Raw genomic sequence first — 72,089 nt, 5'->3', positions numbered from 1 at the left:
AGTTCGTATGTTGTTGTTGAAATTTCAAGTTAAATGTTGTTAGCCATGTGCATGATGAGAGGCATGCTCAACTGAAATCATTCTTTCCTTTGGTTCTCTCTCCCTTGGAGCTTCCTCTTTTGGTTCTTCCCCCTTTGGCTTTTCCTCCAGCTCCTTACTAGAAATATTTCCAAGTTGTTGTAGCTTCTATCTTGAAATCGGTGCAATCAAGAAACTTATGATTAAATTATTGCAACTTTCAACCCAAAAATTTAATTCATCAAATTGTTGTTACAAGAAGGATTTTCTCAAAACACCACAACCGAAGGATCTCTTACAACTAAAGGTTAGAGTTTTGGTTCATGCTCAAATCAACAATTGATTGTGAACAAAAGCTTTGTTTACGTACAATTGATCACTATAAATTCATTTTACAAGTAGAAGTTGTCAAGCTTTTCAAATCGTGTCCATGACAAGCTACAAATACAAGATCAGGTCGGGTTCATGACAAGAGAGTCAAAGGGTTTTTTTTTCGCAAAAAAAAAAAAAAAAAAAAATTTATATCCCACTTACATTTTTCTATAAATATATAATTAAATTTCTTTGAATTTGTTTTCGTTATTTTTTGTGTTCCAAATTTATGCACGAAATTTATGTTGACACCTACTTTCACCTTCACAATTTAGGGATGCAAATAAGTCAGATTGAATTTAAATCCGATCCATAAGAGCCACATTTGGATGCCACCCTTGATCCTAACAAAACATATCGGATCCGGAAAGTTGATCCATTTAGTTAATGGATGAATTCGGATATACCCTGATCCATCCAATATGTTAGTTATGAAACATTATATTATATATAATATTGATATATCATATATGTATGTTCTATTCTATATATTATTTATATAGATATATATTATATATTATGTATAATATATTATAGTAGATTATTATATTATATAAATAATATAATATATTATTTATATTATAACATAAAATTTTTTATTACAATTCTAATCGAATCTGATATCTGATAAGATATTCAAATTCAAATCATACTCTTGAAAATCGAATGGATTCTTTTCAAATTGGGATCATTCAGATTTCTTATTAGATTGGATTGGATATACCTTTTACCAAATCCGGTCCAATTCATTTGCAGCCCTACTTAATTCACATGATATACACACTGGGTTCAAGACCAAGATTCATGAGAATCTTCATTTAACGGTTCAATCCTTACCTCTGTATCGTTTATGCCTTAATGGTTTCATGGGGTCCAAACTTGGGTTTGTTCTCAGAGAGGATCAATTCCACCCTTGGTGCAGGCTTGTAGTTGGGCTCTCTGATCATGGATGCCATCTACCCCTTCTACTACATCTTAATCCTAGGTCTTCTTCCCTTGTCATAGATTTGGATCATTAGGGTTTCTATAGAAGGATTCCTTGTTTCTTTTTCTTAAGTGAGTGTCTGAAACTAATTCTGAGAAACCTAAACAACTCAACATTTTAGGACCATTAATTTATGCACTAGCAATTTGTTACTAGCTAGCTCTTGAATACTGAAATAAAATAAGTTGGGTCTGAGGAGATGATATGAAAACAGGGATGAGAGGAAACACTAGAGAGATGGGTCTGTGAGGATCCACACATGAAACAATAGAGAGACTAGAAGCAGGTGATGAAGAAAAGAAAAAGAAAATAGATCAGGCATATATGAGGACTTGGGAACCGTTGAAAGAGGAACATTAAAACAAGGATGCTTTCTTTTACTTTTGAAGTGGAAAATAGGGATGGTTTTTGATGTTTTTTATCTCTAACCTAAACTTCCACATACATAAATTTCACCCTTCAGAACATCAAAACTAATCACTAACCAAACGTGGTATATAGATTGGATTTGGAAGGGGTCTTGAAATTTTTAATTGTGTGACCGCAAGCTTGGAAATGAAGCAACCTCGGCTTCTCTAATTGCAAGTTTTACTAGTTCGTCTTGTTGGTTTAATCTTGAGAAATTTGGGTTCGGAATCCTGGAAGGAGACGAGAAAAGAGATCATATTTTTTGACAAGTGCAAAACAAGGGCCTAATATCGTAGTAGAAGAGAAAGGGTAAAATAGGGTTTTTCAAATTTTAAACTAGTGGCACGATAGCTACGTTGAAGTGTAGTCCAGTGAAATCAACCCACAAGGTCTCTTTATGTCTATTGGATAAATCCAGGATATGTTTAAATCTTTTACCCTTGAGAATATTTCTAGGGTAGGATATGTTAAAATTCATGGCGATAACATTGTCTTTGGTCCCACAAAACCCAAAACCCACCCAAGAAGCCAATGGGATCCACCACATTATATTTGACAAAAGGAAAAGTTTTAATAATATTCTTAGCCCGATCAGGCTTAACCACAAATACCCAGTTTGTGAGACTTGGGAAAGTTCAAAAGCTTGGCAACATCTACCAACCCCCCTAACATTCCAAGTTAGGATTTTCATTTGTAACAATTCCACTTCCGGGCCTCATATTGTCCTCGTCCGAAGGTATGTGTTGATCACCCATCACCTCTATTTCCAGAATCTTATCTTTGAATGTTTCATCTTGGCCTTTTCAATCCTCTTCCATGTCGTCTTCCTCATTGGAGAAATCATAAATAGGTGAGTAGTTTCTTTTCGGAGAGATTGTATCATTAAAAGAATTCTTACTCGGTTTTCCATTTTTAACCCAAGCAAGCCTAGGGTGTTTTTTGGCGAAGTTGTTATGCCTGTGCACTAGAGTCCAAACATCATCATCATCCTTTGGAGCTTGAATGGATGGGCAAGAATTTGCCTTATGTGCCTACCATCCGTGGTTCAGAAACAAGTCATGAACATTTTCATAGAACACCTTGGTTGTGTGTTCCTGCCCTCTAGATGTTAGCTAGTGGGACTAGAGTTTCAAAGAACGACTGAGGTCAACTCGGATACAGACTCAGGAGTACATAGCTCGGCAAAATCCTTCAGTGTTTGAATATAATAATCTAGCTTGAGAACCTTACCCACGTCCTGGATTGAAGTTTTGTAGTAAGTGGATTGAATCCACTCCTCCACTGAAAAGTAACCAAGTATTTTCCATTCACCGCCTGAGTTCCCTTCTTGAGGATGGGATTGTAGTCGTCCACGGAAGAGAACGATAACAAGAAGAAGTCATTTAATTTCCGATAGGGCAAATATCAATTTTATTCTTTATACCCCAACCCAACATTTTTAAGAGCAAACATAGGGACCATGGATCATCTGCTCATTTATTTTCCCTCATGATCTCGTCTAAGTTCATAGGACGAGCGATCTTGGAATTTATCTCATTTGTGCTCTCAGCGGATTTCCTCGAGTTATGTATACTCTCTTGTAGTAGCACATGATTAAGCGACCTCCTCGCTTTGCTTGACTCATATCCCGCATGTCTCTAGGTTGCCTCTCCATTGTATATGTCTCTAGGTTGCCTCCGAGAACTCTCGCCTATTCTTTTTCTTTCCATTTCCTTTGATACCCATTCGAGCCCAAAGCTTAGCGACAGAAAGCAGACAACAGAAGAACCAGAAATCCTGCGAAAGAAACATTAGAGAGATTCCATCTTATTAGAAATGACAAAATGAAGAACTTTGAAGAAAGTAGCTAAATGACACAAAACAAATATGAGACCAAGGAAAGACAAAGAACTGGGAGAGGGAGGAAGAGCAATCGGATACTTCCCTCAAAATCCATTCGCCGATCATTGCCCCTACTCTTGACTAGCCTTGGGCTATAGATAATTTTGCCAAAGCATTAGGACAAGCTCCTAATTTTTCCAAATCAAATCTTTTTATCTCCAAAAATTTACACCCAAGGCACCGAAAAATCTTGGCCAAAATTATAAGGACCCCTTTTGGAAGTAAGAGTTTTATGTATTTGGGAGCCCAAGTCTTCAATAACAAATTTGGCAAGAAAACTTTTAAATTCTTAAGTGAGAGAGTTGGTAACAAATTAGTGGGTTGGAAGAGGAACTCTCTTTCCTTAGTTGGAAAGATTACTTGATGAGGGGTGATTTGGCCCGACCTAATGAGTAAGGGACACGTGGATGCGGCTGCCAGACAGACGATGGATCACTGTGTGGTGCCACAATAGCATATTGCAGGACCTCGGGAGCTTGGTCACTTTGGAACCAGAGCACTTTAGAACCGGGGCACCTCGGTACCCATGCGTGTCGAGGTTCCACATAACCAAACCTAGAATTTTGCTAGTCATCTCCGAACTTCTTGCAATCACGCCGTGTAACTGTAGGCCTTATCTTCATCCTGCCCGAATCGGAAGGAAACGGTGAGCCTTATTAATTGGTATGTTACCCACCTTCCAAAGCGGAACACATCCCTACATCACGAGCCGGAGATTCCAGGAGCGTTTTGCGAGACCCACGGCATCCTAGCTATATAAGGGCATCAACCCCCCAAGACTCAGGTACACGTGATTACTTGCTCCCTAGCCTACTAGCTTTCAGCTCGCACAACTCAATACTAACTTAAGCATTGGAGCGACCTCACCAGGTTAACCACCCGAGTTCTCTGATCCTTTGTCTTGCAGCTTGGTCCAACTCGCTACGTGACTAATTTCTAGGTCACCTTCTAGCTAGGAGCTTCCAAATCACACATAATCAATTTGTGTTGTTTGTAGGAAATGATAAAAAAGTCAGCACTACATTTCATCAAACACCACACTCTTTTTCAATGGCATCTTCCAACAACACCAGTAAAGTTATTGACATGAACATCACCGGGGGGCAAGATCACCAAACGTCACTCCCCCAAGGCCTCTCAGTGACTATTGGGCAGTTTACTATTCCCCTGACTGCTTTAGGGATCCCCTCTCCATTAGTGCCCCAAACAACTCAACTAATAAATGTCCTGTTGCCACAGGTGAACACCACCTTTTCTGAGCCTTCGGTGATCCCTCTTAGGATTGGGCATTCTCAGTTCGATGACCTTGTTCAGAGCGTCAAGACAATACAGATCCAGATGTAGCAAATCCACCAATTCCAGCAGTTTCAACAGTATTATTTCTACCAACAATACTAGTAGCAGTTTCCACCACTGCAGCCAAGCCAACAGCAGATTCCACCACAACACATAGGTCAGTATCAAGGACAGATCCAAAACCAAAACCAGCATAGAGCCCATCAAAATGTCCACCAATCTCCCCATCGGGGTGAGGGAACCTTGCAGGTACCAGTCCACCCCAGGGGTCAGACCCCACCTCGGGGCAGGATGGACAGATAGCACACTCCCCCAATTTCTCAAAGGGGGAACCCGAAGGACAGGCCCGAAGTCAGCCAACCCGAGAGGAACAGTCAACAACAACTTTTGTGGCAGGAGAACAATGGATCACGATGCGATGATCGTCAGCTTGGGGCCCGAGGTGCGGGCTCAAGACGAGACCCCTCGGTACCCTACAACAGTCAACACCAATCTCGAGACCAAGAAGAAGAAGCAGGAAGGAACCCAGATCCACTTTGCGGTAGTGTTCAGGAGCGAGAGTGGACTAGAATTGAAGTGCCTAACCATATAGAAGTTAGCAGCACAAATGCCGAGCCGGTAAAGAAGCAATAGCAGCAACATTACAAGACTCGTTGTTCCTCAGCCAGGAACAACTTGCTAGTGAAGAACAACCAACCATTGGAACAGAGCAAGGAAAGGGAAGAGGTGAGCTTGGTGGCTATATGGGTGGCTCCAGCTTTGTTGAGCCAACAATCCCCCCTGTCACTCGAGCTACTAGCAGTCCCGATACCGAAAGATTTCAAGGTACCTCTATTGGACAAGTATGATGGATCCTACGACCCCAGCGGTCATGTAGACATGTTCCAGTCTCAAATGCATCTCGCTAGGGCAGACAAAGTGTGTATGTGTATGGCTTTCTCCATCACTTTCAAAGGATTAGCCCAGGCTTGGTACAGGAACCTCGCGCCAGGCTCCATCAGAAGTTGAGGATAGTTCGTTGACATGTTCACAGCCCACTTCATCACTAGTAAGAAGTGCCCAAAGTCACAAGAGAGCCTTCTGAACGTGGTGTAGAGGGAAGGCAAGTCAATATGGAGCTATATCAAACGTTTCAATGAAACATGCTTACAGATACTGGAGCTCGACCCAACAATATGCCTCACTGCAACTCGGAAATGAGTCACACACAAGGAGCTCAGGTGGTACATCGGAGTGAGTCGGCCAAAGATTATTACAGAGTTTCTCGCGTTAGCCAAGAAATTCGTAAGCACCGAAGAAGAGCTCAATCAAAAACTAGAAAACCAACAAGGGGAGAAGAGAAAGAGAGAAGAAGAAGGTATGAGCAACAACAAACACAAAAGGAAGAAGAGCAAGTCACCAAGGAGAAGAAGTTACCTTGCTCGAGGAGTAAGTCCCCCCCCCCAAAGCTCTAGGTCGGGTTGGCGATCTAGGATCCCTCTTGTAGAAAGAACCAGTTACACTCCCCTCAATGCGAAGCGAGGAGAGATCCTGATGGCAATTAAGGACTCCTCCTTCATCAAATGGACACCCAAGCTATGGGGAGACCCAACGACCAGGAACTCGAATGTGTATTGTCACTTTCATTGGGACCATGGCCACAACATAGAGAACTACTAGAACCTCCGCGTTGGAATCGAAGAGCTCATTCGCCGCAGATACCTGAAGAACTACATCTTGCGCGAAGAGAAAGGATAGGGAGACCGACAGGGGGACAAATAGGTAGATCGGAGGAGAGACGCCCTAGAGTCAAGCAGACAAAATGAGTAGCCACCTTGGCAGCCACCAAAAGAGAGATCAGTTCGCGGGGTGATGAACATGATCACTGGCAGATCCATTATAACGAGGTGCACTTCAGCAGTGGGATACATTATCCTCAGTCAAGGAACTAGAGCACGAAGCAGAAAACCCACCGAAACGACATTGGGTAGAAGAGCCCATTTGCTTCACCAAGGACAATGCGTGTGGGATACATTATCCTCATGACAATGCCCTTGTTGTGAAGCTCATCATCAACGACTTCGAAGTGAAGCGGATCCTGGTGGACTTCGGCAGTTCGGCCGACATCCTATTCAAAAGGACCTTCGACGGGCAGCAGATACAACAAAGCGAATTGAAACTGGCAGATGCGCCCCTGGTGGGGTTCAACAGTGAAGAAGTCAGACCTCTTGGCTGACTCACAGTACCAGTTAAGGCAGACACGTGGCCAAACATCATGCAATTCGAGCACACCTTTCTGGTGGTCACGACTCCATCCCCCTACAACGCAATCATAGGTCGATCCATCATGTACATCTTACGTGCAATAGTATCAACGTACTATCTAGCGATGAAGTTCCTGACGGAATACGGAATAGGGGTTGTGTGAGGCAATCAGCTCAAGTCTCGTAAGTTCTACGTGGCTGCCCTGAAAGGAAAGATGAAACTAGCAGAAGACGTCGAGATAGAGCAACACGGACTACACCGATGAGCGAGTAGCCCTGATGAAGGAGACAATCCACATACCGGTTTCCAAGACTGAGCTAACTATGACTCTCCATATTGGTACCCTGATAAGCAAACCACTCTAAACACAACTAGTTAGTTTCCTACTTAATAATTTAGATGTTTTTGCTTGGTTTGCGGCAGAAATGCCCGACATCGATCCTAGTGTGATTACTCACAAGTTAAATGTGGACCCTTTAGTCAGGCCAGTTAAACAAAGAAAACACAACCTCGCATCAGAGTTGTGGAGGGTAGTCGATGAGGAGGTTGAGAAGCTCATCGCCACAGACTTCATCAGGGAGGTTCATTACCCGATCTGGGTTGCCAACCCTGTGTTGGTGAAGAAGGTCAATGGCAAGTAGCACATGTGTGTCGACTACACCGACCTAAACAAAGTCTACCCAAAGGACTGCTTCCCCCTTCCCAGAATAGACCGCCTAGTAAACGCGACCTCAGGGCTTGAGTTGTTGAGCTTCATGGATGCCTATGACTACAGCCAGATTAGGATGGACATAGCCGACCAGGATAAGACTGCCTTTGTAACTGAACTTGAAATGAATTGTTATAAAGTCATGACCTTTGGTTTGAAGAATGTTGGAGCAACTTTCCAACGACTTGTAAATAAAATTTTTGAGCCTTTGATTGGCAATAAAATAGAGTGTTATGTTGACGACATGGTCGTGAAAACCCAGTTTTCCAATTCTTTAATTGATGATTTAAATATGGTTTTTCAACTTCTTAAGAAATTTAATATGAAACTTAACCCAAAAAATTGTGTCTTTGGGGTCACATCAGGCAAGTTCCTCAGTTACATAGTGAACCGACGTAGCATCGAAGCCAACCCAAATAAAATTAAGGCCATTTTAGATATGAGACCGCCCCAAAAAATAAAAGAGGTTCGAAGACTCATTAGCTAGGTAGCCGCTCTCAGCCGATTTATGTCTAAATTGGCGGGTCGGTGCCTACCTTTATTTAAGGCGATAAAAAAGAACGAAGAATTTGCATGGACCGAAGAGTGCTAACTCGCGTTTGATGAGTTGAAAAGGTACCTAAGTATCACCCTGGTTTTGACCCAACCTAAGGAAGGAGACGAACTGAAGTTGTACCTCTCTGCAAGTGACGAGGTGGTCAGCCTGGTACTAATCAGAGAAGTAGACCGGGTCCAACGACCAGTCTACTACGTAAGTAAAGTTTTGCAGGACGCAAAAACCAAATATCCCGACATCAAGAAGCTGGCGTATGCACTAGTAGTAGCAGCTTGGAAACTATGCCCATACTTCCAAGGCCATACCATTGTCGTCCTTACCAACAGACCTCTAAAGCATATTTTACTTAAACCTGAAGTGTCAGGGAGATTGACGAAGTGGTCTATCGAGCTGAGCGAGTACGACATCCAGTTCGAGCCACGTCCAGTGATCAAAGCCCAAGTCTTGGCAGACTTCGTAGTAGAATGTACGTTTAGCATGCTGGCTAACTGACTGAGCCCATTAGCGCGTCAGAGGCATCAACCAGCACGGCACCGGTCCTGGGCAGGATATGACCGACTTGGGACAAAGAGCCCTAGATCCTCCACGTAGACGGCTCATGTAACTAGCAAGGAAGTGGTGCTGGATTGATACTATATAGCCTAAATGAGGTGAAGCTGGGGTACGCTCTTTGATTTGGATTTGAGGTGTCGAACAACGAGGCAGAGTACGAGGCACTAATTGCTGGGCTGAACCTAGCGAAGGAGATAGGTGTAAAACACCTCGTCATTTGCAGTGACACGTAGTTGGTAGTAAACCAAATCAATGGCGACTATGAAGCTCGCGACTCAACTATGGTAGCCTACCTGACCAAAGTTAGAGAAATCCTACCAAGCTTTTGTTCTTGCTTCATCAGGCAGATACTGAGGTTCAAGAGGCAAAAGAGGTCGCCCCCGTGTTGCAAGCGGAATCGAGCTGGATTGACCCGCTCATTGATTATCTGCTCCACGGGACCCTACCAGTAGAACATAATGCAGTTTGGAGGGTAGAATGCCAATCAGCTCAGTACGTCCTTGTAGATGGACGATTGTATAGGAGGTCCTTCACTCTCCCCTACCTACATTGCATGTGACCTTCAGAAGTTGAACTAGTACTTCGTGACATCAATGAAGGACTATGCGAAGGACACTTGGGGGGAAAAGCGCTTGCCCAAAAAGCACTAAGGTAGGGTTACTACTGGCTTACTATGAAGGCGAACGCATTCAAGCTCATCAAGAAATGCGACAAATGTTAGAGGCACGCCAACATCCTCTATCAATATACTACCGATCTGAAGTACCTGACCAGCCCATGGCCCTTCGCGTAATGGGGGATCGACATCCTTGGTTCATTTCCGTCGACAACTGGGTAGAGGAAATTCTTGGTCATAGCAGTAGACTACTTCACAAAGTGGGTGGAGGCTGAATCGTTGGTGAACATTACAGTTTGGAACGTGCAAAACTTCTTCTAGAAGAACATTGTGTACCAATTCAAACAGCCCAAGGTGCTGATATTGAATAACGAGAAGCAGTTAAAAGACATCAAATTCCAAAATTGGTGTGCCGAGATGGAGATTTAGCAAAATTTTACTTCAGTGGCACACTTGTAGGCGAACGGATAGACCGAAGTGGCGAACAGGGCTATCCTCCGCAGACTGAAAGCTCGCTTGGCGTGAGCTAAAGGGTTGTGGGTGGACTAGTTGCCCAGTGTCCTTTGGGCCTATAGGACGACCATCAAGACTGCGACCGATGAAGCGCACCTCAAACTTACGTATGGAACGGAGGATGTGATTCCAACAGAGATTGAAATACCAATGTTGCGACTTGAGGCATACGACAAAGAGGTAAATGACAATGAGCTCCGGACCAACTTGGACCTGATCGAAAAAGTACGCGACCTAGCCTACATCTAGACCGTGGCTTATCGACAGCGAGTAGCTCAATACTACAATGCCCAGGTAAGGAAACGACAGTTTCGAGTCGGTGACTTGGTGCTCCACAGGTCGGGCATGGGCAAATAAAAGAGTAACTCGTGCATAGACAGGTCGGGCATATACCCTACAGTGTTTGTTCACTTGGCGTATAGCGAGATTGGGCTATTCCTACTCCTGTCGAGCTTCGGGAGTAATCTATACTTAGAAAATTTTGGATAACCAGGAGTTTTGAAATTATTGCATTGCATTAATAAAGTGAAGTTCTAAGTACAGGACAAAAAGAAGAGACTACAACTACTCAATCGAGCTCGGAGGCTCGAGACATCCAATATGTATGGGGGATCCAAGAAAAGAGGTAGACAGTTATTACTCGATGTGGAGCTCCTCGTCCCTAGTAGTAGCACTAGCAGGTAGGTCGGTCTCCATGTAATCCTCAACAACACCATCTCCATCTCCCTCCTCTGCTGTCTCATCACCGAGGAGGTCGTTGTCGCTCTCCTCATCCGAGTTTGGGTCTTTGGTAGCCTCCGCGGCCATCTCCTCGGTGACCTTAGACATTGTGATAGCACTGAGGCCGAGCTTGGGGAATTCGCATAGAGTCAGCCGCCTACTAAGTTTGAAGCCCTTGCGGTAGGCCGCCATGCCGTTTTCGATCAACAATTTGCATTGCTCCTTCGAAGACTTGTATTCTTTGATGACCTTGACCTTGGCCTCCTTCAGCGCTTCGGTGAAGATCTTCGTGCAGTCCTTCATGAGGTCCTTGAGGTTCTCCTTTTCCCTCGAAAGGTTTCTTCAGCCTGGAGGGCTCGCTTCAGTTGTACCTCGGATTGATAAGAAAGAGCATGGATCGCAGAGTTCACCTGCCAAAGAAGAAACAAAATATAAGTACCAAAGGAGAGCAACAAGAGAACAATCCAAGGATCAGATATGTACCACCACACAATGAGTAACCACTCTAGTAGTTGAGCCACCAGTAGATTGGTCCATTGTGCGACCTCCTCAGTGAAGACCACATCCTTACTCTTGAGGAGACCGAACTTCGGTGTCAAAATGCTCCAAACTGCCTGGGAGGAGTCATCTCTTGAAGGGGTGGCTGCATGAGTGGGATAGGGCTTAGACATTGGATACTCCTTAGGTAAGTGAGGCGAAGAAGCCATGCCTTGGTCTTCCTCGACCAAGTCGATAACCGGAGGGTGCTCGGCTACCAGAGGATGCTTGGGGTGACGATGTCGATGCTGGATGTGGTGGCGGCCTCATGGAGATGGGCCTTCTTGGAGGCCTTCCTCTTCTTCCCCTTCTTCATGCTTCCAAAGAGCTCAGCAGTAGGGATATCAGCCATGGCTCCTGCAAAAAATAATGAATAGGTTAAATCACAAGATCAAGATAAACCATGAAGAAGAAAATAAGTACGACAATCATGATGGCAACCTACCTGGAGGACTCAGCCCCACTTGTATGAGCTTCTCTTCGGTCACGAAGTTTTCAAGCTTCAACCCAAGGTTTGCCCAAGATCGGACTTCCTCTTGTATCTGTTTGTCCGACCTGATGCCAGGGTCCTGAATGAAGTCCTCTAGTGAGTTGGAAACGGCCACCCCGTAGTGTCACGAACTACGAAGTAGCATCTCCTCCAGGCGGGGACTTTGTTTGGGAGGTCATGAAAGATTTTGTAGCCATGATAGGGAGACATGTAATAACATTTTTTGTGCTCGAGGAGAACATAGGTGGAATTCTTTTTAATGCAGCAAATCGAAGAAAAGATGTTGAGGTTCAAAGGTCAGTTATGGTCATGGAAAAGGGAGATGGTACCTACAATATTACAAAATCGAGTTGGGATGGAGCAGATCTATGGCGATGTCAAAAAATTTGACGACCTCAATGATGAAAGGGTGATGTGGGAAGCGTAGCCCGGATACGAGCTGCTTCTCGAACACCACAATCTTATCATGACCGTGATCCCAAGGAAAACTACCTAAGGGAATGTTGTATACAAGACTATCAGGTAGCTTGTACCGAGATACCAGAGACAAGAGCCTGTCAGCCGTCATCGTTGAAGGATCGGAGCTGCTTGGTCCCTGAGCCTAGAATGAAGTGGAGGCCCCCTTGCTAGAAGCCTCGCGCTCCTATCGAGGTGAGCTCACCTCGGACGGGTTGGAGTGCAAACCCCGTGCTAAGGCATTCACCTCAGATGAGTGTGACTCTACAGCTTGTGCCGAGGTGCCCACCTCGGCTCTGGAGGACTCTTCACTCTTGTCAAAAAGACTACCTAAGCTGACGCTAGACATACCGAACTAGAGGAACAAGACAAAAGGAAATGGAAACAAAGAGGGACGAACTCACCAAGAAGACCAAAGAAAGCGAAAGACCTCGGATGCAAAAGGCAACTAATGCTGACCTGGAAGACTGAAGCGCGACCTCAACAAACTTGAGCATGCAATATGTGGCAAGAAAAATGGGTCCCTCTTACCCTTATTTATAGCCACTGCGACTGGAACTCAACGGTCAAGATCTACGCGATCCAATAGCTCCCATGAAAACTGGCTGGACGCTACCCGATGTCAAAATCGATTAAGTATGTGTTTTGATGTTTGCGGAGTTTATAAATAGCGTGACGTCTGCACATACCTGGTACGCAATCTGGGTATTCTCTGGTCGAACCAATGGGTTATGTAGGTCCGACTGAAGAGTCACCTCTTAAACCGCCTGAAAGTCATGCCAAACCCACCTGGGCTCACCATGAACTCCCCGCACCGAGTTGGAACCCCTGGCATGGGGAGTGGGGGGCAATTGATGAGGGGTGATTTGGCCCAACCTAATGAGTAAGGGACACATGGATGCGGCCTGCCAGCCAGACAATGGATCAGCGTGTGGTGCCACGAGAGCAGATCGTAGGACCTTGGGAGCTTGGTCACTTTGGAACCGGGGCCCCTTGATACCCACATGCATCGAGGTGCCACATAACCGAACCTAGAAGTTCTCCAGTTATCTCTGAAGAAGGCTATGATCATAAACTTGGTTCCTCCTGCAATTGGGGAAAAAATAAGACCATTTTCATCCCTTTAAGAGATCAAGAGGATAAGCTCATTCGGAGGCTCAATCCTAAAGGGATTTTCTCTATTAAATTAGCCTATAATGAAGTTAGTTTAATGCACGGTGATCCTTCTCAGGCCCCGGATGGGATAGGCAAATTTTGGAGTTTAAAAATTCCCCCCAAATACAAGGTTTTCATGTATCTTCTATTGAACAAGCAATTGCCTTCTAAGAAACTGCTGATTTCTACAAGGTTTAACATTGATGGGGAATGTGGGCTTTGTGGAAAAGAAGTCATTGACCATATCTTTAAACCGTCCCCTAGCAAAACAGGTTTGGCTAACCACTAACGGCCATTTAAATGTTTCGACCAATTCTAGTGGTTCGATTGTGGAGTGGTGGATCTTCTTGAATCATGAGGGTGGTGCGGGTGGAGGTGCTCCTCTCAAAAAGGAAAGTTCACCTTATTGCTATGGTAGTTATGGAAAAGACACAATGAGAATATATTTAACAGTAAAAACTTGTCCCCTATCATTATTGATAGAGCTCCTCAGCTCGAGACGCCTTTTTGGAAATTAGATCCCTTATGGATTCCAATTTCGATTGTCTTAATGATAAATTTAGTATTCCTGTGAAATGGATCAACCAGGACATGAATGAGATTAAGGTGAACTTTGACATCTCGTATATTAGTAAAGTCTACACTGTTGCCTGTGTTTCTAGAGATCACTTTGTCCTTGGCTAAATCCTGGATGTCAAGGCATACAAAATTGGTTCTAGTTCTATTAACGTGGTAGAGGCGTGGGCTACATGGGAAGGCCATAATGTGGTGCTCAACTTTTCCATCAAAGATATTATAATCGAAGGTGTGACTCAAAACTTGTAATTGCCAGCTTAAACAACTCTGTAGATCCTCCATGGAGATTAAAGACACTGAGGATTGCAGGTTACTGAGATTGAGGATTAAAGGGCAAGTGGAGTATCGTCGTACCTTTCGAGAAGAAAATAAAGTTGCAGGCTGGTTGGCTAACTTTGTGCACAACAATGTTCTTGCTGCTTCTTTCTTCTCTGTATCTCTAGGTTATATTTGTTGTTTCGATTTGTGAGGTGGTTCTACCCCGTAACTCTTCTTGGAATTAGCAAAAAAAATCTTAGGAAGATGTTGCTTTTGGGAGATCCCATCGCACTGTTTCTGTTGGTCCATGTGTCAAGGTTAGATAAAAATAGGGAGGTTCTAATGATTAAACCTATAAAAAGCCCTAAAAGCTATTATTTGGCATTGATGTCATTACTTCATAAAATGGTGATACATTAGTACCAAGTCATGCCTTGGAAATCGAGAAGGCGTTGTTTGGAGTAACATCAAATTTGGCATTTTCTCATATTAGAGTTCATTGCTGCCAACAAAAACCTGATATAGACTTTTTATAATGGGTATCAATGCAATACTTGTATCAAACAGAAAGTATTATTGTTGCTCCAGGAAACGTCCTACTTGGTAATAATGTTTTCAAACAAAAAAAGACAATTTTCTTAGAAAATGATACTTCCAACCCACACATCAGCAGAGAAAACGGTGCTGTATTTGCAGCATCTATGCCAAACATTCAAAAACCAATACGCCACGATATTTTGAAATTTGTGGGTGAATGACAAAACCCGATTTTTTTTGAAATTTGTGGGTTGGAAGAGCCAAATGCTCACCCCAAGGCCATAAATTTATGGCTTATGACGTCCTTTACGACTCTGGACCTCCTACCCACATTTATCCACAACACACTATCTCCGTGAATTGGGATTATCTCCCCGTGCATAATACTATATAAGAAGAATAGTCCCACATTTACCTGTTTGAGCAGGACCGCAGGAGATCCGGACTCGTTTTTTAGAGTTGTCTTTTGCTCATGAGAAAGAGATATGCGTTGTTGTCAGTTCACCGGAGAGAACGGTGCATTTCCAACCACCCGTTTAGTTGAAATTACTAAAACACCCTCTACACGAGGCGACAGTTGAGCCACTCATTCTTGATTCTTCTGTTAAATTGATAAAAACGACATTAACGGTTTAATGGAATCACTTCTCCATCCACAACACACTCTTCAGTTCAGTCTTCACCTCTCTCTCTCTCTCTCTCTCTCTCTATGATCACCTGCAAGGCTTCAAGCTTCAGTTTCAATTACTTCGCTCTCCAACCCACCTGCTCAAGAAACTATAGAAATCTAGGGTTTCTAACCGGGCAGACTTCTCGGCGCGACGGCTGCAAAGTTTTCTTTTCGCTCCACAGACAGAAGAACAACCCCAGGAGTAATTCTACGAGGGATAGTAAATGGAGAGAGGATGAGGATGATGATGAAGACGAAACTCGTAAGGTGCATTGCGAAGTAGATGTCATCTCGTGGAGGGAACGGAGAATCAGAGCAACGGTTTTGGTTTATGCCGATGTTGAATCTGTCTGGAACGCTCTAACTGATTACGAGAGGCTTTCTGATTTTATTCCGAATCTCATTAGCAGGTAAAGGAGGCTATCTTCAGCATTTCTTATTACGAGAGTTCTCCTTTTTTCCTGTCCTTTTTGTATTAATTATTTGAAATCGGTATATGCATTTTCGGAAGCGAAGAATGATTTTGGATGGCAGTATAGGTTCTTTTAGCCATGGGTAAATGTTCTTGCACATACACACCTCTCTATTTGAGCAGGAAAGAGACCTAAACTGCTTCCCCAGCAACCAGAACCTCATCTAAAATATGGACAAAAAGGCATCATATCCTGTACTGAAAATTTACTAACTCATTGTAAGCTTCTTTTATTTCATTTCCTGCTCCTTTTTTCTCCTCGAAACTTTTCAGCATCTGGAAATGGGTATTTTCTTCTGTTGTTGAGTTGGCCTATCCAAGAGCTTTTGGTATTTAGTTGGCTTTTTCTTTCATCCTAGTCTTCTTGGATCTCAATGAATAAAAGCATTACTTAATGTTTCTCGTAAAGGTCATTTTATCTTATTGTTTTTCTGTAATGCTAACACATATGATCCTCTTTTTTTGTGCCTCTATGATATTAATACACACTCTAATTTCCTTTAATTCTATGATTATATTGCATGATTTCTTGTTTTCTAGTGGGAGAATTCCTTGCCCATATCCAGGGCGCATATGGTTAGAGCAGCAAGGCTTTCAACGAGCATTGTATTGGCATATAGAAGCTCGTGTTGTCTTGGATCTTCAAGAAGTCATAAATTCAGTAAGATTTTGAAACCTCTAGGAGATATGCATACAACTAAGTTGCTGCAAATTATTATTAGAAGACTTTTGGTATTTTTCATCTATTTAAGTTAAAGGAGCTGCTAAGTGGCTGCTTAGTTTTTCTGAAAACCTAAAGGCTGCATTGAAATCTAGCAGGGTATCCATTCAAAAGTGCTTAAATGGTAGAAATTGTCTAGAATCTAATGCACCATGGCATAAAGCACCCAACTTATAAAGAAGTCCTTAAATGCTTGCTTGTACATTTTTTTAAACTTGCTCTTATCAAATATTATTGTTGTTCTACTTTCTAGGTACACGTTATTTCATATCTTTTCTGGTCATTGACCATCACAACTCTGATTCATTGCTCATTGTTTAGACTAATGGCCGCGAACTACATTTCTCCATGGTTGATGGGGACTTCAAGAAGTTTGAAGGAAAATGGTCCTTAAAATCAGGCAAAAGGTAAAACCCATGTATTCAATCTGATTGAGCATATATTATAATGTTGAAGATATCATTCCATGGTTTTGTTGTGTTTTATCATTCACATGGGCCAATCTGAGAATTCTCTTTTTCATTCACTTATCATACCTTTATTTTTGGAAAGCACACATGCTAGGCCTGCTTCAAAATATTCCCTTTATTTCTCATGGTTCTTTGCAGTCTATGGCCCCAGCTTATAGAAAATATGTATGATTGAAAAGATAATGGATGCTAATTTCATTGCAATGAATACTAAAGTAATATATACACCCCTCCTCCTAATGGGGTAGAGGAGGCAAAATTGCCTTTTTGGTTGATAGATCTTAATTCTTGATGTATCCACAACGACAAACAAGATTTCTAGGCAAGCTAGCAGGTGCTAGTTTGGGGGTGGGGGGTTTGTAGTATTTGATTTGTAAGGTGTATGAGGAATAGGGGTACTAAAGGAAGAAAGTTTATGTTCAGGGAATTTAATTTGATATCAACCCTATTGGGGGTTTCTTGTAATTTTGGATAGTCTTGAACTCTTGATATTATATAAAGTGTTTCTGTCATTAGAGAGATATGGCTTGGCATGTGATATTGTAAAACCAAAAATTCTCTCATTGTCTATTTTCTACTATTCCATCTTATCTCCTTTTCTCTTGATGCATTATTCATGACAAGATTCTTACTGATGCTGTAGATGGTCTTCTCTTCAAGTGACAAAATAACTCCCCCAGTATTGAACATTGTTGGCCCCAGACCTGAATAACTAGGTGTGTGGTTCAAAGTATATTGATACACTCAGTACTTAAAAATGTGTATTGGGCAGTTCAAATGGATAAAATACTTAGATTAAAAATTAAATAGGTTTTAAGAATTGAGTCAGGACATCTTTAAGAGGGGTATTAACCTTTAAAATTGGCCAGATTTCCAAACTCATGTATTTAGTGTTTTGGTGACCCCAAGATATGATATGATATGCCTGAAATAGGGCATATTATATCGATACTTTGAACCTTGGCTAGGTGTTGTAATTCCATATAGAACTTTCTTAAGGTAAATCTTATTTTGATTCTTATTCAAATAGACATTAGATGCTAATTTCTCGACTTTGTATTACCTTGAATATGATTACTAAATCCATGAACCTCAAATTCTAATATTATTTACTGCTTGCTGACTGAAGTCCTATAATTTGTTTCCTGTTTTAATGTTATTTGTGTAGTCCATGTTCACTTTGTCATCCGTTAGCTCTAAACCTAGAGTTAGCTGATTGCCTCTTTTGGGCTCCTCAAGACCCTAACAAGCCAAGAATATTTTATCCCTATCTAGCCTCTCTACATAATGTCTCAACTTTTTAGGAATGTTATAGAAGCCCTTCATCTCCTTCCAGCCCCCAACTCTCAAATCCTGGAGAAAAATGCAATCAAAGCCCTTCTATAAAGGCCAAATTCTCAATTCTCACCAAATTACCATTAAACCTAGAAGGCAATGATGACCTCTTCACAATATCTGGAAACTTGAATTCCACAAAGACTTGGATTTGCCCTTGAATATCATGCATGATTGATAAGCAAAGTTGTAAATTTAAATCATGTAATTGAATATCTTTGGTTTGGGTTTTAGAGAAAGTAGAACTATCAAGAAGCATCTTTTCCATAATTAGGTGTTGATATCTAGGATGGAAAGCTTTGATATGGAAACTGAGACAATATGAAGAAGAGTTGTTTTTGTAATTATGAGGATGCTTGTTATTCATCAAAAAAAAAAAAACAGGATGGTTGATTTGAGTGAGACTTTTAAGATATTTCATCAACTTATGAGGTCTGTGTTTGGAATGGTTTTATGAAGTGTTTGCTGGACTACCAGATTTTGTGATTGGAGATGGTTCAAGAGTCTGCTTTTGAGAGGATGAATGGAGTGGAATTGGGAGGATTCATGATTTCTTTTCCAAGATTGTTTTGGATTGGTTACAAATACATCAATGTTTTGAAACCAGAAATTTTCAGATTGTTTTGTACCTTACATTTGGACTTTGGAAGACTGTTGCTTGAAAGAGAAATTAAGGAGTGAATTTCTCTCTTCAGATGGTTGGAGACATTGAAGATCATGCCTTCACAAGGTTGTACAAGGAGCATGTAAACAATTGCTTTACTTTTGAGTTTTCTTGTAAGTAATTAATAACTATAAGAAATCAGGTAGATCACTAGTCTTTGTTTTCTGTATAATATTCATGAAGAAGATATTCTGCATCTGCTCATTCATTCATTGCAGAGTCCAGTTTCTTTTGGTAGAAAACCATTTTTCTTTTTCTTTTCGGCTAACATGGTAGCAATCCATTAAAGTCCTCTTCAGAACACTTAGTTAGATGTTATATTTTTCTCTTTCTTGGACTTTGGAAGTAATTTTACTCATATACTGACAGTAATATCTGAGACACTATTCAATGTATGAAACATACAAGAGTCTTTAGCAAATTTAATCATAACATAATCCATATATTTTTCAGGTCTTCAACAACTATTTTATCTTATGAAGTTAGTGTGATACCACGTTTCAACTTCCCAGCCATTTTCTTGGAAAGGATTATCAGATCAGATCTTCCTGTGAACCTTCAAGCCTTGGCTTGTAGAGTGGAAAGAAATTCTGAATGGAATCAAGACGCAATGATCATGGGAAGAACCATGAGTGGAACTTCTAAGGCTGTCCTTCCCTCACCTACAATTGACTTGTCAAGTGGATTATATGAGAAAGACAAACTGTTCCCCAGTGGGTCGAAGGAGAACCATTCAAGTTCTAATTTTGGTCCCTTGCCTCCTTTCACTAAGTTCAACAGTAACTGGGGTGTATTTGGAAAATTTTGCAGACTTGATAGGCCTTGCTTGGTAGATGAAGTTCATCTTCGTAGATTTGATGGTCTATTGGTAACTGATTGATTTTACACTTTCATGACCTTTAATTCTATATTACACTTTTAATGTAGTTTCTGATTAAGTGGTTTTTGGTGAAGGAAAATGGAGGTGTTCATCGTTGTGTTGTTGCCAGTATTACTGTGAAGGCACCTGTTCATGAAGTATGGAATGTTTTGACTGCTTATGAAGCTCTTCCCGAGTAAGTACAATATATTCTTTCTTCACTAATGATTTATTTGTTAAAGTTGTTATTGTTCAGTTTGTTTATATAGATATAAACTAGATGCCATACAGATTATCTACTGCAAACTTCCTGACAAAATTACCTGCATAAATGATTCTCTCTCTCCCTCCCCCCTTTCCAAACTTCCCTATAAATTGGATTGGTGGGAATTGCTCCTTTTCCATGAAAATTGTAGGGTTCCTCTCTTCCCTGGACCACAGAATCACACCTCTGGGGCTTCTTTAAATGATATCTCCCTCATTGTTGATGGGAACAAGAGATCAACCCTAAATAAATTGGGAATGACCACATGTGGTGCATTGAACAAGTTTTAGAAATGACCATATCTCACATCAGTAACTGCATGTAATGAAGAAAATGTGTGAGTTCACCATTTCTGTTACATGTTGTAATGGGTGATTAAGGGGGTGTGTTAACAGGTGTATTATATGTACTGTTCACAGGCTTAGTACCTGCAGGGGTATTTTTGTAATTCTGTAGACATATTATTATGTACGGCCAGAATAGTATAAATATAATGCTTCACTCGACTGAAGCTAAGTTTCGTTGAGGCCTTAACTTCGTTGCCTCTTGTTCTTCTTCTTTTCTTCTTCTCCTTGGTTTCCTGCTCAACATGGTATCAGAGTAGGACCGTCCGGGCCTAGAAAACAACTAGCTGAGGTCTCTCTCCACTGCTGTGTTGGAGCGATAGTCCTGATGCTTGAAGACAAGGAAGAGGAAGCTTTTCTAGTGCTGCGGTCAGTCTTCACTGCCGAGTAGGGCTCTGCTAAAAGTAAGCTGACCGTTCAACTTCCCAGTGCAGAAAAAGGGTTTGGCTACATGTATTTTTGCTGGTAACTGGGGTTGCTTCGACTAAGAGGACTGTAGAAAACCATCCCAGATGTTTGAAGGAAAGCTCTGACCTGAAAGGAAGTTCGAGTCCATGACTGTACTGCCTTTTCACAGTTCGGGTGTCCTAGGTACTGAACAGATTTTTTTCCTGTTTATGGCTCTCTTCTTGCACGACTGTTAATGTCCCAAAATCTGAGTAGGGACTGTTCCCCTTCCTCTGATTGTATGTTGCCCTAGTCAGCTCTCTAAGGGGCTGTTGATGAACCCTAGAACTTGAGTGATTGTTCGGCTGCCTTGGAAAGTGGATATCAGCCAATTAGGTGTGGTGAATCACCACTCGTATTGCTGTTCCTACTGTGTTTTTTTTTCGGCTGAGAAGCTGTATCAAGTTGCGAAATTGTAGGTCATTCAGACCTGGTTACACTGCATGTGCAGTTCGTATATTGTTCTGTGGACTCCTACATAGTGTAGGTCATAAACCCTAGTACTGCAGTTGCAGTGTTTGTGCTTGGTTCTCTGTGAGCCAGAAAATTAGCAAGTGTCTAGTTGTGGACTGTTGCAGCTCTGTAAGACCGTGCTTTGGTTTTGTGTACTTCTAAACTTAGAATCATGAGTAGTGAAGATTCAGCTACATCCGGAATCTCCACAATGCTGAATGGAATGAGTGGGAACAGTGACCTATATCCTTCCCTATGGCTGTTGTTTTTCTTGACGGGTTAAACTACCTAGAGTGGTCAAGGGGGATCAAGCTATACATAACTGCAAGGGGAAAAATAGGCTACATAAATGGAAGAATCAAAGAACCACCTTCTGGAAATGCAGAATATGATAAATGGGATCAGGAGAACAGTATTATGTCATGGCTTTTGATCTCCATGCAACCGAAAATAAGGAAGAACTTCATGTGGGCTGAAACTGCAAATGAGATCTGGGATAAGGCAAAGTCCACATATTCTGAACTTCGACACTATGCCAAGATTTATCAATTGCAAGCAGCTTCATCTATTTGTAAACAGTGGGAGAGGAATTTATCAGTTTATTACTCTGACTTGACAACTGTTTGGAAGGAGTTGGACCATTACCAAAATATTAAGTGGAAGTGTGAGGAAGATGCAAAATTGTATAAGAATCTTGTCTCACAGCAAAGGGTGTTTGCCTTTTTACATGGTCTCAATCCTACCTATGAACCCATCAGGGTACAAATTCTAAGTTCTAAGGATCTTCCTTCAATTCAGGAGATCTATGCTCTTGTCCAGTTTGAAGAGAGCAGAAGGAACTTGATGAACAACACTGGAGGGGATGCAATTGTGTTGGCGGCAAAGGGGGGTCTCTCTACTAGTGGTGGACCTTCTGTCAAGAGAGGGGATCTCCAGAAGAAAGCAGAAGATAAGGAAAAATTGTGGTGCACTAATTGTCAGAAGCCCCGACACACCATAGATACTTGTTGGGATCTCCATGGGAAACCAAAGTGGGCTCAGGATTTACCTAAGAAGCAAGGCTCAGATGTTATTAGATGACCCGGGCAGCAAGGTACCAAGAAACACCACATGGCCCATATGGTTACTCGGGAGAATCAACCCTCCACCTCCACTGTGACTCAACCACCACATGGCCAACATAACTACTTTGGATCTGACCCGAGGGAGGATGTTGCAAACTCCTTCCGTGACCATTTGGAGCTTTATGGTAGAACAATTCGCCAGATGGATACTCCTCCCACCACCTCTTTTGCATCCACATCAGGTAATCCTACCATAGCTTTCCATGTTGCTTCTCACGACCTTGACTCTCCATGGATCATTGATTCTGGAGCATCAAAACACATGACTGGATTGTCCTCTTTCTTTCAAACTTATCACCCTCTTTTCGGAAGAGATAAAGTGAGACTAGCTGATGGATCATACTCTCCCATAGCTGGTCAAGGAACTCTCTCCCTTCTCCTTGGCCTTACTCTTTCTAATGTTCTTCATGTTCCAAAATTTCCTATGAATTTGTTTTCAGTCAGTAGTGTTACAAATTCCTTAAACTGTTCCGTGACTTTTTTTCCTTCCTATTCCGTGATTTAGGATCTGGCCTCGGGGAGGACGATTGGTAGGGGTCGTATGGTTGATGGACTCTATATGCTGGAGAATACGGCTGGCCTTCTTGTTACAGAGACTGTGAGTCAGTTTAGAAAGAGTAAAATGTATTTATGGCATTGTCATTTGGGTCACTTGTCTTTTGAGTCCTTGAAAGTTGTTTTCCCAGAACTGTGTAAGTCCGTGTCTGTTTCTAATTTTTCTTGTCAAACGTGTCAGTTAAGTAAGCATTGTAGAACTCAATTCCCTCAAAGAAATAGTAAATCTGAGTTTCCTTTCCACATTGTGCATTCTGATGTGTGGGGCCCTGTTACTTTACCTTCTGAGAGTGGCTACAAGTACTTCATTACCTTCATTGATGATTATTCCAGATACACTTGGGTATATCCAATGCGAACCCGTGAGGAAGTACCAAAAATTATCCAAGATTTTCAGCGGATGGTCTTCACCCAATTTCAGACCGAAATTCAAATATTTCAATCAGACAATGCAAAAGAAATTTTTCATAGTGATCTCACGGAGTTCTTTGCTTCACATGGCTCACTTCACCGGAGCTCTTGTGCCCGCACGCCACAACAAAATGGTGTGGCTGAACGGAAGAACAGTCACCTTCTTGAAGTGGCACGAGGATTATTACTCCACATGAATGTTCCCAAACGTTTTTGGCTTGAGGCCGTCCTTTGTTCTACATACCTCATTAACCGAATGCCCTCTCGTTGGTTAGAGTATAAAGCTCCACATCAGCTTCTCTTCCCTAAGGCCCCTCTTCTTTCTATTCCTCCTCGTGTTTTTTGTTGTCGGTGTTTTGTCCAAAACCTATCCCCCACCCAGGGAAAATTGGACTCTCATGCTATCCCGTGCATATTTCTTGGCTACTCATTCTCTCAGAAAGGGTATCGTTGCCTTGATCCTGTTTCATGAAAATTCTCTGTCTCCATGGATGTTACCTTCTTTGAGGATGAGCCATTCTTTCTTGTTTCTCCTCAGGGGGAGTGTAGGTATGAGGAGAAACTGGTTCAACTTCCTCCTCTTCCTACTCCTCCTTCTCCTTCTCCTTCTCCCCTTCCTCATTTTGATCCTCCACCTTTCCGTGTTTTTTCTCGTCGTCGTAAAGGCCAATCAGGTTCATGAGCTGAGGAGAATCTAGAAGCCGTACCTCAAATGCTATCAGATTCATTGGGGGAAGATCATACTCACTCAGGTAACTTGACTCCCAACCTCCCTGTTGCTGATGATCTTGACCTTCCCATTGTCCACAGGAAAGGTGTTAGGTCGTGCACCACCAAACACCCCATTTCCAACTTTGTTTCCTATGAGAACATCTCACCTTCATTTCGTGCTTTTCTTACCTCCATTGACAGTAGCTCTCTTAGTACCAGAATGGATGAAGGCCATGAAGGAAGAAATTGATGCTCTTCATAAGAATGGCACATGGGAACATGTTGATCTCCCTAAGGGAAAGGATCTAGTTGGATGTAAATGGGTGTTCACTGTTAAGCATGGGGCTGATGGAACCGTGGAGAGGTATAAAGCTTGTTTAGTGGCAAAGGGTTTCACTCAAGTATATGGGGTTGATTATGCAGAAACCTTTGCACCTGTTGCCAAAATGAACTCTATTAGAGTCATTTTCTCTCGTTGCCAATCTGAATTGGGATCTACATCAGCTTGACATCAAGAATGCCTTCTTGAATGGTGACCTTGAAGAGGAAGTTTATATGGTTCAACCCCCCGATTTTTTGGCTCAAGGAAGTGAATGAAAGGTGTGCAAGTGGAAGAAGTCTTTATATGGGCTGAAGCAATCACCAAGGGCTTGGTTCAGGAAATTTCATACTGCAATCCTGAAGAGGGGATACAAGCAATGTCAGTCAAATCATACACTGTTTGTAAAAAGAGTAGAAGGTAAAATGGTTGCCCTAATAGTATACGTGGATGACATAATTGTTACTGGTGACTGGAAGGATGAAATTCAATGTTTGAAGGGCTTCCTTGCCACTCAGTTTGAGGTGAAAGATCTAGGTCCCGCCAAATACTTCCTTGGGATTGAGGTTGCCCGATCAAAAAGGGGTATCTTCATCTCCCAAAGGAAATATGTCCTATATTTGCTTAAGGACACTGGAAAGATTGGGGTTAAACCAGTTGACTCTCCCATTGATCCCAATCACAAGTTAAGTGACAGTCAAGGTGAACCACTTAAGGATGTGAAGCAATTTCGGAGGCTTGTAGGGAGATTGTTGTACCTCTCTATGACTCGTCCAGACATAGCATATATTGTTGGTGTCCTCAGTCAGTTCATGCATGCACCTAGGTCCACCCATCTTGAAGCAACGGAGAGAGTACTACAGTATCTTAAGAAGTTCCCGGGTGCTGGTTTATTATTCCAGAAACATGGACACTTGAGGGTTGAAATTTACACAGATGCGGATTGGGCTGGATTTCAAAGTGACAAAAGGTCTAGTAGTGGTTACTGCACCTTTGTAGGAGGGAACCTTGTTACTTGGAGGAGTAAGAAGCAAATCGTGGTAGCTAGATCCAGTGCTGAAGTTGAGTATCGTGCAATGGCACACGGAGTAGCCGAAGTATGTGGATAAAGAATCTATTGGGAGAGTTGGGTTTTCCAGTTGGTAAACCCATGACTCTACTCTGTGACAACAAGGCAGCTATCGGTATCGTTGCCAACCCGGTACTACATGATAGAACAAAGCACATTGAAGTTGACAAGCATTTTATCAGAGAGAAAATCATCACAGGCGAATTATGCACTCCATACATCACCTCTGAAGACCAACTAGCAGACTTATTTACAAAAGGGCTAAACCATTCCAGACATCAAGATCTCTGTGACAAGTTAGGCATGATTGATATCTATGCCCCAACTTGAGGGGGAGTGTTAACAGGTGTATTATATGTACTGTTCACAGGCTTAGTACCCGCAGGGGTATTTTTGTAATTCTGTAGACATATTATTATGTACGGCCAGAATAGTATAAATATAATGCTTCACTCGACTGAAGCTAAGTTTTGTTGAGGCCTTAATTTAGTTGCCTCTTGTTCTTCTTCCTCTCCTTTTCTTCTTTTTTCTTCTTCTCCTTGGTCTCCTGCTCAACAGGGTGTTGACAACATGGTTGGTTTTCTTATTGAAAACATAAGCAACTGCCACATCAACAAAATTATATTGTCTTTGCTGATGTGGAAGCTGTTTTTGTTTTCAAAAACTAAACCAACCACGTTGTCAAACACCCCTAAGTGTGTGGGCCGATTCTTATGTTTATGTTATTTATTTTATTGTAAGTTGGATATGAAGTTATTGGGCCCAGATTAGTTGCTTTTTATTTAAGTTTGTGTGTCCCTTCACTAATCAGGGGAACACTTGTCCTTTAATGTATTATTAGACGCTTTAATATAAAAATCACTTTAGGGTCAGCTGAGAACACTTTTTCCACCCATTCGTTCTTTCTTCTCAACTGTTTTCTCTTCATGCTCTTCTACTCTTGCAGGTCAGCAAACATGGTATCAGAGTACTAATCAACCTGATTGTTGATTGTTTCAACCGTCTCTTTCTCCTATTTTCTCTTTCTATCTTCCTTTTATTTTCTGGTTACTTGTGATGAAACCCTAGGTCTGATTGTACCACACAAAGAGGTCTGTATCTAGGGTTTCTGTGTGGGTGTAGGGTCTAAAGAGGTGTTTTTCCAGCCTGGTGTATGCCTTACTAGAGCTTGTTCACAAGTAGTAGACACTCTGATACTAGAGAGATCTATTTTAAGGAGAACTGAGTGGACAGTCCTAGATTAAGCTTGGATGATAGTTCTTGGTTCAGCCGATTACAGTAGAGAGGTCTCTCCAGTATTTGGAAGGTGCAGGAAGGCTGAAAGTTGTGTTGCAACTGTGTGGTTGTCACTATAGTGTCCAACAGGGTAGAGTTGTTAGTTCGAGTAGGAATGGCAACGGGATAAAAGATGTCCTCCATCCCTGATCTCCGATGGAGATGGGTTCCCTGTGAGACTCGAATCCTCAAAATTTTTTAATTAACAGTATTTTTTGAAAAATAAATTTATTTAAAATAAAGGAAAATTTTAAAATATAAATAATATTTTAAATATTTTGATATATAATATAAATAATATTAGATATATAAAATAATATATATTTAATATGAAAATATTTAATATATATAATTAGGGTCGGGGCGGGGTGGGGAATTCATTCCCCATCCCCGTCCCCGCCCCATCAAAGCAATCCCCACCCTTGACCCCATCGGGTCGGGGAGGTTGGGTACCCGGTGGGGATGGGGAAAATTGCCATCCCTAAGTTCGACCTCAGATTTCGGCAAAGCGTTAGCTTGATTTTTGGGTGACAGCTGTTGTAGTGTTGTTGATAGGGGGAACCATGTCTACAATCTTAGGAGAAGTGTCTTCTAAGGACAACCAAACTGTTGGGAGAGCCTCAAATCTTGATAATCCTAACTTGCACAGTTTACAAATCATTAGTGTGTTGTTCAATGAGTATAGTTTCAGATAATGGTCAGTTTCAACCAAGTTGTTTGTAGAGTTCTAGGGCATTAATGTCTTTATTTATATTGCTGTTAGTGTCAGTAAGTTAAGTTAGTTATTTCTGTTATTATTTTAAGTCACTGACATGTTATGTTAGTAGGGGCAATATTGTAAGTGTACATTTTTTAAATCTTTAATATATATATATATATATATATATATATATCTATCTATCTATCTATCTATATATATATAACTGAGTGGGGCAGGGGCTTATAGTTTGTATATTCCCAGTTTATTGGTCCTTGGAAAATTGACGTGGAAAGTTACTATGGCTGCAACTATTAGAGTGGTTTGGTAAGCAAAGTTCTTTGAGAGAAAATACATGGTGTTCATGCATGCAGGTCGGTGGAGGAGATCCTTGAAGGTAGAAGCAAAAAATATTTTGATCGAAGAGATGAGAATCAAGGGGAAGGTAAGTCTGAAGGTAAGGGAAGTGAAAAAGGGTACATTACTGCTGGAAGGATTAGAAGTGGTTGAGTGGCTAAGAGATTTCATAGCTGGAGCCTGCTCAAAAGGCAAGTAGATAAACTGCCAGGAACTTAGTGAAAAAATGGTAGGATCCATCTAATGGACGCCAAGAAGGGTGCAGAATGGAGGGCGAATTTAAAAAAAATTTCCTACCTTCTTCCAACTGGGAATCATATTCCCTAAATTTAGAATACTTTATTCAAGGATCCTACTTGAACCATAAACAAACCAGATCTGAACCAAAAAGAAACAGGAAGGATTATACCTGATCCGGAGAAATAATATCTCCCAAAGTTGGTGTTCATGCCCAAAGAAGAAACCAAGATCCGCTCCTGCTGAAGATGACACAGCTGTGGATGGAACGGAACCAGCAGGGTGCGTCCTACACACTGGATTCTTCACAAGAACCCTCTGGAAACCTTGAACACCGAATCCTATTGTCTTTCTTGCAAGACTATTGTCAAGAACTGCTTTCTTGACTTCCTGTTGCTGCAAAGATCCAATCTTCCAACAGGGAGTGGCGGCGGCTGAAGGAGGAGAAGTCCAGGGATGAAGAGGGCAGAACTGTGTCTTCTCTCTGGAGTCTGTCAGAGATCAAATCTCAGATTGCAGGATGTGTTTCTTGCTTACTCAAACCCCTAATTCGAAATCTGATATTTCTGCTAGGGTTTTCTCCTCTTTCTTCTTGATTAAGAAACCTCCCAATATTTTGGGAGTTATCCCAATCTAAATCAGTATTTGGATAGGGGTTAATCTTAATCCTATCTGCAGATTAAGTTAGTTAACTCCCGATCTTATCAGGAGGTTACCGGATTCAAATCTAATTTGAATTTGGTCTCTTAGAGTGGATAAGGTCAAAGACCCAATCCTTTTACTAACACTAATCTCAGATTCGCCCCATGAACTGGTGATCATATCAGCCTAGTTCGAAATGGGCTTTTGGCCCATTAAGTGTTCAGTGTTTAACCAGTTTCAACCTACTGCCCAGTTGGGCTTCTTTGTATGGCGTGGGACCCAAGCACTGATCTACACACCAGCCACATGGGTTCGGCCCTGCCTTTGTTACAAGGCCTAGCCGAATTCACTGAAAGACTCAGTGACCCCCTTGAGCCCATCACATGGACCCTATGGGCCCAACACTTACATTAAGTGGTCCCTGGGCCAAGCCATCTTATAAAAACCCAGGGACTGTGGGCAGGTGCAAGATTAGCCCATCAGGTATTATCCTAAATGGTCTTACACTTAACCTCTCAGCCCTTAATGATCAAGCACTGCTCGACAAGAGAAGACCTCTCCCTCGGCTGCAAGGAACAGTGCCGCACTCTCTACTCACATGGATCCTGGGAATTAAAAACTTTTGCAAATCTTTTGAAACCGTACATATACATATATATATATTAATTTTGCAAAACAAAATTCCAACGATTGAAATCAATTGCCGGCAGTTTGGTTTCCATCAGAGAGAGTGCATTACCGATCATTACCATTGTCCGACAAAGGGGCTGATCCTGTCACTATGACCACTCACTCAGATGAATTCTCAGACTGCCCCAACATGTCTAGGTTTTGACCCCCACTAAGGATCTCACTGATTGACACATCAAAGACAGCCCGATCCGACACCTAGTGATGTGTCATAATCGAGTCTAGGGGTCAGGTGTAACTTTCCAGTTTTGCCCATCTGTCTCCAAGGTCTAGGGCAATATTGGAAATCTGGTCCGGTTCAAGGGTTCAAGCAATCCCATACTGCATGTGCCTTGGGTCTTATCCTGATGGCCGAAACAAGCCATCCCAACACTTGGTGGCACATCAGTATCAGCCTTGGTAGGAAAATCTTCCCAGACTTATCCAATGGCTATGAACATTTAAAACTAACACAAGTTTCTATAAGTGTCCAATTTTAGGGTCTTACACAGAATTATACCAAACAACATGAATCAAACATGCACTTCAATTTATTTCCACCAAATAACAAAAGTACATCAAATCCAATTGAAGCTAAGGGCATACAAGGCTGTCTAACACTTAGTACATTAGAAGGGAGAAGATATGTAGTTGAATGTAAGAGGAATAGAAAAGGCTCCTTCATAGCTTTGGCTGAATATTTTGGCATTGGATGAAGGCAACTGGTGTGTGTACCAGCAGGAAAACAGAGCGAAGGTTAGGGGTAAGTTGACAGGTTGCTCAAAGAGTTTCAAATGAAAAATAAGCTTTCACAAGGGAGGAGAAGGCATACCAGAGAAACAGCAGGGTAGAGCAAGAGCCAGTGGTCATGGAAAAAACAAAAGGCCAATGCAGAATGGTGGGTGGTCTATAGAGAAAAGATTGGGACAGTAAGTTTGTGATATAAGCCAAGGAACAGGTTAATGATTGGAGGAGGGTTGCTGATTTACTGACAACTAGTTTGAAGCTGAAAAGAGTCTTCATAGTAACCCCCTTTGATAACTGTAAAGCCCTCTTAGATCCAGCAGAGAATGAAGTGGAAATATCAGCTCTCAATATTCAGGATGAGTTCGGATCATTCACAGTCTTCAAATGGAGTACATCTAACTCCAAGGACTTCTTTGTCGAAGATGGTGTGGTGGTGCGTGTAAAAGGCCTGCCATTTCATCTGTGGAAACAAGAAGTACAAGAATCTATAGCAGTATTGTATGGAGGACACTTAGAAGTAGCTCTGGGGTGATCTTTATTCAGCAGAAATTCTGCTAAGTGGTGTGAAGCCAGAAGATATCCCACGAAAGGTAGAGGGATGAATAGAGGGGAGTTTCATGTCAGTGTGGCTAGCATCCTCCTTTGAAGCAGGGCTGTGGAAGGAGGCCTGCATGGAAGGAGGTGAAAAGAAGGAAGAAGAAGCTCTACGTGGATTTTTGAGATTGGCTAGTTCAAATGGGGAGGAATATTTCACTAAAAAGGGCCAACAAATTCTGGGAAGCCAAAAAGATTTGGGGAAGATGGAAGGTCAAACCCTAGAGAGCAAGGAAACCCTCTGACAACTGGTAGATCTTATGCGCAGGTGGTTTCAGGGGAAAAAGACAAAAAATTTCAAGTCGGTAAAGGAGGGAGGGTTGAACCAGCAACCTCAGACTGGTTCAAAAGGGAAGGTTGCTGGTTCAACTTTTAAAATAGGGGGGCATGACCTTTTAAAAGGTCATGTGAGAGGAAAAGAATTAGAAAGTGGGCCCATTCGTGTGGATCCCATTCCTGGTTGGCCAGAGAAGGCATCCCAAGTAAAGTCAATTAATTTGAGTTCTCCATTTAAAAGGTTTGAGCCCAAGGCCCAATCCAGGATAGATGGGCCAAGGGACCCTTTAAGTACTCACGTGACTGGGAGGAGGGACGAGTTGATGGACGATAATAAGTGTCTATCTTCTACTTCGAATCCCTCCTATTGGTCGAACGCTTCAGGTGCAAGGTCTCAAGATTATTAGTTTCGAGGCTCTTTGCAGTGGGTCCCCTCCAACACGGCGAACCGTCTCTCACCTGATAGGCACAACCCAAGATGTCTGAAACATAGCGATATTAACAGAACAGGGATCGAAGACTGGTCGAGTGAATAAGACAGCAGTGACGATTCTGATAGTGATGAAACTGTATGTTTGGGAAGTGTTACTCTGAAAAGCAACAACGATCTACTTGAAACAACAAGTCTGCATACAGAGCTTCTGTTTATAGACGAAGAGATTGAAGATGTAGGTTTCGGGAAAACTAGAAGTGGTGAAGAAATTGGTCATAAACCTGCACAAGCTCCTCTCTCCTCCACCGAGGGAGCTGACCCTGAGTCTAATGAACTGCAAGATGTTGGTGGAGAGGGACAAAAATCTGCCGTGAGGGTGGATATGGGTAATCTAGTGTCGGAAACACAGAAAGGAATTCCAAGTGGGTAGGTTGTCGGGAAGTGATACTTTCACTACGTCTACTTCACAACATTGTCTAGAAAGGGAAAAGGCCTTAAAACCAAACGAAGCCTGTCAACAACTCAAATCCAGTGATCCTAGTCCTACCCCCATCCTACCAGGTATGGGTATCATTTCTTTTTTGTGTACTGACTTGTGTGCTATGCTTGTAACAGATATTCCAGCTTCCCATCCAGGAGGTTTTGATGTAAGAGAGAGGGTGATAGTGGAAGGAGGAGAGAGGGTGGTGAAAAGAAGAAGGGGGAGGCAAATAGAATATGGAATTTGATTTGTACAGTGCTGGGGGAACTAAAAAAAAGGAAGGAGTCATAGAGAGCTGTTGTAGCCAAAAAGAGTGTGAGCATGGTAAAGTTCTGTAGATGTTCAAGACTGCTATCAGTGTTGAGCACTAATAAATTTCAGGTTCGAAAAAGGAGAGAAAGTATAGAGGAAAGAGGAGAAAGAGTAGTGAGAGAGCAGTAGAACACAAGATTTGAAAGGAAGGACAGAATCTCAATGTTCTGCCGTGGCCACTTCTATTTAATATTTATAGGTTATGCTAGTTACATGAAAGGACACATCTGCCCATGGTATTTACATAACACATAAAACAATATAAAACTGAGATATAAATAACAATTAGAATAACAAATTGACCATCAGCTAACCCTAGGATGACTAGGTACATTCCACCCTACAAACAGAGTGGGACCACAGCTGTGGGGCCCACATCAGTGTTCTCTATACTCCCCCTCAAGTTGGGAGTAAATGTTTATCATTCCCAACTTGGATAGATCTGCCTCTAGCTTCTTTCTTGATACGGCTTTAGTGAGGATATCTGCTAGTTGCATACTGGATGTGATGTAAGGGAGCCATACTTCTTGAGATGAGACCCTCTCTCATACAAAATGTCAGTCAACTTCAATGTGTTTGGTTCTGTCATGCTGCACTGGATTATGTGCTATATTAATAGCTGCTTGATTATCACAATACAACATCAGGGGCTTCTCATACTCAATACCCAACTCCTCAAGTAGAGATCTTAGCCATAGGATTTCAGCCACTCCGTTAGCCATGGACCTGTATTCTGCTTCAACACTAGATCGGGAGACAACACTTTGTTTCTTACTTCTCCAAGAGACAAGGTTACCTCCCACAAGGGTACAATATCCTAAGGTAGACCTTCTGTCATCAACACTCCCAGCTCAATCGGCATCCGTATAGACCTCCACCTTCATGTGGTTATTGTTCTTGAACAATATACCCCTACCTGGGCATCTCTTCAAGTAGGATAAAGTTCTTTCTGCCGCAAGAAGATGTGTGGTTCTAGGAGAATGCATGTACTGGCTGACAACACTAACAACATAAGTAATATCTGGCCGAGTGAGGCAGAGATATAGGAGCTTTCCTACCAATCATTGGAACATAACCTTGTCTTCAAGAGGCTTCCCACTCTCTGCATTAATCCTGTGGTTCTGTTCAATGGGTGTATCCGTAGGCTTGACACCTAACTTTCCAATTTCTGCCAACAGGTCTAGGACATATTTCCTCTGAGAGATAAAGATCCCCTATTTGGATCTAGCAACCTCAATACCCAAAAAATACCCGAGTACACCAAGGTCTTTCACCTCAAATTCTTGATAGAGTTATTTAAGGGACTCAACCTCATGGCTATCATTCCTTGTCACCACAATATCATCAACATATACTGCCAGTAGTGTCAAGGAGGACTCCACCCTCTTGATGAATAGAGTATGATCTGATTGGGCCTGTACGTAACCAAACTTCACAAGGGCTAGTCTGAATCTATCAAACCAAGCCCTAGGTGGCTGCTTCAAACCATACAAAGCCTTGTTGAGCCGACAGACCTTCTTACCTGTTTTTGCATCATAGAATCCAGGAGGCAAATGCATGTAAACCTCTTCCTGCAGGTCTCCATTCAGAAATACATTTTTCATGTCCATTTGGTATAAAGGCCAAGTGTGACTTGCTGCAAGGGATAATAGGACTCGAATGGTGGTCATCTTGGCTACCGGGGCAAAGGTCTCCAAGTAATCTATGCCATAAGTCTGGGTGAACCCTTTTGCAACTAACCGAGCTTTATACCTCTCAATGGATCTATTTGTATTATGCTTCATAGTAAATACCCATCTGTAGCCAACTGGTTTCTTTCCTTTGGGCAGATCAACTACCTCCCAGGTGTTATTTTTCAATAGGGCTCCATCTCAACCTGCATTGCATCTTTCCATTTCGGGATGGATAGGGCTTCTTGCACTGTTCTTGGAATAGGGACATTGGAAACGGAACTAAGGTAGGACCTGTAGGTAGGAGATAGGCGATCATAGGATAAAAACTGGGAAATACAGTGGATTGTAGATGTGGTACAATGTCATTTCCCTTTACGGACGGCAATCGGAAGGTCAAGGTCATCTGTAGGAGGTGAAATGGCAACAATAGAGGAAATCTCTGTGGGCCTTGGGACTGTAATACCTGGACTTGGAGCTACAGATGAGATTGGAGCTGGCCTGGACTGCTGATGATCGGGATCAACCTGCCTGCATCGCCTGTGATAGACCCTCAACTCCTGATCCCTCTGACCACCCTCACCATTGCAACTCTCATCACCCAATAGAATAGGTAAAGGAACTGCCCCACTCTCACTGCTCTCCCCTTGAGGAGAAACCCGAGGATAATAGGGTGTCTCCTAAAAGAAAGTGACATCCATGGAGACAAACTTCCTCCCTGAGACAGGATCATAGCAGCAATAACCCTTTTGAGTCTGTGCATAACCAAGGAAGATGCATTTGGAGGCCTTGGGTTCGAACTTGGAGTGATGGGGTCCGAGAAGTTGAACAAAGTAGGTACAACCGAATGTTTTAAGGGGAATAGAAAACAATTCCTCACTTGGGTATAAAAGGGAAAAAGGAGATATGATATCAGGTACCCGGGAAGGAACCCGATTAATAAGATATACCGCCGTGAGGATAGCATCACCCCAAAAGCGAATAGGGACATTGGAGGTAAACATGAGACTTCTAGCCACCTCCAAGATGTGCCTATTCTTCCTTTTTGCAACTCCATTCTACTGAGGTGTATGAGGGCAAGAGCTCTGGTGTATAACTCCCTGATTAAGAAGGTAAAGTGTCAATGGTTTAGCAAAGTATTCCTTTGCGTTATCAGATCTAAGAACTTTGATCTTGGCATCAAATTAGGTTAGGATCATTTGGTGAAAGTTTTGGATTAGGGCAGGGACCTCATCTCGTGAACGCATGAGATAAACCCAAGAAAAACGGGTATGGTCATCAACAAATAACAAGAAATATCTGTACCCACCCATGGAAGGGATGTGATAGGGCTCCCAAACATCAGTATGCACAATATCAAAAAAATTATTACTCTTTTTATTGCTCAATAAATAAGACTTTCTACAATGCTTAGCAAACTCACAACTTTCACACTGCAACTGAGACAACTCAATAGACTCAAATAAAGCTGGAAACAGACTCTTTAGAGACCGAAAGGACAAATGACCTAATCGGTTATGCTTGGCATAACCGGACTCACACTTTGAGAAACAAAAGACATCTTCCCTACTGGCTCTTCCTAACGGGACCTCTCCCCGAGCAGATAGATCCCATTCGTCTCACGGCCAGTCCCAATCACCTTCTTCATCTCCAAGTCCTGAAAAACACATCGGTCAGGGAAGAAGGTTACTGAGCAGTTCATATGCTTGGTAATACTACTGACTGAAAGAAGATTAGTATCAAGCTTAGGAACATGCAAAACAGATGACAGGGAGATAGTATCTGATAACTTGATGTCACCCTTACCAGAAATAGGAACCAGGGAGCCATCAACAATAGATACTTTATCCCTACCAGAAGACAAATGGTAAGTGGTAAACAGTGAAGGCAAGCTAGTCATGTGGTCGGATGCACCTGAATCTATTACCCAACAAGGTTCAGTAGTACTTGGAGCTGAGGCATGGTAGGCTGAAGCTCGAGTACCTGAATGTGCGAAGGCAGATGTGGTAGGAGCTGATGGTGGCTGCGGTGGCTGAGCTGAATTTCCAACTTCCTTTTCTAACTATATTAGGGCAGCCCGAACTGCAGCTAAGGTCTCTAAAGGTGTTCCTCTTGTGCCAGATGAGGATGCTGAATCAGTGTTCACGGCCACATGAGCAGTGCCCTTCTTGCTACTCAACTTCGCCGGAACCAAGTGAGGATGCAGTTTCCAACATGTTTCTTTTGTATGTTTGGGTTTGTTACAATGTTCACATACCACATCCTTTTTGTCTTCCTTTCTCCTGTCCTTCTCTGAATCACCCCCTAATTTGGGTGTGACAGCTACAAAGGCTGGTGTAAGGGGCTGAGGTTGCATCATAACTTTCCTTTTTGGGTTTGTTACAATGTTCACATACCACATCCTTTTTGTCTTCCTTCCTCCTGTCCTCTGAATCACCCCCTGATTTGGGTGTGACAGCTACACTTTCCTTCTGGTCTCTTCACTATGTACGAATGAGTATGCCTGAGAGAGAGTCACACTGTCTCTAGTCAAAATCTGTTGCCGCACAATATCATACTCTGAATTTAGGCCTGCCAGAAACTCAAACACCCGGTTTGTCTCGACCTGCTTTCTATATATCTGTGTATCTTTGGGACTCTCCCACTCAAGGCTCTCTAAGTGATCAATTTCATGCCATAGAGACTGCAAGGTAGAGAAGTATACTGAAATCGGTTTCTCTCATTGTTTAAGGTTTTTCACTTCACATTTTAATTCATATGCTCTGGCAACATTAAGGGGTTGGGAATAAGTTTCTTTCATAACATCCCATATCTCCTTAGCTATCTTTGCCCACAAGTAATTTCGGCTAATATGAGGCTGCATAGAATTACACAGCCATGTCATAACCAAGTAGTTTTCTTGGATCCACTTGGTATACGTAGGGTCTCCCTTGTGGGGTTCTTTCACATCTCCCAAGAGGTACCCTAATTTACCTCTTCCCCCAATAGCCATCACGGCTGATTGGGCCCATTCCAAATAGTTTGATCCATCAAACTTTACGGTTGTAATCTGACCACCCTCTCAGAAACACTACCATAACTGATGTTCCCAAAGCTGCCTTCTGCCTGATTTTTAAACTCCATCTCGGTCAAGTCTCAAAAACAGCACTTGGACTACCAATCACAATCAAAACAGTATAGGACCGATTTGTATTCATAGTGTATGTGCACAAAACTGGTATAACTCTGATCTGAAACCAACTAACAAACACAACAGCGGCTGTCCGTACAGTTCTCATCCCTTAAGAGAGTTCGAAAACCCCAAAATGATCTGAAAAAACAGCTTAGAAGTAGGTCTGATATGCTTGGCAGAAATAGGGTTTTAATCAGTCCTTAAAGTGAACATTTCAGTTGCACATTCCAATTAGTACCGTACAGATAGACTTGCATTAGGGTTAATATGAAACCCTAAAATTTGATCAATGCTAACAAAAAACTTGAGGACAGCTCCAGGTAGATTGCAAGGTTCAGTCTAACACTAGGGCTTGCCGCAAGATCACCTTCAAACCCTAGAGTAGAGAGAAACAAAGCTAAGGCGGTTCGGCCCAATAGTAGGGTTTGCTGTAAAACCCTAGAGAATAGAAGGGAGAAAACCCTAGAATGGTTCGGCCGCCCTCTCCAGATAGGTCCAACCTATCTTCTCTAATAGAACTTCTCTTAGAAAGTAAATAACTTACAAGAAAAAAAAACTGTTCGCTGCCTTCCAAGGTTACCCGAACCCTAGTCTTCTCTGGTTCTTCCTGACCACCAACACTTTGCAACCGTGACAAGCCTTCAACAGCTGCTAAACCTTCTGGCGATCTCCAAGAATCAGTCTGCGAACTCCACCTTTTCAGCTTCCAGTCCTAGGAGATTCTCATGTGGTCGGCTGGTACTAGACTCACATGAGAAACCCTAACCTTGCTCTGATACCATGTAGATGTTCAAGACTGCTATCAGTCTTGAGCACTAATAAATTTCAGGTTCGAAAAAGGAGAGAAAGTTAGAGGAAAGAGGAGAAAGAGTAGCGAGAGAGCAGTAGAACACAAGATTTGAAAGGAAGGACATAATCTCAATGTTCTGCCACGGCCACTTCTATTTAATATTTATAGGTTATGCTATTTACATGAAAGGACACACCTGCCCTTGGTATTTACATGACACATAAAACAATATAAAACTGAAATATAAATAACAACTAGAATAACAGATTGACCATTAGCTAACCCTAGGATGACTAGGTACATTCTACCCTACGAACAGAGTGGGACCACAGCTGTGGGGCCCACATCAGTGTTCTCTACAAGTTCTAATTATTTAGAATTTACTGGTAGAGGGGATAGGAGGAAGGGCCTAAAATAAGGAGACTAAGTCTTCTTCGTGGGTGTTTTGCTAATTTTGTCTTGATGAAAATTATTAGCTAGAATGTAAGAGGTCTAGGGAGTGCAAGAAAGAGAAGGGCGATCAAAGATCTACTCCGAAGGGAAAAACCCGACATTGTGCTGTTACAAGAATCCAGACTGATGGAATTAGATGGGAGATGGGTTAGGAGTTTCTAAAGGTCTGGAGGTGTAGGTTGGACTTCGTCTCCTTCTTGGGGAGCCTTGGGAGGGGGGAGGGGGATTGTAACACTGTGGAGGGAGGATGTGGTGGAAGTAGTGGAAGAATTGATAGGCAGATTCTTCGTTTCCATTAAGTTTAAGAATGTAGAGGATGGGTGTGTATGGGTTCTAACCAATGTTTATGGCCCCTTCTATAGAGAGAGAAATGAGATGTGGGAGGAATTATATGCAATCAAGGGGTTATGGGATGGCCCTTGGTGTTTGGGCGGGGATTTTAATGTCACTAGATTCTTTGGAGAAACCAGTAATCCCCAACAGGTAATCACAACAAGCATGAGGAAATTTAATGGTTTTATTGAAGATTGTGAGTTGAAAGAAATACCTTTGTTGCAAACCAGTTATACTTGGTCCAACCTATAGAAAACCCCTTTGTGTTCGAAGTTGGACAGATTTTTATTCAACCTAGCCTGAGAGAATAGTTGGGAAAACTTGGTTGCAAGAGCATTAAGGGTCACCTCTGATCATTGCCCTATCTAGATAGGCACTGAGTCTTTTCCTACTGAACCCAAACCTTTTAGATTTGAAAATATGTGGCGTACCCATCCAGATTTTGTGAAAAAAAGTGAAGGAATGGTGGGGTGGAGGTGAGGGGGGTAAGATGGAAGGGGGTCAAGTTTCATAACAAGTTAAAGAGGTTGAGAGACAAAATAAAAGAGTGGAATGGAGATCAATTTGGCAGAATTGAGGAGCAAAAAATGAGCCTAATCTCTCAAATAGAGAACTTGGATGTAAAGGAATCCCGAAATGGTTTGACCAAGGATGACAGAGTGTTAAGGAGACAATTGAAAAAGGATTTGGAAGAGGTGTTACTGAGGGAAGAAATCAGCTGGAGAGAAAAATCTAGACAAAAATGGATTTTTGTGAAGGAGATTTTAGCGAGAAGGTAACAAACCTAAAGGAGCTAATCAAAGGATTTGAAAGGATTTCTGATCTGAAAATAAATTTGGAAAAGAGTTGCATAGCGAGTATAAACATGGAGGATGGGGAGATCGAGGTTATTGCGGAGTGTCTTGAGTGTTCCATCTCTGCTTGGCCTATGTCATACTTAGGGCTTCCATTAGGGGAAAACCCTAGGGAGAGCAGATTTTGGACATCAGTGCTAGAAAAGTTTGAGAAGAGATTAGCCTCGTGGAAGAAGATTTATCTCTCTTTAGGAGGGAGAATTACCTTAATAAGAGCTACTTTGGCTAACTTACCTACTTACCTTTTATCTGTCTTTAGGATACCAGCTAGGAAGGTGGAGAACTTGATGAGAGACTTCCTGTGGGAGCCGGGACAAGAAAAAAAAGGATCATTTGGTTAATTGAGAAATTGTTTGCAGAAGTAAAGAGGAGGAGAGTTTGGGACTTGGGAGGGTGATTGAAAAAAATCAAGCTCTATTAGGGAAATGGTTGTGGCGTTGGCCATTGGAAAGTGAGAGGTTGTGGCATGAGGTGGTGGGAAGCATTCATGGGAGTTCAGAGAATGGATGGGATGCTGGTGTGTCAAGGCAGGCTAACTTAGTTGCACCTTGGAAGGCCATATCACATCACTTCTATTGGGGGATACAAATATTTTTTGCTGTTTGTTGATGACTACACTCGTTTCTCATGGGTTTATCTTATGCGTTCTCGAGATGAGGTACCTACCCTAACTCAAAATTTTCATCAGATGGTTCTGACCCAGTTTGGGGTCAAAATCAAAGCTTCCAGATCTAATAATGCTAAAGATTGCAAAACCATTGGCTTCATATTTCCTTGATCATGGGGTTATCCATCAGAGTAATTGTCCCCATACACCTCAGTAAAATGGAGTTGCTGAGAGGAAAAATAGGCATTTATTGGAGGTGGCCAGAAGCATTATGCTGACTTCCAATGTTCCCTTGACACGAGAACTCCATTTAACCTATTATACCTTGATAAAGACTTGTTTATCATTCCTCTTAAGACCTTTGGATGCACTTGATTTGTTCAGATTCTTGGACTTCATTGCTCTAAATTTGATCCTAAAGCTTTGAAATGTATCTTTCATGGGTATGCACAAAATCAAAAAGGATACTACTACTATGAGCCTGTTTCTAGGAAACGGTTTGTTTCTATGGATGTCACATTCTTTGAGGATGTACCTTATTATCATAGAGTTTCCTCTCAAGGGGAGAGTAGTGAGATTGGACCTCATTCATTAGAAGTTCCATTACTTGTTCCAACCACTGAAGGGGAGTGTAGTGAGGAAGATTGTCAAAGATATTGGGATTTGAGGGTGTATCACAAGTGGCGGAAGCAAGTTGATTTTGGTCATTAATAGTCCAAACCAACTCCAATTTCCTCTGCGGCTCCAGATTCAAGTACCACAATCCCTTTATCCCTTGCTACAGATGAGATACCTTCTATGCTTCCCATTGTTGAGCCTTCCCCTCCTCCTTTGGATGACCTTGATCTTCCAATTGTAGTTCGTAAGGGGAAGCACCGTTGTACCTCATCTACAACCCATTGTATTTCTTAGTTTCTTTCTTATGATCACTTGTCTTCATTCTATAAGTCTTTTTTGGCATCTATTGTTTCTATTACCATTCCCAAAATAGTGCAAGAAGCCTTGTCAACACTTGAGTGGAAGGATGCAATGAAGATGGAGATGGATGCTCTTCTAAAAAATAATACATGGGAGTTAGTTGATCAGCAGCTTAAAGGGGAGAAACATGTTAGGTGCAGATGGGTGTTTACAGTGAAACATAATGTTGATGGCTTTGTTGAAAGATATAAGTCTAGATTAGTTGCAAAGGGGTTTACACAAACATATGGCATAGACTATTTGGAGACTTTTGCACCGGTTGCCAAGATGAATATTATCAAAGTTCTACTATCCATTGTAGCAAATTTCTCATGGCCATTATTTCAAATGGATGTCAAAAATGCCTTTCTCAATGGTGATTTACAAGAGGTGTATATGGAGTTACCTCTCGGATTCTATAATGCAGAAGCGGGGAAGAAGGTTTGCTGATTTAATAAGGCCTTATATGGACTGAAACAATCTCCAAAGCATGGTTTGATAGATTAAGATAGGTCCTTGAAAAATTCGGCTATGTATAGGCCCAGTCAGATCACACTCTTTTCATTAAGAAAATGGATTCTTCCTTGACTCTACTTGCTGTATATGTTGATGGCATTGTTATGACAGGTAGTGATACTCGTGAAATTGACTCTCTTAAGCAATTGCTTCACCAAGAGTTTGAGGTCAAAGACTTGGGAGAGCTACGGTATTTCTTGGGAATTGAAGTAGCACAGTCCAAACATGGGATTTTTGTCTCCCAAAGGAAGTATGTTGATCTTTTGGAAGAAAATGGAAAACTAGGAGTTAAACCTATTGACACACCTATTGAAAAGAATCATAGGATAAGTGCAGAAGGTGGAAAGCCCCTTGGAGACAAGGTTATGTTTCAACGGTTGGCTGGGAAGCTTCTTTATCTTTGCTCACATGATTGGACATTTCTTATGTTGTCAGTGTTGTTAGCTAGTACATGCATTCCCCCAGAACCACTCACCTTCTTGTGGTTGAAAGGATCCTTGCTTATTTGAAGAGATGTCTAGGCAAAGGCATACTCTTCAAGGATAATGATCACATGAAAATAGAAGTCTACATAAATGCTGATTGGGCTGGGTGTGTTGATTATAGGAGGTCCACCTTTGGGTATTGTGCCTTTATAGGAGGAAATCTTTTCTTTTGGAGAAGTAAAAAATAGAATATTGTTGCTCGTTCCAATGCTAAAGCTGAATACAAATCTATGGCTAATGGTGTGGCTGAAATCTTATGGTTGAGATCTCTATTTGAAGAACTGGGTATTGCTTATGAGAATCCCTTAATTTTGTATTATGATAATCAGTCTGCTATTAATATTGCCTATAACTCGGTTCAACATGACAGAACTAAACATATTGAAGTGGATCGACACTTTATTAGCCATGTCTGTAGCAACATACTTTGCTACCTTGGAGGGGTTGTTGGTGAAGGGATGAGAGACATATGGATAGCCGAACCCTGCAGGAAGATTGGGCGAAATTTCAAAAATTTATCTCTCTCCCAGATGGGAATCACATTCCCTATTTTAGAAAACTGCATTTTCAAGGATCAATCTTGAACCTAAACCAAACCAGATCTAAAACCAAAAGGGAGTGGAGGGTTATACCTGATACGAAGCAACAATAACCTCCAATGAAGGTGTTCACGCCCAAGGATAGATCCAAAGACTGCTTCCACCGAAGATGACACGGTGTAGGATGGAGCAGAATCAACAGGATGGCTCTTCAACAAGAACCTGATTCTTTAGCAAGAATTTGATGGAGGGCTAGTGAGCACGACTTCAGATAACCTTTTCTGCCAAAAGGTAATATCAAGAACTCTTCTTGATCGCTCCCACAGGTGATCGAAATGGTATGGCGGCAGGAGCAGGAGAGAGCAAGAGCAGAAGACAGAAGCAGTCAAACTGTATGCTGTCCTCTCTCTTAAATCAGTAGACTGATGGATGAACTGGAGGTTCGCTCTGCTCCTCTATTTATAGCCTTAAAGAGAGGTTCTCCTAATCCCATTAGGAGTTTCCTAATCCAAATCTTGTATTTGGATCTGAACTCTCTTTAAGAGACAAAGATAATCCCTTATCTTATCTGCAGATAAAGTTTAGCCCTCCTAATCTAATTAGGAGTTTCTTGATCCAAATCTCTATTTGGATCTGGACTCTCTGAGTGGATAGGGACAATCCCTTATCCTATCTGCTGATCTAAATCCCAGAACCGCCCCTCTTTAATTAGTCTCATTAAGCTAGTTCGAATTGGGCTTTAGGCCCATTAAGTCTATGTGCTCACTTATCCTCCAAACTGCTACCCAGTTGGTCATCCTTGTATGGCGTGGGACCCAAGCATTGATCTACACATCAACCACATGGGTTCAACCCAACCTCAGTTACAAGGCCTGGCCGAATTCACTGTAAGAGACAGTGAACCCCTGAGTCCATCACCATGGGCTCTTAATGGACCCAACATTTACACTAAATGGTCATTGGGTCAAGCCACCTCATAAAAACCCAAAGACTGTGGGCAGATGCAAGATTAGCCCATCAGGTATTACCCTCAATGGCCTCAGCCCATAATGATCAAACACTACTCGACAAGAGAGGACCTCTCCCTCGGTTGTAAGGTACAGTGCTGCACTCTCTACTCACATGGATCCCGGGAATTAAAACCTTTTACAAACATTTTGAAACCATAATATATATGTATATCTCTATATAAATATATTTTGCAAAACAAATTTCAACGGTTGAAATCAACTGCCGGTAGTTTTGGTTTCCATCAGAGAGAGTGCATCCTCGATCATTCACTTTGTCCGACAAAGGGGCTGATCCTGTCACTATGATCACCCACTCAGATGAATTCTCGGACTGTCCTAACATACCCAGGTTTTGACCCCCTCTAAGGATCTCACTGATTGGCATATCAAAAACAACCCAATCCAACACCTAGTGTAGTATCATAATCGAATCTAAGGGTCAGGTGTAACATTCCAGTTTTGCCCATCTATCTCCAAGGTCCAGGGCAATATTGGAATTCTGGTCCGATTTAGGGTTTCAAGAAAACCCACACTGCATGTACCTTAGGTCTCACCCTAGCAGCTGAGACAAGCCACCCCAACCAACTTGGCAGCACATCAGTGTCAGCCTTGGTAGGATAAATCTCCCCAGATCTATCCAACGGATGTGAAGATTCTAAACTAACACGAGTCTCACATGTGTCTAGTTTAAGGGTATTATACAGAAACACACCATAATAACATGAATCAAATATGTACTTTATTCATTTACATTAAATGTCATAATGTACATCATTCTAATTGGAGCTAAGGGCATACACTGTCTAACAGTTGGAGGAATTAGTGTTTGATAGTGTATGCCCTTAGCTCCAATCAGATTGATGCACATAAACATTTATTTGCAAATGAATAAAGTACATTGTTGTTTCATGTTCATATTGGTATGTTTTCTGTGTATTACCCCTTAAGCTAGACACTTAAGAGACTCGTGTTAGTTTAAAATGTTCTTAGTCATTGTATAAACTTGGGGAGTTTATCCTGACAAGGTTGACACTGGTGTGCTTCCAAATAGTTAGAGCAGCTTGTCTCAGTTGCTAGGGTTAGACCCCATGCACAACTAGTGGGTCTTTATCAAAAGCACTGAACCCGAACCTATTTCTAGTTATGCCTTGGACCTTGGAGATAGACGGGCAACATTGGAATGTTACACTTTACCCCAGACTTGATTATGGTACTGCATTAGGTGTTGGACTGAGCTGTCTTTGATGTGCCAACCAGTGAGATCGATCAAGGGTCAAATACCTAGGCATGTTAGGGTAGTTTGGGAAATCACCTAAGTGGGTGATCATAGTGATAGGATCGGCTCCTTTGTTAGATAAAGTGAATATCAGGGTTTACACTCTCAGATGGAAACCTAAACTGCTGGCGTCGGATTTAAATCGTATTTTATATCTGATTTTGCAAAATGTGTATATATGTTATACTACTATTTTATGAAAAAGGTTTTAATCCCAGGATCCATCCGAGCAGAGAGTGTGACATTGCACTTTGCAGTGAGGGGAGAGGTCTTTCCTTGTTGGTTAGTGTTGTGATCATTATGGGTCGAGAGGTTAAGTGTAAGAGACCATTACAAGGCTGATTACCTGATGGGCCTTGTCTTACATAAGTCCATTGTCCTTGGGTCTTCATAGGGTGACTGAATCCAAGGATCATTAAGGTGTAAATTTTGGACCCAAACTGAACCAATACTTATTGGGTCAGGGGTTTACTGCCTTAAGTAGTGAATTCGGCCTAGCCTCTTTCAGGGGTAGGGACGAACCCTTATGGACTTATGTAAGTCCTTTGTGGGGTCCCACACCATATAATATCAGGCCCAAAGTGGCCATGCAACACTTGGGGGCGTGAGCCTTTAAGAAAAATGGGCTTAAGGCCCATTACTAATATGATTAGTTAAGTTGTTGTCATGTGATTTGGGTTGAAAGTGGGCATGGCTCTAGGTATGAAGCACCTACCCTCTTAAGAGAATAATGCTTATCTCTTAAAAGAGTCCAGATCCAAATCGGATTTGGATAATCTCCTAATTAGATTAGGAAAATGGAAAATGGAAAATGAATGTTTTTGATATGTAGGAATTACTTAAAAGAGCTCACATGTTAAGTGACCAATTAATGTTTTTGATATGTCGGAATTACTTAAAAGGAATTTATTAGAAAGTGGAAAATAAATTATTATTATTTTAAATTATATTAAATTGTGAAAGCCTCCTTATGTGTCCCAAATTTTGGAAAGATGTGATTGGAATAAACTAGCCTTTTTTCTAGTAAAGACGTGGGAGTTCTCTCATGTGACTTGCCATTAAGGCTGCTTATTGCTGTTACTTCCTCCACATCTTGCATCAGTTTCATAAGTTCTTATATATACATGCTTCTCATTGAGAATGCTTAACTGAATTCTGACATTTGCAGCAAAGTTGATGTTGTATTGGTCAATGCATCCCAATACAGGTTCAGTCCTTAAGTTTTCTCATCAAGGGATCTTCTTCCTCCATATCTTGTATCAATTTTTTATATAATGTTTCATAACCTTCAGAACCTAGTTTCTGTTATCACCATTATCATCAAATACTTCACTAAATCAAGGTTCTTTTGTCTTATTAATAGCAAGAATACAAACACACTCAAAGACACACACACACACAGATATAAGTTAGACAGTTTTGTGTGCCCTTAGCTTCAATCAAGATGATGTACTTTATGAGTTTATTGTAAATGAATAAAAATGCACATTTGATTCATGTTCCCTTGATATGTTTCTGTGTAATACCCTTAAACTGGACACTTAATGAGACTCGTGTTAGTTTAGAATGTTCACAGCCAATGGGTCGGTCTAGGGAGACCTATCCTGACAAGGCTGACACTGTGGTGCCACCAAGTCGGTTGGGGTGGCCTGCCTCATCTGCCAGGGTGAGACCCTAGGCACATACAGTGTAGGATTAATTCAATCTTTGAATGGGACCAGATTTCTAGTATTGCCCTGGACATTGGAGATTGATGGGCAAAACTGGAAAGTTACACCCGACCCCTAGAATCGATTATGATATTGCACTAGGTGTCGGATTGGGCCGTCTTTGATGTACCATTCAGTGAGATCCTTAGCGGGGGTCAAAACTTGGGTATGTTGGGACAGTCTGAGAATTCATCTGAGTGGGTGATCATAGTGACAGGATCAGCCCCTTTGTCGGACAAAGGTAATGATCGGAGATGCACTCTCACTGATGGAAACCAAGACTGCCGGCAGCCGATTTTAATCGTTGAGATATGAAAGTATATATATTATGGTTTTGAAATGATTTGCAAAAGGTTTTAATTCCCGGGATCCATATAAGCAAAGAGTGCAACACTGTTCCTTGCAACCAAGAAAGAGGTCCTCTCTTGTCGGGCAGTGTATGATCATTATGGACTGAGAGGTTAAGTGTAAGACCGTTGAGGATTATGCCTGATGGGCTAATCTTGCATTTGCCCACAGTCCCTGGGTGTTACAAGGTGGCTTGGTCCAGGGGCCACTTACCCTATGTGGGGCGTCATAGACCGATGTGGGAGGAGCTTCACCAGAAAATGAACTCTCTCACGGTACCTTGGCGTTCACGAATATGATGGGTAAGTGCTCACCTTCACAGAAAGGTGGTGGGGTTATGCAGCTGAAACAGTTGGCTCCATGCACCCTGTGATTTCCCATATTTCCAGAGACAACCCGTAGTATCCGTCCCTGAGAAAGGAGGGAAATCTCAGAGATATTAATGGATCGTAGATTAAAATCCATATCTATGAAATGAACATGAACCAAATTAGGTTGTGGACTGATGTTTGCTCTTTTATCAGAAAATGGCAAATGGATCTTTTGAAAAGCTTCTTGACGACAATAAGCTTAAGGGCCCAAACTATGCCGACTGGTACAGGAACCTTATGTTGGTCTTAACCTCTGAAAAGTTGGATAAGGTAGCCAAGAATCCTGCCCCGGATCGTCCGAGAGATAGGGCTTCTGAGGCCCATAGAAGAGAATACCAAGAATGGGAGGAGAAAAACTTCCTTGCCCGCTGCTATATCATTGCCTCCTTGGACAATCCAATTCAGAGGCAGTCGATCAGATCGAACTTGCCAAGGACGTATTGGATAGTCTCAAGACAATGTACGAAGAGCAGAATCGTTCTACTCAGCAGAAGGTCTTAAAACAGTTCATGACCGCGCAGATGTCCAAGAGCCAACAAATTCACGACCATTGTCTCCGGATGATGGGTTATATCAACGAACAAGAGGGTCTTGGATCCGGGCTAGATCTGGTAACACAGATCGATGCTATTCTCAACTCTCTGCCTCCATCCTTTAATCCATTCATCATGAACTACAACATGAACAAGCTGAATGTCAGCTTACAGGAACTCAGCAATATGTTGCAGAGGGCCGAAAAATTGATTAAAAAGGATTAGCCCATTGCCATGCTTGTTGAAAACTGGCAAATCGGGCAAGAAAAGCAAGGAAAAGAGAAAGCCCCAGAAGAAGGCTGCCAAACCCAAGAAACAGAAGAAAGACAAAGCATCGGATGCCTGTCACTTTTGCAAGAAGACCGACCACTGGAAAAGGAACTGTTCTGCCTACCTGGAATCCAAGAAAGGTAATTTCGAAACTTGTGTTATAGAAACCAATTTATTGGTAGCTCTGCATTCTGGTGTATTGACTCCGGGGCTTCAACTCATGCGTGTAACTCACTGCAGGGGTTCAAGGTAAGCAGAAGGCTGAGTGAAGGAGAAGTTACACTCTACTTGGGGACTACTGCAACTGTTGCAGTCGCGGCCATAGGAACCGTGAAGTTAATTCTTAGAGAAGGTTTAATTGTACTGAAAGATTGTCTTTATGTACAAAATTTAAGGAGAAATTTGATTTTTGTCTCAAAACTGTGCAGATGGTTATTCTGTCTTCTTTAGTAATACGATTACTATTAAAAGAAATAACAGATTCATCGCATACGGGGAACTGGAGAACGGTCTCTATGTTCTACATCCTTCTCTAGAAACTAACATAACCGAAACTACATCGGCTGAAATCCTCAAGAAGAGAGCCCGTGATACAGTTAATCCCACGTGTCTGTGGCATTACCGACTTGGCCACATCGGTGTTGACCGAATCACAAGGTTGGTAAAGAATGGTCCTTTGGATTTTCTAACTGTAGAAGATCTTCCCACCTGTGAGCCTTGCCTATAAGGCAAGATGACGAATCGGCCATTTAACGATAAGCCTGAAAGATGTACATGCACACTTGACCTAATACATACTGATGTATGTGGTCCCCTGAGTGTTAGGACATGGAATCAACACATGTATTTCATCACATTCACAGATGATTTTTCACGATATGGTTACGTGTACCTAATGAGGCACAAGTATGAATCCTTTGAAAAGTTCAAAGAGTTCAGACAAGAGGTCGAGAAACAGTTAGGGAGAGAAATCAAAGCCCTTCAATCAGATCGAGGTGGCGAGTATCTCTCTGACGAATTCAGGGACTATTTAAAGGACAATGGGATAGTATCACAATTAGCTCCTCCTGCTACACCACAACTTAATGGTGTTTCAGAGAGGAGGAATAGGACCTTATTGGATATGGTCCGGTCGCTTCTCATACACTCAGAGTTACCCACATCCTTTTGGGGTTACACATTAGAGACTGCGATTTACGTGCTAAATCGAGTTCTAACCAAATTGGTTCCGAACACTCCATATGAACTTTGGACCGGAAAGAAACCAAGTGTCAGACACTTGAAGATTTGGGGTTGTCCAGCACACGTTAAAAGAACTAGTGCAGACAAGTTGGAATCCGAAACCAGTCGTTGCCTATTTGTAGGCTACCCAAAAGGCTTTGTAGGTTACCTATTCTCTGAACCAAGTGAGCAGAAAGTGTTCTGCAGTCGAAATGCACAATTCTTGGAAACCGATTTTATCTTGGACACCCATCGTCAGGAAGTTGTTCTTGATGAGGAGAGCTCAGGAGCAGTGGGAGATGTCCCACAAGTTCCAGGTAGTGACCAACCTAGAAGATCCACTCGGGTATCCAGGCCACTAGTCCGTTATGGTTATGACCAGGATATTTACTTGGTGGAAACCTTGACTAGTGAGGAGGATCCCGTGACTTACGCGGAAGCTATGTTGGACATAGATTCCCAGAAGTGGGCGGAGGCCATGAGAGCAGAGATGAACTCAATGGAGACCACTGGAGTCTGGACTCTAGTAGATCCACCCTCTGGGGTAAAAGCAATTGGTTGCAAATGGATTTACAAGAGGAAGAAGGGCCCCGATAGTAGGGTTGAGACCTTCAAAGCTCGTCTGTGGCGAAAGGGTACACTCAGAAAGAGGGCATCAATTATGAGGAAACCTTTTCGCCTGTGGCCATGCTTAAATCCATTAGGATCCTGCTAGCTATAGAAGCATACCATGATTATGAGATTTGGCAGATGGATGTCAAAACTGCATTCCTGAATGGAGATCTTACTGAAGATATCTATATGCAGCAGCCGCAAGGCTTTATTGCTACAGGTCAGGAAAACATGGTATGTAAACTCAATAGATCCATTTATGGACTTAAACAAGCTTCTAGAAGTTGGAACATCCGTTTTGACTCTACTGTCAAATCGTTTGACTTCGAGCAGAATCTGGATGAACCCTGTGTTTACAGGAAGTACAGTGGAGATAAGGTTACCTTCTTGGTTCTGTATGTAGATGACATTCTACTCATTGGGAATGATGTAGGAATGTTGACTATGGTGAAAGTATGGCTTTCACAACAATTCTCCATGAAAGATCTTGGAGAAGCCTACTGTATACTGGGTCTTCGACTCTATAGAGATAGATCGAAGCGGATAATAGGATTATCCCAATCTGCCTACATTGACAAAATAGTTAAAAGATACAGCATGAAAAACTCCAAGAAAGGAAATGTTCATTTCAGGCACGGAGTCACTCTCTCCAAGAAGATGTCTCCTATGACTTCTGAGGAGATTGATGGCATGAAAGACGTTCCCTATGCTCTGCCGTAGGGAGCATCATGTATGCCATGCTGTGCACTCGTCCTGACATTGCTCAGGCAGTAAGTGTGGTAAGCAGATTTCAGGTCAAACTAGGGCAGGAGCACTGGACTGCTGTGAAAAACATACTTAAGTACCTTCGGAGGACAAAAGAGTTTTGTCTAGTATTCGATGGTAACTCACTACAGATCCAAGGGTATAAAGATGCCGATTTCCAATTGGATCCAGATGATAAAAAGTCTACATCTAGATATGTTTTCACGATAGGATCGTGTCCTGTTTGCTGGAAAAGCAGAAAACAGGGGTCCACTGCATACTCCACAACCGAGGCCGAGTACATTGTCGCAAGTGAGGCTACCAAAGAAGCCATGTGGATGAAGAAGTTCGTTCACGAGTTGGGAATAGTTCCGTCCAGCACATCACCCATCCCATTGTTGTGTGACAACAATGGAGCCATTGCTCAGGCTAAGGAGCCATTAGCCCATTCGAAGTCGAAGCACATCGAGAGGAAGTACCACGTACTGCGGGAGATTGTTGGTAGAGGGGACATCCTGATTCAGAAGGTAGCGTCAGCGGAAAATGTAGCAGACCCATTGACAAAGCCACTATCACAGAAAGTCTTTGAGAAACACGTGGAAAGCATGGGACTCCGGCTAGTACCTGATTGGACCTAAGTGCAAGTGGGAGCTGTTAGATAGTTTTGTATGCCCTTAGCTTCAATCAAGATGATGTACTTTATGAGTTTATTGTAAATGAATAAAAGTGCACGTTTGATTCATGTTCCCTTGGTATGTTTCTGTGTAATACCCTTAAATTGGACACTTAGTGAGAATCGTGTTAGTTTAGAATGCTCACAGCCAGTGGGTCGGTCTGGGGAGACCTATCCTGACAAGGCTGACACTGTGGTGCCACCAAGTCGGTTGGGGTGGCTTGTCTCAGCTGCCAGGGCGAGACCCTAGGCACATATAGTGTAGGATTAATTGAATCTTTGAACTGGACTAGATTTCTAGTATTGCCCTGGACCTTGGAGATTGATGGGCAAAATTGGAAAGTTACACCTGACCCCTAGACTCGATTATGATACTACACTCGGTGTTGGATTGGGCTGTCTTTGATGTACCATTCAGTGAGATCCTTAGCGGGGGTCAAAACTTGGGTATGTTGGGACAGTCTGAGAATTCATCTGAGTGGGTGATCATAGTGACAGGATCAGCCTCTTTGTCGGACAAAGGTAATGATCAGGGATGCACTCTCACTGATGGAAACCAAGACTGCCGACAGCTGATTTCAATCGTTGAGATTTGTTTTTGCAAAATATATTTTATATGAGATATGAAAGTATATATATTTTGGTTTCGAAATGATTTGCAAAAGGTTTTAATTCCCGGGATCCATATAAGCAGAGAGTGCAACACTGTTCCTTGCAGCCAAGAGAGAGGTCCTCTCTTGTCGGGCAGTGTATGATCATTATGGGCTGAGAGGTTAAGTGTAAGACCATTAAGGATTATGCCTGATGGGCTAATCTTGCATTTGCCCACAGTCCCTGGTGTTACAAGGTGGCTTGGCCTGGGGACCACTTAGGGTAAGTGCTGGGCCCATAGAGTCTATCTGATGGGTTTTAGTGGGTGCACTGTCCATAACAGTGTATTCGGCCAGGCCTTGTAACAAAGGCTGGGCTGAACTCATGTGGCTGATGTGTAGATCAATGTTTGGGTCCCACGCCATACAAGGAAGCCCAACTGGGTAGCACTTTGGAAGGTCAAGTGAATACATAACCTTAAATGCGTCTTAAGCCCATTTCGAACTGGGATAATTTGATTAGTCACTTAAAGGGGCGAATTCTGAGATGGATCAGCTGATAGGATTGGGCCCAGACCCTGTCCACTTAGAGAGTCCAAGATCTAAATAAGATTTAGATCTGGAAGCTTCTTAATTGGATTAGGAGATGGCTGATTTGATTTGTAGATAAGATAAGGGTTATCCCTTATCACTTAAAGGGACTTCTTATCCAAATATGATTTGGATTAGCAACTCCAAATGGGATTAGGAGCTGATCCCTTTAAGTCTATAAAAGGAGGAGGGGGGACATGCAACACACAACTCCTGTCTTCAGAGCTGAAATCACAAGAAGAGAGAATTCTGCACCCTGCGAATACTCTCTTGCCGCCTCCTTCCTGCAGGTGCCGTCTCCAGCAGTTCGATCTCCTCTTCTCTACAGGAGTAATCAAGATTCGATCTTGATACCAATCTTTTTGGAGTTGTATTCACAAGCCATCCAGTTGTTTCTTGCGAAGGGTCAAGTTCTTTTGGAAGAACACTACTGATTCTGCTCCACCCTACACTGCGCCATCTTCAGTGGGAGCAGATTTTGGATGCTTCCTTGGGTGTGAACACCTCCATTGGGAGATACTGCTTCTCCGTATCAGGTATAATCCCTCCCTACTACTTTTGGTTCAGATCTGGTTCAGTTTATGGTTCAAGAATGATCATTGAAAATATGATTTTCTAAATAGGGAATTTGATTCCTAGTTGAAGGGAGAGAAAAATTTTTGAAATTCACCCCCTTATTCCGCAATCTTTGGGCGTCCATGTGATGGATATCCTATCCCTTCATATATATACATATATATGTATGTATATATAAGGAAAATAAGGAAAGCCCTCAGACTAGAGAGCTTATCCTTCAAACACATGGCATTCTTTTTTTTTTCAAGAAATAATATCCAAGAAGTGGGTACTTTCCACTCTAAAATAGAAGCTTTCTTCCTCATACATGTACCTATCCACTCTCAAAAAATGAGTCGTTAATTCCCCTCTTAGAAAAAGTGCTAAATTCAAACACATGCTACCTATAGAAAAAAGTATTCACCCCTAGCTAACTTTAGACACATGGTTACTTATAAAAAAGGTCTCCACTCTAAAAGATGTGGAACCCATATTAATCTTTGTAATTCAATTTCCTAATTCAAATAAAAGACTCATCGTAAAGACTTTTTTATATTACAAATAAAACTTTATTTAATTATTTAAATTAAATAAGAAACTCAAATTGGATATAATTACTTGATAAATAGTGAATCTCAAACAAAATTATATTGTTAACAAAAAAAAAATGATATATAGGTGTCATTTCCATGTACTTAATTTGGGGTCATTCTCTAGTTAATTGAAAATGAAGAGAATGAAATAAAAATACAACAGGCTCAATTAATGAGCAGTTTACCCCTAGAATGCAGGACCAAAATAACTATTGCACCTTTGTATCGTACATCAGAAAAACGGAAACCAGCTATGAAATTATTGAGAAGGCACAAAAAGCGGCAACAATCTATTAGTTACCACTTTTAAAAAATTATGGTGATTAAATGTCTGGTTAATAGGTTTTTATCCAATGACCAAGGAAATCCTTGCATTAACTCAGAAAGATCTGAAAGATTTCCAGTATGGGGAAGGCAATCTTATATAGAACTAAGTCTATACCTACTTGATTTTTGTTATTTGGGGATGATGAGAATTTCTATTGTCTTTCCATATCTTCATGTGCTTCCTCTTATACACAGTTTGGAGGGAACACAGCTTGTGCCTCTTCATGGGAAGCTTGTACCTGAATTGCTTATTCTATTAATGAAATCTTAACTTATTAAAAAAAAAAAGTAATCATTGATTTTCAAAAAATAAAAATAAAAAGAAATAAAAAGAAAAAGGATAACTGCATGATCATAAGATTAGGGGGATATAACCCAAGAAGTAGATACCCTGTAGTCTGTTCCACTCTTACTTGCAATTAACAAATGGTTTATGAACTTGGGGCCTAACCGAAGCATGAAATGAATTGTCATGTATCACCTGCATTTGGTAGAATGTCATAGGGAGACAAGAATATCAAAGCTGAAGCATTTTATTATATTCTCCAAACTTTTTCTTGTCAATTTCTGAAGTCATCAATTTCTATATTCTATGAAATTTCTGCAATGTTAATCCTGGGTACAGGAATCCAAGTCTTTCTACCATTATCTTTAATGACTTAAGTTTGGCAATTTGTTATGGTATAAGTAATATTTAGCATCTAATCTTTACTTGATCAATCAATGAGAGAATTTCTGGAATTTTTTTAGTAAATACTAAATAATTAATTTTTTAACCCTTCTAATATTATAAAATTTTGTTCCTGATTTTCTGTTCTCCTGAAGTTAAATTCACAGGGTTGTTCCAAATTTGGCTATCAGTAAGATTTTATCACGAGAAAATAACAAGGTCCGGATTCTTCAGGTATGAAGTAGGATTTTACATTAGCTCATTAGAGGAACCAAGCTTGTTTGGGAATAACTAGTTACTTCTGAACTAGGTTGAGCTAATTTATTCTGGATATTGTCAGAGTATGAATTGTATTAAACGAATGGGATGCCTTGCAATCTCAATAAAATAGAATAAGGTGCCTTGTCAAAGCATAAAAACCTTTATCGCGAACTCCTGAGGTGGTTATCCGGGAACATCATGCACAGCACACGTTGGCTGTGCAAATAGGATCATGCTAGACAACTCCTATATATTGGCATGCTTTATATTTCTTATTAGTAGAAACAGTTTATTTATAAGATTGCATTCCTCACTTTATAGAATGTTCCATGCATTTTCTTCCTTGGTGGTTTATGATCTGAACTTCTATATTTTATTTATTAAAAAGACATGGAACGACACTTTTATACATTTGCATCAACTATAAAAGTAAGCAAGGGTCGTCCACAAAAAGATATTTTTTGGTTTTTATGTTTTAACAATGAATTTTTTGGTAAATTGCTTTTAACAATGATTTGAAGTTATACTTTCTTGACATTATAAAGTAATGTCCAGAAAGTACCAAATATGATATTGAAGGCCCTTGGTCTTTCCATTACCTCATTAGAGAGGCTGGAGCTCAACTTCCAGACCAAACCTATCATTGTGATCCATCTAGTGATTGGTTAATCCCATAGGTGATTGGATAGACAGATCTGAGCTGTTTTGTAGGACCTCCTTCCTAGGATCTCTTTTTTTTTTTTTGTTTCTTTTTTTGAGATCATGTGCAGGATTTGGATATGATTCACCTCATGCTTTTGAGGCTATTGAATCTTTCCTGGTCCATTATGTGGATTTAACTTCATACTTTTCTCTTATTTCTCCTTAATAACCTTTTTTTCTCACTGAAAAAAAAATAAATTACAGGTTCTTGTTTCTTGCATTGGGTTTATGCCAGAAAAGTTTTGGCTCAAATTGCTTTATAGCCTTATGAGAAAAACATATATTCTAGCCAAGTTATTGTCCGTAGGCTCTTGGAGAAGGAACACCTTAGAGATGTTCAAAGAACACTAGATAGAAACTTTTGAAATGCTGGATTATGATATATATATACACTACAAATGATGACACTAGAAACAACATAGCTATTTAGAGTTGAATGTATGCATGTAAAGATGAATATTGTTTTAGGGTTTGTGAATGGAAGAAGAAGAGGGAGAGGTTTGATAGCTAATTGTCTCTCTTGCTTCAGGTCTCTACTTTTTATGTGAAAATAACATCAAATTACATATATGGCACTGACAAACATTAAAAAGCACCTTACATGTCTCACTTTTTGTAAATGCCAAGTTACCTTTCACATGGTTTCACATATCTCAACATTTAGATGCACAGAGGGACCATTTATGGTCCAATTGTTGATATGAGATAAGATGGAGTTCTACTACTTTTTCTTCCCATTACATTTTATATTAGGAAAAGAATTTATTGGCTTATATAATTGGTGAGAGTGATAGGCCTCTCCGAATAACTGAACCTACTGAGCGGTACTATTTGGAAACCTTTTCATTGCAATTGTGTGACCGATGATACTAAAAATGGCTATATAATTAATTTAAAATTTCTTTTGCAGGAAGGATGCAAGGGCCTACTGTATATGGCACTTCATGCACGTGTTGTTTTGGATTTGTGTGAACATCTTGAAGAAGAAATTAGTTTTGAGCAGGTGGAGGGGGACTTTGACTCATTTCGGGGAAAGTGGATTTTGGAGCAACTTGGGAATCATCATACACTACTAAAGTATACTGTGGAATCAAAGATGCACAAAGATTCCTTTCTTTCAGAAGCTATTATGGAAGAGGTATTAATATCTTTCTGTCTGTAATCTACCTTGGAAAATTTAGACAATGGAAGTAATTCCCTTTTCTTATGTCATTTCTTGAGCAGATGAATGATCCATTTCTCCACATCAACTAACAAAATCATATGCTAAAATATCAGAAAATATCAGTATTGTTGGTGGAAGATTTTGTGCATAAGTTAATTATCTTTGATTAGAGATATGCTTGTACTTTGATCTTCGTTACATGTGTGGTCCAATGTTTTAGAACCCAGCCCAGAGGCTGAACTTTTTTTCCCAACGAGTGGACAGCCCACTGGTTCACCTGTCACATCAATGGGTCAACTCATGATGTCATGGCAATAAAAAATTTTCAGAAAATAAAACAATACAAAAAACTTTTGACCTAGCAAACAGGTTGAACAGATCACCAATTCAACCATCCAGGTCAAATGGTCGATGGTTGTTTTGTAATATGACATGTTAGAGGTTGACCATAACCAGATGGGTTATGGGGCCCACTTAGATGCCAACTGCTATCATTTTTCAGAATGGCCTAGACCAACTTTGTTATGTCCTCAAAGATCATATTGGTGCACCTCTTATGAGCATTTCATATCTTTTTTAGAAGATAACTGGCTTTCCTTGAAAAAAGGCACAGAAGAGATGTACATGAATTGACAGTGTATACAAAAATCTGCACCTCCTAAAAATAAATGGACTAGGAGCTATCACTATACAAGAGTTCCCAAAGCCAGATTTTGACAAGCCCATCTGCCATAGAATTTAGGTCCCTTGAAAACCAGTTAGTCTGAGCTGATCCACCAACTATGAATTCTCTAATTTCATTTAGGAAGTGAGCTAGCCTCCATGGATCTCTCCCCACAATTTTATATTTATTTATAATATGAAAAAGGGGTCCCACTTAAGAGGCTAACATGCCCCTGTGTATAGTGTGACTCATATACAGAGTATACAGATTACAGCCTATTATCTAATAATTGGTATATGATGTTGCATTACTCTTGTGGAAATTTATACTGAATACAGATCATGGATGTGAGTTCTAATCAAAATCTCATCCAGATCAACATGGATGCTTATCTAGTTGGTGATTTCCTTTGGTTCTTCTACCTATGGTTTTTCTTCATCCCTTTTTTCTTCATTATTTATTTATTATTGGAAGCATCATTAATGTGGATTATTCAATTCTTAAATGTGGTTTTGATTCCTTCATTTCATTAATGTTTCAAATCTTATTTATTTATTTTCATGTGAAAGCATTAGCTGATGGCAAAGGTCATCAGAATGGGTTCCCTTTTCAGTTGTTATCCATCATTCCTTATCTGGAGCCTTAAGAAACTGAAATTATATTATTCTGCCCATTCCAGGTTATATATGAAGACCTCCCATCAAACCTTTGTGCCATTCGAGATTTTATTGAAAAACAGATGGCACCGAATTTGGAAGAAGAACATACAGAGGGACAAGTCATTCTATCTGGAAACATTAAGGATGTGGATTATGGTAAAAAACCTGAACAGGTTTCTTTCAGTAGTCCAAATCCATTGAGACAAAGACCAAGAGTTCCAGGACTACAGAGAGATGTTGAAGTTCTTAAAGCTGAACTCCTGACCTTTATTTCTGAGCATGGTCAGGAAGGGTTCATGCCTATGAGAAAGCAACTCCGATTGCATGGTAGGGTGGATATTGAGAAGGCAATTACACGAATGGGTGGATTCAGAAAGATTGCTTCACTGATGAACCTTTCCCTTGCTTATAAACACCGCAAACCAAAGGGCTATTGGGACAACCTTGAGAATTTGCAAGAGGAGGTAGCTTTTTAAACTTGGGTTTCTCATTTATAGTGGACTTCAGTATCATTCTTGTTTTTTTCTTTTCTTTCTAGATTGTAGTCCATGTACATTATTAGCAGAAGAAAAGAGAAGAAATAAGGAAGAAGAAGAGAAGAGAGAGAGAAGAGAAAGGTTTGGAGAGTTCTAATCTCTCTGGCGGCGCCAACTTATGCTATTATATAAAGGGCGACCATAAATAAAAGGGAAAATACCCTTATGCCCCTGCTGTAGTCAAAGTACATAAACAAAGGAAAAAATGCTATTTTAACCAGACCAAACAGGCCCTAACTAAGCAGAATACAATCATAAATATAAAGAAAAACATTCCAACATACATGTTGCTATCGGGATAAATAGATGACAGCAAGTGACAATGAAAACGTGGATTTGCATATACACGTTTGTTATATAAGGAGTGAGATTCCTATTCAAGTCATTTAATGAGCTTCCTTTAAGAATCTGGGAATCTTCCATGTGGAAAAGTTGTTTGGGGTTCCAATTCCTTATCCAATTCTAGATTTGTGGAATTTTTTTGGCACAAAAGACCTTGCCACATGCTCTAGACAAGATCTACATTATGAGAAACTTTCAAATTAAAAAAAAAATGAAAAATTGGAAGGCTATTATTAATATACAAAACTCTGATGCAACACATGGCCAATCCCTATTTTCAAAGACAACAATTGGAAATTTGATTGAATTCAAAGTTAGATCCCTGACACTAGTTGCATTCTTTTAGGAATAAATTTTAAAGACAAGAGTACCCCTTACAAATTCTACAACACCCTTATGTGTAAAGATAAACAACTTATTGTGACAAGGTTGTTATATATAGAGAAAGAGATAGATATACAGATAGGGGCTATTGCTTGGTGTAATGGTAAAATCTCCTATAACAAGCATGAGAATTCTGGTTGGAGTCTGAGATTGGTCACTTTGTGCAAAATATTCTGGAGATTTAAGTCTATATCCAGTCCAGACCTCCCAGGACTCAGAATGGTGGGGGCTAATATTGGGTTATGGATCTTATGCATGAATTCAGTGGAAATATCAAGGTATCTTATAAATTATGATGAATTTTGACAATGATTTGTTCTTATTCTACAGATAAGTCGATTCCAAAGAAACTGGGGAATGGATCCTAGTTATATGCCCAGTAGGAAATCTTTTGAGAGAGCAGGTAAGAGGAAATAAGTCTAAACCTCCTCTAATGTTCTACCAAAAAACAAACTCTTCCAATGTAATAATCTGTAGTAGGTCTTTGGAAGTGCATACATGTACTTTATCTCTAGATGTATATCATGGCTATGAATTTTCCTTTTGTTTATTGATATATTCATCCTAAGCTTTGCATTAATTCTGCCAAGAAGGCAGTCCAGCCAGAAAAAGCGATGTTGCTGGAGGTTTCTATATAGATAATTAATTAATTATCAGGTGGCTGGTGTTATACTTATTCATTTCCTTCTGTGAATGGTTTTGCAGGCCGCTATGACATTGCACGTGCATTGGAAAAATGGGGGGGCCTCCATGAAGTTTCTCGCCTCCTATCACTCAAGGTGAGGCACCCAACAAGACAGGCAAAAGTAGAAAAAGAAAAGAAAAATGATAGTATAGTATTGAACGATAAAGAGGTTGAAGATAAAGTACCATATAAACCCTATGTTTCTCAAGATACTCAGAAGTGGCTCTCGAAACTTAAGTATTTAGACATTAATTGGATGGAATAAAAATATAAATTTTTTAGTACAATTGCGAAAATAATTTGCCTATATCCATGTTAATGTACATTACAAGAATGTTATTGGTCTTAATTTTCTACACTGAGGGTGATATCCTTGCTAGGTTGGACCCCATGTTTGTCTGGCAGAAGATTTCGACAAACTCATTGATGCAATCCCAGAGATTCCTCCTTTCCATGTTAGTTGGAGTATATACAGAAATGATAATCCGTTTATGATGCTGTGGAAAATTAAATATCTTATCAATAATCCAGTTATTGTCAGAGGCAATTACTTGCAGATCAATGGAGTTGTCCCAAGACAGAAATAGCCCCACTTGAAAGACCTTGAGCTGCCATCCAATGAAAATTGGAGAAACCAATGTTGCATACCAAAATCTTATGTTTAGAGTCAGCATTTTGTTTTTCTTTGAAAAAACAGATTTGAGGTCATGTAGCTTTGACAAGTGCTTTTAGGTGATAGACTGTCACAGCACTTTCCATCAGTGTTTTGAAAGGCGTAGGAGGTGTATGCCTGGAGGTGTGCCTCTAGGTGAGGCACCCCCAAAACACCCTGAGGTGCAGGCTAGAGGCACTGACACCTAAGAGGTATACGCCTCAAGTGCAAGAGGCCTCATACACTTTTTGCACGCCTCATGCGTCTCATGCACACCTCATATAAAAAGATGAAAAAAAAAGAAAAAAAGTAAAGGGAAGGGCAAGAAAAAGAAAAGAAAAAAAAAAGAAAATGAAAGAATTGAGAAGGGAAGGGAAGAATAGGCAAGGGGAAAGAAAGTGGGCTGGGGCCTTTACGCCCGGACCCCTTGGCTGGGGGGCTTATCCCCTTAGACCCTGCAGCCCTGCTTTTCAATGCAACCCAATTTGATTTTGGTGTTAGGGGCGGCTTTCAACTAGTGTTATTGGTCTTCATTCTTTTTAATATAAAAGATTTTTATTAAAACTAAAGAAAAATGAAATCCTCCTTACTCTTCTTTCTCTTCCCCTTCCTCCTCCTTCCTCCTCATCCCTTCTTCATCTACTTGCCATATCGTTCTTTTGAAATAATCACCAACTCCGACAAGGGATTGGCCTTAGTGCACTCTGTACCTTATGGTACTAATCTAACCCCATGAAAGATTTGTTGATTGCAAACTAACCGTATTATACCCTTAAGGTCAGTATCCAAATTGTTGTAATTCAAATCATCTGTCGTTTGGCTTCAACAAGCATGGCTACAGGCTCATCCGTTCTAATCAGTTCCTCAACTCTTTGTAACATATTGCTGAGCTCTTGTAAAATGACATTCAGCTTGTTCATGTTATAGTTCATGATGAACGGATTAAAGGAATGAGGCAAAGAGTTAAGGATAGCATCTATCTGGGTAGCAAGGTCCAGCCCGGATCCAAGAGCCTCCAGTTCGTTGATGTATCCCATCATCCGAATACCCTTGGACATTTGTGCGGTCATGAACTGTTTCAAGACCTTTTGTCGAGTAGAACGATTCTGCTCTTCATACATTGTCCTGAGACTGTCCAATATGTCTTTGGCAAGTTCGATCTGATCGAACTGCCTCTGTATCGGGTCGTCTAAAGAGGCAATGATGTAACACCGGGCAAAGGAGTTTTTCTCCTCCCATTCTTGATAGTCTCTCCTTCGGGCCTCAGAAGCCCTATCACCCGGACGCTCCGGGGCAGGATTCTCTGCCACTTTGTCCAGCTTTTCAGAAGCTAGGACCAGCATAAGGTTCCTGTACCAGTCAGCATAGTTTGGGCCCTTCAACTTGTTGTCATCAAGCAGTTTTGCAAAAGATCCGTTTGCCATTTTCTGATAAAAGAGCAAACATCAGTCCACAACCTAATTTGATTCATGTTCATTTCATAGATATTGATTTTAATCTATGATCCATTTCCATTTATTCGTCTCTGAGATTTCCCTCCTCTCTTATTGATGGAGACTACGGGTTGTCTCTGGAAATGTGGGAAATCACATAGGGTGCATGGAGCCAACTGTTTCAGCTGCATAACCCCACCACCTTTCTGTGAATGATCACATCCACTCATCATATGAGTTTTCCCTTTGCCTCTGTTGGACAAGGTTCAGAGCCGTTTTCAGGTAAACCTTTCTGTCCAGTGAGTGCTTACCCATCATATTCGTGAACGCCAAGGTACCGTGAGAGAGTTCCCATTTTCTGGTGAAGCTCCTCCCACATCGGTCTATGACGCCCCTATCATCTTATGAAACACTCAGACAAGCTCAACAGCAAATGGATAGCCCATTTTCTGGTGCGTTTCCTCATTACTGAAGGACCCATCCTCATGCTAATGATGGAAGGCCTTTAGAGAGTTCATCATATGAATCTCCCTATCAAACGCACTAATATTAGCTGGAGGGAACAAAATTACTCCCTAGTTTGATTTAGGTCAAACCAAAGTGGTTCCCATTGACTTTAATAAAGCCAGATTTCGGTGGGCCTTAAATCGGCTAGGGTTCCGCACGCAACCTCTTGATGAGGTGTGGGGCCCACCACTGAGGGAAGTCATCCAATGACCAAAAGGGACACCATGGCAATGATGTGCATTCAGCCATGGTGTGCGCAAGAGGCACTGTCGAATGAGCATGGGCCAAGTACTTATGGCCCATATACGCAGCACCATCACACATGCATACATCACATGTAGGGATAAATTGATCGAATCAATTAATTATCTGTAAGGCCCGTTGGAAGTCCGTTAAAATTCCATAATATTAACCATTAATATTATCTAGGTATATGGGCTGAATTAGGGTTACCCAGTTCGGTCCATATAGCTTTATCCTTTGAAATGCGCTTTTGCAGTTTTAACTATTTAAAACTGGGCCTTTACAGGCTAGGCCGAATTAACAATTTAATTAAATATCAATCCTTAAGCCCATTAGTGGGAAATTAGGGCTGACTTTCAGCCTTGATTAAACCCTAGAATTGGTCCAAACAGTTTTGAACCAATCTTGGTTCGAATGGGTCTAGTGTTTGATTTTTAATTAAATCCTTAATTCAAGAAAATAATCTGAAATTAAATACTGATAAAAGGAAAAACAAGAATCAGTCAAACAGGGCTGTTCGCACAATCCTTCCTGCAAAACAGAGGTTAGATCACAGAATGCAGTTTCACAAACTGCAAATCACAGATAACATTTCTCTCATCTGCGAAATCTCCCTTTCTGTGCCACCAACTTCGATCCAAAATAAAAATAAATAGAAATCATATTTCTATTAATAATTACATCAGATTGAATACCTATACATTAAGTCTAGAAAATAAAAAAAATTATTTACAGACCCAAAATAAATCAAGAACTGCAAAATCGCAGGTTCCCTGCGCAAACCAAGAATTCGATCTCCTCTTGTACGAACAGCCCATAAATCAAGAAAATTATAAAGAACAATTCTAAATAATAATCAGATTTACTTAAAATTAATTTCAGATTATTTGCCCAACTGTTTTGGGAACAAATTTCCCAAAACCAAATCTGCGCAAATTGGGTAGAACGCTTTCTCCCTAATTGCGCAAGTTCAGATCTGAAACATAATGGTTCAAGATTTGAACCTGTGGCTCTGATACCACTGAAGGGATGAGAGATCCATCCCATGGACGCCCAAATATTGCGGAATAAGGGGGCGAATTTCAAAAATTTTTCTCTCCCTTCAACTTGGAATCACATTCCCTATTTAGAAAATCATATTTTCAAGGATCAATCTTGAACCTTGAACTGAACCAAAAGGAATGGGAGAGAATGATACCTGATACGGAGAAGCAATATCTCCCAACGAAGGTGTTCACGCCCAAGTAAGGATCCAAAGACTGCTCCAACTGAAAATGGCGCAGTGCAGGATGGAGCAGAATCAGCAGTGTTTTTCCCCAAGAACTCTGTCCTTCGCAAGAAACAGCAGGATGGAACGTGAGCACAGCTTCCTTTTCAATCCTTTCTCAAAGAACTGATGTCAAGATCCAATCTTGACTTCTCCCACAGCTGGAGATCGAACTGGCAAAACAGGGCGGCAAGAGCAAGGAGGCGGCATGAGAGTATTCGCAGGGTGCAGAATTCTCTCTTCTTGATTTCAGCACTAAAGAGGATCTGATGTGTTTCTTGGTCTCTCTCAAGGCTACTGCCCACTCCTTCTTTTTGTTACCTTGAAAAGATCAGCTCCTAATCCCATTAGGAGGTGCTTATCCAAATCATATTTTGATCAGCCTTCTCTTCTAGTGATAAGGTTAAACCCTTATCTTATCTGCAGATTAGATTAACTTTATCCTAATCCCATTATGAGGTCTCTAGATCTGAATCACATTCAAATCTGGACTCTCTGAGTGGATAGGATTAAGACCCTATCCTATCTGCTAATCCATCTCAGAATTCTCCCATTTAATTAACTAAATTAATAGCCAGTTCGAAATGGGCTTCAGGCCCATCAAGCTTATGTGCTCACTTAACCTTCCTAACTGCTGCCCAGTTGGGCTTCCTTGTATGGCGTGGGACCCAAGCATTGATCTACACATCAGCCACATGGGTTCGGCCCAGCCTTTGTTACAAGGCCTGGTCGAATACACTGTTAAGACAGTGCACCCCCTGAAACCCATCGAATGGGCTCTATGGGCCCAACACTTACCCTAAGTGGTCCCTGGGCAAAGCCACCTTGTAACACCCAGGGATTGTGGGCAGATGCAAAATTAGCCCATCAGGTATTATCCTCAATGGTCTTACACTTAACCTCTCAGCCCATAATGATCATACACTGCCCGACAAGAGATGACCTCTCCCTCGACTACAAGGAACAGTACTGCACTCTCCACTTAAATGGATCCCGGGAATTAAAACATTTTGCAAACATTTTAGAAACCATAATGTATATACTTTTATATCTCATATAAAATATATTTTGCAAAACAAATTTCAACGGTTGAAATCGGCTGCCAGCAGTCTTGGTTTCCAACAGTGAGAGTGCATCCCCGATCATTATCTCTGTCCGACAACGGGGCTGATCTTGTCACTATGATCACCCACTCAGATGAATTCTCGGATTGTCCCAACATTCCCAGGTTTTGACCCCCGCTAAGGATCTCACTGATTGGTATATCAAAGACAGCCCGATCCGATACCTAGTGCAGTATCATAATCGAGTCTAGGGGTCGGGTGTAATTTTCCAGTTTTGCCCATCAATCTCCAAGGTCCAGGGCAATACTGGAAATCTGGTCCAGTTCAAAGATTCAATTAATCCCACACTATATGTGCCTAAGGTCTCACCCCGGTAGCTGAGACAAGCCACCCCAACCGACTTGGTGGCACCACAGTGTCAGCCTTGTCAGGATAGGTCTCCCCAGACTGACCCACTGGCTGTGAACATTCAAAACTAACACGAGTCTCATTAAGTGTCCAGTTTAAGGGTATTACACAGAATCATACCAAGGGAACATGAATCAAATATGTACTTTTATTCATTTACAATAAACTCATAAAGGTCATCAATTTTGATTGAAGCTAAGGGCATACAAAACTATCTAACAGCTCCCACTTGCACTTAGGTCCAATCAGGTACTAGCCGGAGTCTCATGCTTTCCACGTGTTTCTCAAACATTTTCTATGTCAGTGGCTTAGTCAATGGGTCTACCACATTCTCCACTGATGCTACCTCTTACTATCATCCTCCCATAGGTCCAGTGTTGTCATACAACAATGGAATGGGTGATGTGCTGAATTCCAAATTCATGAATGAACACCTTCATTCATAAGGCAGCCTCACTTACGGCAATGCGCTCGGCATGGGTTGTGGACTATTAATTTGCAACTTAGGACCCCTGTTTGCTGACACTCAGGAAACAACACACGATCCTATCATGAAAACATATCCAGATGTAGACTTTCTATCATCTGGGTCTGACTGAAAATCGGCATCTGTATACCCTTGGATCTGTAGTGAGCTACCGTCGAATACTAGACAAAACTCTTTTGTCCTTCGAAGGTACTTATGTTTTTCACAGCAGTCCAATGCTCCTGCCCTCTGTTGGCCTGAAATCTGCTTACTACACTCACTGCCTGAGTTATGTCAGGACGAGTGCACAGCATGGCATACATGATGCTCCCTACGGCAGAGGCATAGGGAACGTCTTTCATGCCATCAATCTCCTTAGAAGTCATAGGAGACATCTTCTTGGAGAGAGTGACTCCGTGCCTGAAAGGAACATTTCCTTTCTTTGAGTTTTCCATGCTGTATCTTTTAACTATTTTGTCAATGTAGGCAGATTGGGATAATCCTATTATCCGCTTCGATCTATCTCTATAGAGTCGAAGACCCAGTATATAGGAGGTTTCTCCAAGATCTTTCATGGAGAATTGCTGTGATACCATACTTTCACCGTAGTTAACATACCTACATCATTCCCAATGAGTAGAATGTCATCTACATACAGAACCAAGAAGGTAACCTTATCTCCACTGTAGACACAGGGTTCATCCGGATTCTGCTCGAAGTCAAACGATTTGACGGCAGAGTCAAAACGGATGTTCCAACATCTAGAAGCTTGCTTAAATCCATAAATGGATCTATTAAGTTTACATACCATGTTTTCCTGACCTGCAGCAATGTAGCCTTGCGGCTGCTGCATATAGATATCTTCAGTAAGATCTCCATTCAGGAATGCAGTTTTGACATCCATTTGCCAAATGTCATAATCATGGTATGCTGCTACAGCTAGCAGGATCCTAATGGATTTAAGCATGGCCACAGGCGAAAAGGTTTCCTCATAATCGATGCCCTCTTTCTGAGTGTACCCTTTCGCCACCAGACGAGCCTTGAAGGTCTCAACCTTACCATCGGGGCCCTTCTTCCTCTTGTAAATCCATTTTCAACCGATTGCTTTTACTCCGGAGGGCGGATTTACTAGAGTCCAGACTCCATTGGTCTCCATTGAGTCCATCTCTGTTCTCATGGCCTCCACCCACTTCTGGGAATCTATGTCCAACATAGCTTCCGTGTAAGTCACGGGATCCTCCTCACAAGTCAAGGTTTCCACCAGGTAACTATCCTGGTCATAACCATAACGAACTGGTGGCCTGGATACCCGAGTGGATTTTCTAGGTTGGTCACTACCTGGAACTTGTGGGACATCTCCCACTGCTCCTGAGCTCTCCTCATCAAGAACAACTTCCTGACGATGGGTGTCCAAGATATAGTCGGTTTCCAAGAATTGCGCATTACGACTGCAGAACACTTTCTGCTCACTTGGGTCATAAATAGGTAACCTACAGAGCCTTTTGGGTAGCCTACAAATAGGCAACGGCTGGTCTTGGATTCCAACTTGTCTGCACTCGTTCTCTTAACGTGTGCTGGACAACCCCAAATCTTCAAGTGTCTGACACTTGGTTTCTTTCCGGTCCAAAGTTCATATGGAGTATTCGGAACCGATTTGGTTGGAACCCGATTCAGCACATAAATCGCAGTCTCTAATGCGTAACCCCAAAAGGATGTGGGTAACTCTGAGTGTATGAGAAGCGACCGGACCATATCCAATAAGGTCCTATTCCTCCTCTCCGAAACACCGTTAAGTTGTGGTGTAGTAGAAGGAGCTAATTGTGATACTATCCCATTGTCCTTTAAGTAGTCCATGAATTCGTCAGAGAGATACTTGCCACCTCGATCTGATCGAAGGGCCTTAATTTCTCTCCCTAACTGTTTCTCGACCTCTTGTCTAAAATCTTTGAACTTTTAAAAGGATTCAGACTTGTGTCTCATTAGGTACACGTAACCGTATCGTGAAAAATCATCTGTGAAGGTGATGAAATACACGTATTGATTTCGTGTCCCAGCACTCAGGGGACCACATACATCAGTATGTATTAGGTCAAGTGTGTCCGTACATCTTTCAGGCTCACCGTTAAATGGCCGTTTCGTCATTTTGCCTTGTAGGCAAGGCTCACAAGTGGGAAGATCTTCTACAGTTAGAAAATCAAAAGGACCATCCTTTACCAACCTTGTGATTCGGTCAACACCGATGTGGCCAAGTCGATAATGCCACAGACATGTGGGATTAACTGTATCACGAGCTCTCTTCTTAGGGATTTCAGCCGGCATAGTTTCGGTTATGTTAGTTTCTAGAGAAGGATGTAGAACATAGAGACCGTTCTCCAGTTCCCCGTATTCGATGAATCTGTTGTTTCTTTTAACAGAATCGTATTACTAAAGAAGATAGAATAACCATCTGCACACAGTAATCGTATTGCTGAGATCTTGTAAGATGACATTCAGCTTGTTCATGTTATAGTTCATGATGAACGGATTAAAGGAATGAGGCAAAGAGTTAAGGATAGCATCTATCTGGGTAGCAAGGTCCAGCCCGGATCCAAGAGCCTCCAGTTCGTTGATGTATCCCATCATCCGAATACAACGGTCGTGAACTTGTTGACCCTTGGACATTTGTGCGGTCATGAACTGTTTCAAGACCTTTTGTCGAGTAGAACGATTCTGCTCTTCATACATTGTCCTGAGACTGTCCAATATGTCTTTGGCAAGTTCGATCTGATCGAACTGCCTCTGTATCGGGTTGTCTAAGGAGGCAATGATGTAACACCGGGCAAAGGAGTTTTTCTCCTCCCATTCTTGATAGTCTCTCCTTCGGGCCTCAGAAGCCCTATCACCCGGACGCTCCGGGGCAGGATTCTCTGCCACTTTGTCCAGCTTTTCAGAAGCTAGGACCAGCATAAGGTTCCTGTACCAGTCAGCATAGTTTGGGCCCTTCAACTTGTTGTCATCAAGCAGTTTTGCAAAAGATCCGTTTGCCATTTTCTGATAAAAGAGCAAACATCAGTCCACAACCTAATTTGATTCATGTTCATTTCATAGATATTGATTTTTATCTATGATCCATTTCCATTTATTCGTCTCTGAGATTTCCCTCCTCTCTTATTGACGGAGACTACGGGTTGTCTCTGGAAATGTGGGAAATCACATAGGGTGCATGGAGCCAACTGTTTCAGCTGCATAACCCCACCACCTTTCTGTGAAGGATCACATCCACTCATCATATGAGTTTTCCCTTTGGCCTCTGTCGGACAAGGTTCAGAGCCGTTTTCAGGTAAACCTTTCTGTCCAGTGAGTGCTTACCCATCATATTCATGAACGCCAAGGTACCGTGAGAGAGTTCCCATTTTCTGGTGAAGCCCCTCCCACATCGGTCTATGACGCCCCTATCATCTTATGAAACACTCAGACAAGCTCAACAGCAAATGGAAAGCCCATTTTCTGGTGCGTTTCCTCATTACTGAAGGACCCATCCTCATGCTAATGATGGAAGGCCTTTAGAGAGTTCATCATATGAATCTCCCTATCAAACGCACTCATATTAGCTGGAGGGAACAAAATTACGCCCTAGTTTGATTTAGGTCAAACCAAAGTGGCTCCCACTGACTTTCATAAATCTAGATTTCGGTGGGCCTTAAATCGGCTAGGGTTCCGCACGCAACCTCTTGATGAGGTGTGGGGACCACCACTAAGGGAAGTCATCCAATGACCAAAAGGGACACCATGGCAATGATGTGCATTCAGCCATGGTGTGCGCAAGAGGCACTGTCGAATGAGCATGGGCCAAGTACTTATGGCCCATATACGCAGCACATCACACATCCATACATCACATGTAAGGATAAATTGATCGAATCAATTAATTATCTGTAAGGCCCGTTGGAAGCCCGTTAAAATTACATAATATTAACCATTAATATTATCTAGGTATATGGGCTGAATTAGGGTTACCCAGTTCGGTCCATATAGCTTTATCCTTTGAAATGGGCTTTTGCAGTTTTAACTATTTAAAACTGGGCCTTTACAGGGTAGGCCGAATTAACGATTTAATTAAATATCAATCCTTAGGCCCATTAGTGGGAAATTAGGGCTGACTTTTAGCCTTGATTAAACCCTAGAATTGGTCCAAACAGTTTTGAACCAATCTTGGTTTAAATGGGTCTAGTGTTTGATTTTTAATTAAATCCTTAATTCGAGAAAATAATCTGAAATTAAATACTGATAAAAGGAAAAACAAGAATCAGTCAAACAGGGATGTTCGCACAATCCTTCCTGCAAAACAGAGGTTAGATCACAGAATGCAGTTTCACAAACTGCAAATCACAGATAACATTTCTCTCATCTGCGAAATCTCCCTTTCTACGCCGCCAAATTCGATCCAAAATAAAAATAAATAGAAATCCTATTTCTATTAATAATTACATCAGATCGAATACCTATACATTGAGTCTAGAAAATAAAAAAAATTATTTATAGACCCAAAATAAATCAAGAACTGCAAAATCGCAGGTTCCCTGCGCAAACCAAGAATTCGATCTCCTCTTGTACGAACAGCCCATAAATCAAGAAAATTATAAAGAACAATTCTAAATAATAATCAGATTTACTTAAAATTAATTTCAGATTATTTGCCCAACTGTTTTGGGAACAAATTTCCCAAAACCAAATCTGCGCAAATTGGGTAGAACGCTTTCTCCCTAATTGCGCAAGTTCAGATCTGAAACATAATGGTTCAAGATTTGAACCTGTGGCTCTGATACCACTGAAGGGATGAGAGATCCATCCCATGGACGCCCAAATATTGCGGAATAAGGGGGCGAATTTCAAAAATTTTTCTCTCCCTTCAACTTGGAATCACATTCCCTATTTAGAAAATCATATTTTCAAGGATCAATCTTGAACCTTGAACTGAACCAAAAGGAATGGGAGAGAATGATACCTGATACGGAGAAGCAATATCTCCCAACGAAGGTGTTCACGCCCAAGTAAGGATCCAAAGACTGCTCCAACTGAAAATGGCGCAGTGCAGGATGGAGCAGAATCAGTAGTGTTTTTCCCCAAGAACTCTGTCCTTCGCAAGAAACAGCAGGATGGAACGTGAGCACAGCTTCCTTTTCAATCCTTTCTCAAAGAACTGATGTCAAGATCCAATCTTGACTTCTCCCACAGCTGGAGATCGAACTGGCAAAACAGGGCGGCAAGAGCAAGGAGGCGGCATGAGAGTATTCGCAGGGTGCAGAATTCTCTCTTCTTGATTTCAGCACTAAAGAGGATCTGATGTGTTTCTTGGTCTCTCTCAAGGCTACTGCCCACTCCTTCTTTTTGTTACCTTGAAAAGATCAGCTCCTAATCCCATTAGGAGGTGCTTATCCAAATCATATTTTGATCAGCCTTCTCTTCTAGTGATAAGGTTAAACCCTTATCTTATCTGCAGATTAGATTAACTTTATCCTAATCCCATTATGAGGTCTCTAGATCTGAATCACATTCAAATCTGGACTCTCTGAGTGGATAGGATTAAGACCCTATCCTATCTGCTAATCCATCTCAGAATTCTCCCATTTAATTAACTAAATTAATAGCCAGTTCGAAATGGGCTTCAGGCCCATCAAGCTTATGTGCTCACTTAACCTTCCTAACTGCTGCCCA

General features: G+C 41.4%; 1 protein-coding gene across 2 annotated transcripts; it reads left to right on the top strand.

The window, feature by feature from the left end:
• The first annotated feature begins 15,300 nt into the window (after positions 1-15,300).
• LOC148873995 (polyketide cyclase/dehydrase/lipid transporter) lies at positions 15,301-60,711 on the top strand. Of its 2 annotated transcripts, none has more exons than XM_088966324.1 (10): positions 15,301-15,959; positions 16,562-16,682; positions 17,064-17,149; positions 19,665-20,079; positions 20,166-20,266; positions 55,125-55,191; positions 56,831-57,058; positions 58,429-58,872; positions 60,001-60,073; positions 60,376-60,711. In XM_088966324.1, the coding sequence occupies exons 1-10, from the start codon at positions 15,589-15,591 to the stop codon at positions 60,618-60,620; spliced, it is 2,151 nt and encodes a 716-aa protein (XP_088822450.1). In that variant the 5' UTR covers positions 15,301-15,588; the 3' UTR covers positions 60,621-60,711. The 2 variants fall into 2 exon arrangements, with proteins under 2 accessions (XP_088822450.1, XP_088822451.1); XM_088966325.1 differs by having other exon boundaries at positions 15,531-15,959; positions 16,996-17,149.
• The last annotated feature ends 11,378 nt before the right edge of the window (positions 60,712-72,089 follow it).

This window comes from Nelumbo lutea, chromosome 1 (assembly GCF_056320005.1).
Source record: "Nelumbo lutea isolate HS-2025 chromosome 1, American lotus-T2T, whole genome shotgun sequence".
NCBI lineage: Eukaryota > Viridiplantae > Streptophyta > Magnoliopsida > Proteales > Nelumbonaceae > Nelumbo > Nelumbo lutea.
Note: the sequence above shows the minus strand (reverse complement) of the source record. Positions and strands in the feature narration are given on the sequence as shown.

Bases quoted from the DNA above. Each gene is read 5' to 3' on its own strand.
- LOC148873995 (XM_088966324.1), top strand. From the start codon at position 15,589: ATGATCACCTGCAAGGCTTCAAGCTTCAGTTTCAATTACTTCGCTCTC. The intron at 20,080-20,165 runs GTAACTGATTGA...TTTTTGGTGAAG, and splicing joins GTAGATTTGATGGTCTATTG to GAAAATGGAGGTGTTCATCG. The intron at 58,873-60,000 runs GTAGCTTTTTAA...CTTATTCTACAG, and splicing joins TTGAGAATTTGCAAGAGGAG to ATAAGTCGATTCCAAAGAAA.